General features: G+C 42.6%; 5 pseudogenes; 1 reads left to right on the top strand and 4 right to left on the bottom strand.

Annotated features, from left to right (window-relative positions):
• Positions 1 to 3,681: 3,681 nt before the first annotated feature.
• LOC147426046 (nuclear poly(A) polymerase 4 pseudogene) lies at positions 3,682 to 6,007 on the bottom strand (annotated as a pseudogene).
• Positions 6,008 to 9,462: 3,455 nt separating this feature from the next.
• On the bottom strand, positions 9,463 to 10,536 carry LOC147426045 (uncharacterized; annotated as a pseudogene).
• A 28,844-nt stretch (positions 10,537 to 39,380) lies between these two features.
• LOC147426044 (nuclear poly(A) polymerase 4 pseudogene) lies at positions 39,381 to 41,712 on the bottom strand (annotated as a pseudogene).
• Positions 41,713 to 45,173: 3,461 nt separating this feature from the next.
• On the bottom strand, positions 45,174 to 46,237 carry LOC147426043 (uncharacterized; annotated as a pseudogene).
• A 1,420-nt stretch (positions 46,238 to 47,657) lies between these two features.
• LOC147426042 (uncharacterized) lies at positions 47,658 to 65,655 on the top strand (annotated as a pseudogene).
• The last annotated feature ends 6,434 nt before the right edge of the window (positions 65,656 to 72,089 follow it).

Genomic DNA, 72,089 nt, shown 5'->3' with positions numbered 1-72,089 from the left:
CCTCACTAGAGTGACAAAATCATCAATTGGTTTGTGATTGTGTACGTGCGTGCGTCTATTTATGCTTAAGTGTTAGTGCCTTTGTGAGTTTGTTTCATGAATTGTCGCAGGTAAGTTTCTTCATTTGGTATGTTAGGATGTATGATGGGGATGATCGTACAAAGATGTGTGTAAGCTCAAGTGTAATGTTCACGTTTTGATATGTCCTAACTCATTCTAGTTAGGTGGTGCCCTTTTTCTTGGTTTTGTGTGGGTTTGGTTTGGTCTTTTGGCCATCCATATATATTTTTTTGAGCGACATGGGAGCCTAGGTGGTGCTTAGAGGCCACTCTTTTGTTTCTTGCCCCGGATCGCCTCAATTTTGGCTTTCACTTGGCATCAGAGTTACTTCACCCCCTTCAAAAGTTGACACAACAAGTAGAGTTTGCATGGTCTGATGAGCTTGAAGAGTACTTTTACTTGTATCAAAATGGTTTTGTCAGAACTACCAACACTTATGCCTCCATGTTGGAAATTCACATTCTTTGTCAGCTCAAAGAATGTGAATTGGGTAAGGAAACATTGGGTGCAGTTTTGTTACAACAAGATCCACATAGCACTAGGATGCGGCCTGTGTAGTTTGCTAGCAGGGTCATGAATGCACTTGAAAATAACTACACAGAAGCAGAGTCTATGATGCTTTCTCTCGTCTTTGTAGTAAGAAAGTTTAGATCATATCTCTTGCCAAAACCTTTTATCATACTCACTGCTGAAAACTTGTTTCCTTGGGTGTCATCTCAAATGACTCTAAGTACCAGGATTTCAAAATGGATCATGGAGTTGCAAGAGTTCCAATACTCTTTCAAGGTAGAGGACAGTGTGCGTGCACAATTAGCAGGGATTCTCACCTATAGAGTGCATGAAAGAGACATCAAAGTGCCTGAAGTGAAAACCCTACCTTTACCACCACCTAAAAGTTTACCTAATGCATTCACGTTGGTTTTTGATGGAGCATTTAGGAAGGCCACAGGAAAAGCTGGGAGAGGGCTTGTTTTGCATGATTCAAATGGTGAAGTTGTTATGAAAAAGCATGTGAAGTTGCCCGATTCCACGAGAAACAATGAAGCAGAATACGACATACTACTCCATGGATTGAGGTGTGTGTCTCTCAAAAGATACGGCGTCTCATGGTAAAACGGGATGCACTTCTTATTGTCAAGCAAATTCTTGGTATTTGGGCTTGTAAAAATGAAAGGCTAAGGAAAAAGGTTCAAGCCATCCGTAGACTCTTCAATCAATTTGAAGAAGTGCAATTGTATCATATTCCTAGGAAACAAAATGAAGTTGCTGATTTGCTTGCCCAAAAGGCAGTTGCATGCGATGAGAGTGAAGTGCAATTCATCCTAGCAGCAGCAGCAATAAAGCAACCAAGGTACCAAGGGATGGAGTCATTGGCTCCCATTGTGAGCTTTATCCTAGAGGGCGAGTTTCCACAAGGCTTCACAAAGGCTCAAAAGCGGAGGCTCATGGAGAAGGCAAGCTCATATCTATTCTTGGAAGGTGTCCTCTACTCCGAGTTGGAATTTGCACGAAACTACAAAGTTATAGCTCGTGAGCTGAGGTTTCTGGCAAAATTTATTTCGCATTTTTTGAAGCTATGAGCGATTTTTTATGGGCCTTTTGGTGGACCCCAGTTTTGCTGTCTTGGTCCAAAATGCTTCACCCTCACTCTTCTCTTTACCCACATAAACTCTCATTTCTATCTCCATTCTATTCAAACCTACAAACACTCTCTCCCCCCTCTAAGTACAATTAATCCTTATCACCTCCACTCTTACATACCTTCCATGAAAGCTTTAAACACTCATCTACCCTAACTACCTACCTAATAATTATCAATGAAGAGATATGATTGATCTCTTCTTCCAAAAAATCTAAAAAATCAGCAAAAAACTGTTTGTGTACATTTTCTTCATCAACTTAATCTCCCGCAAGCACCCTAATTACGCAAGCCGACAAAACCTCGCCACGGATCAAGCATCGGAGCGACAAAAGACAAGGCGTTGTGAGCAGTAAAAGGTTTCTTATCCTTTCAAACTCATCCTTGTATATAACCATTCCATAAAATCACTTTTCCTATTACGCTCATTTGAGCATTCCCTTTGTAAATTATCCATTTGGCACGTTTGTGTCTCGCTTGTAAATATTATAACTACTAACTCACTAACTACTAACTTGTATGCAATTTGCCCATCCAATTTCGCCTTTTAAAAAATGGAGACCCCATGTAGATAGAAACACCTCCATTCAACCCTATAAGTTATTTCTCTTCTCCTATTCTCACTCAATGTAAATAGAGAAGACAAAGTAGTCCCACCATATAAAGAATTCAAAAAACCCTAAACTTAATTAGCCACACAAATAAGCATACTTATGCTTAGAGATAATCCACTTGGAAATGCTATAAATAGAGCACTTCTACATCACTTTGAGTACGGGTTTTATCAATTGAAAGAAGAAGAGTTTTAGCTACTTAAGTGTGTGAGGAAGCCCTCGTGTCAAGTCCTTATGTCGAGATAATCGCCAGAGCTAGGCTCTCCATTTGTATGGTCTACTTATCTATCTATAACAATTGGATTTGAGCACACATATTCTCATTATCTCATAAATCTCTTGACAATTCACAAATTGGTGCTCATTTTGGAATCTTCTTTAGCTTACCGCAACAATTGGAAACGTCTACTTGTGATAACACTTGTGTATTTTCCTTTGAGAGTTTTTGTTGTTGAAGGTGTTGAGCATTGGTGGTACTTTGTTGGTCTAAGTTGAGGTTGGATTGGAGATCCCTCACTAGAGTAACAAAATCATCAATTGGTTTGTGATTGTGTATGTGCGTGCGTCTATTTATGCTCAAGTGTTAGTGCCTTTGTGAGTTTGTTTCATGAATTGTCGCAAGTAAGTCTCTTCATTTGGTATGTTAGGATGTATGATGGGGATGATCGTACAAAGATGTGTGTAAGCTCAAGTGTAATGTTCACGTTTTGATATGTCCTAACTCATTCTAGTTAGGTGGTGCCCTTTGTTTTGGTTTCGTGTGGGTTTGGTTTGGTCTTTTGACCATCCATATATTTTTTTTTGAGCGACACAGGAGCCTAGGTGGTGCTTAGAGGCCACTTCCTTGCTGCTTGCCCCGGACCGCCTGAACAGTTGCGCAAATAGCAAATTATGTAGGCAATGATTGGCTGCATGTTTCAAATTCTGATGGGCTGACATGGAGAACGCTGGTTCATATTCCCACTGCTGCTATGTGAGACAATCATTTGCAAGACTTGAAATTTATTATGCATGCTGATGTGGCACCCATCCAAGGGCTATAACACTAGATTCTGCAAGAGAAACGATACTAAACGGAGGGTTGCGATGAATCTCGAATTTTATTGAAAATGAGCCAATAAATAGGCAATATAGATTCTGCAAGAGAAACGACACTAAACGGAGGGCTGCGATGAATCTCGAATTTTATTAGGAATGAGCCAGTAAATAGGCAGTATATTTCACACATTAACTACACCACACAAGGCCAACCAAGCAAGACTAGTTGCGACGCTCAATGCAGATCAGTTCAAAAGAGAGTGGCATGTCACTTGGTGGACAAATGAGTTCAAAAGAGAGTAACACAAATGTTAGTTACATCCTCAAGGAGACTAAAATTGTGAAAATTTTGATTATTGCATTAGTTAATCAAAAAAATGTTTACAGAGAATGTGTAAACAAAAAGACCTATTCCCAGGTCAGTCTGCTTGCAAATACAGGCAACTCAAGAGGTAGCCTCCTGGACTCTGACGGGGAGTAGCACCATCCTTTACCTCACTCTAACTCATCGACTGAGCCACTCTCAGTTTGATCATGCCTTGATGGAGGCAGAATTGGTATGCTCACACAAACTCGTTTGCTGTTAGAACCACTCATCACACAAACATTAGCAAACCCACTTCTCAGAGCAGTGAAATACTGCTCGTTTTCTGTTCCAGTTCTCGGCACAAAAGAATCGCCTCGTTCATTTCCCTCTTCACATCTGCCCGAGTTTGTTCTGTCGGCATCGGCAGCCCATTTCCGTTTCTTTGATGGATCTGACAGCTTGTCTGAAGCTTTGCCTGCTGGCCACTTAATGTCATGACACAGAAAATCGTTCACATAATCTGTGCATGCATCTTCTTGCCTCCTTGAAGGAAAGATGCGTGATGAATGAGTTGGCCTGAGCCCAGTACAGTCAATCAGACGGGCCTTCTGTCGCTTTGGTAAAGAGTTTCTCGACTCATCACGTTCACCCCCAGCTTGGCCTTCCTGCGTATGTGAAGATGGTGGAGAGTTGCTCAATGATTCCAGTTCTGGGAGACCCAAAACTAAAGGCTTTTGCGGCCTTGACGGGCGCACACCACCAGGGAAAACAAATGGCGGGATCTGCTTCCTTCGTATGTGGGAAACATGAACTTCCATGCCAGGCTTTCTGTGGCAATAACTATTGACTGCATGCCTAAACTCTGCAACAGCCCCCTGTATATGGAACTGCTGCTGGCCTTCGACTTGAACGGGAACACCTCCACGGCCACGCTGCAATCCCATGAAAAAGGCTGTGTGACGTTGTGCTTGTTTAGACTTATCTACAAATTCGCAGGAATAGGGATGGCACTGCAAGAGAAGCTTTGTATCGCGCTCGATCCTCAGTGTCAACTGTCTGAGACGCGATTCCACCCAACCCTTCCATGTACGCAGGTCATCCTCATCTATGGCCATTGTATCAATCTGCAGGTAGTTATTGTAAGCCTCAAAAAACGGGAAAGTGTCAAAAAGCGCACTCCATTTTGCCTGCCTCATCTCCACAGCCTTGCAGATCTGGTTGGCATTCTCAAATTGGTCCCTTATGACCTGCAGAGTACTGGCGGAGACATTGTAGCTAGAGTTCATGCATGGATATGCAGGGGTTATGATGGGCATCAAATGTGTCCTGTCCCGTGGGTTCTTTTGAGGATCCCAGACAGGGAGGCCCAGCGACGGCGTCCCTTGTTCGATCTCACATAGCATGACAGGGCATGGCCATCTCCATTGCGTATAAACTCGGAAGAACCTGGAAAGCAGCATGCTGGGTACAGCATTTGGGTACAACTGGCAAATGCGAGCCACCAACAAAGCCCAATTCACTCCGCCAAGAAAGCCCATGACATTTGAATATACTCCTCGTCTTCTGGCCCAAAGCTTGATACACCGGAGAGTGGTGCGAAATGCCAGAATGTTCGGAACAAGGCGCAGTATGCGGTCAGTAACCCGACATCCATTCAGACTTCGCACGCTTTGCTCATCAACATTGCATAGAATGGAGTCATGAGATAGGTCCAGGTCCTCTGGAATGACCCAAAGCGCAAGCCTTGCATACAACAGATCTACTAAAATGCCTTGGAACTTGAATTTGAGAAGAGGAACATGGGCTTCTGGGACGGGATGAAGCTCTGTGACTTGGGGCATTTCCCTGAGCATGTCATGAAGCAGGATGAAGAAATCTTCCTCTCGAGTAGCATGTCGAGGGCCAACACAGAGGGCATCGATGTCTGCGCCGGACAGTGCACACCGAGCCGATACGAACCAAACGTGAAGATCTTGGCATTTGCCTGCGCAACAAACGGGGGGCTGAAGCCTCTGCTTCTGGTCACGTGCTTCACCCATTCTTTGACAACCTGGTCAAGATGACCAAGGACCTCCGCACGAAGCATGGACTCATCTGGGCTTTCTTCAACTGATCCGGCCGCGTTAGCTAAGAATTTCGTTAATTCGCCATCGCTGGCCAGCTCGGCCTCCGTGGGGCCGGAAGACGAGATGAGATCGTGCTGCTGCTGGTGGAACATCTCACTAGAGAACTTCGCTCGCTCAGCCGAGGCAGCAGGCAGGAGGCAACTTCCCTCGCTCTGCGCAAGCCCGCTGGACAACTTAGGTCACTCTGCGCAGGTCCTTGATCGCTTGATCATCGCCTTCCCCTTTCAGTTATCTCCACGGCAATGCAAGCTTAAAAAGGTTCTCCACGTGGTTGGAAATCCAGCCGCCACGTCAGCCCCTTCTCTCTCTCTCTCTCTCTCTCTCTCTCATAGGCACCACGGGAGATTTTGAGTTGCACCTCCACTCACGGCGAGAGGTTTTGAGTGTCAGCACGAGTTCCCTTGACTTGCAGGAGGGCAGATATACTGAGATCTCACCACCTTCCTTGACATGCGGAACCCACATGTTAATTCGTTCTCACACCCTTACCTGTTGTTACTCGACCTTCCTGTGCTGCTTTGCCACACCTTCTGATCCCCCATCACTTGCTTTTGCCGTTTTGTGCCGGTTGCATCTCCCATATCCTAGAGCGCTCTCTTTCTCTCTCCAAGAGCCTTCTGATGGGGATGCACCCTCCTCTCTCTCTCTCTCTCTCTCTCTCTCTCTCTCTCTCTCTCTCTCTCTAAGGAGCCTTCCCCTACAATGCAGTTGAGTTGTTTTTTGTTTTCCTCCTCCTCCTCCTGCAATGCAAAAACTTCTCTTCTTTCCTCTCTCTCTCTCTCTCTCTCTCTCTCTCTCTCTCTCTCTCTCTCTCTGTGGGAGTAGCATCTCAAGAGGTAGGAGGAGGTAGGTGTCGCCCCAACCCACCACCCTTCTGGCATTGTCCTCCGCCATACGGAGTGCCCCCTTCACTGGCTTCAAGTAATTGTGTAGACCAAATAGGACATGGCCACACGAAAACTCGATAGCTTCAAGTAATTGCGCAGACCAAATGGGAGATGGCCATGGGCAAGTGGCTGATGAGTGGATGGAGGCGGCGGGATAACAAAGCAAGGAAATAGTGGGGCCTAGCATCGGACGACTACGAGCTTCAATAGGATGGGGAGAGCGAAGACACAATATACGGGAGCCATGGGCGACAATCCATGCAATGCAAGCTATGGTAACGACTGATCAACGACTTGCGCGGAGAATAGTGGCAAGAGAGTCTCGAGTGGCAAGAGAGTTGCCAAACAGTCAGCAGGTGAATCACCACAGCACCGAGCCCAAGCGTCCAATCATGGCACTCAGGATGTTTTGGGCCAAAAATTCTTGTATACATTTCACTACAAAGGGCACTATAAACTGGGAGTATAATCAGCTTTTGAAACATTGGGGCCCAGCACCTGTATGCTCTTATACAAGATCTGGCACACTGTCAATTTGTTCCTATCTTGTTAAAAGGAGAAGTATATCACCCTCCACCTCAGCTAAACATATCAGCATAAAAACAAAAACTTTAGCATCTAGATAGAAAATGTTATCCTTAGAATAGTGGGGGTGGTTATGGAGCGAGCTTTTTTCCCCCCCCCCCACCACCTCTACCTCCCATTGTCTTCCCTTACCACCCATGAACAACAACACCCAAGCCCACCATCGGTGGTTGGTGGTGTTAGCTCACTACCACCATCCTCCTCCTACGACCACCGCCCATTGCCGCTGGTTCTCCTCCCACTCTTCCTTCCAGTGGGCTACTCAAGGACCTCTCTCTCTCTCTCTCTCTCTCTCTCTCTCTCTCTCTCTCTCTCACTTGTCTCTCTCTCCCCCCTCCCCCCAACACACTCTCTCTTTCTCTCCCTGTCCCTCTCTCTTTCTTGCTCTCTCACCCTTGCTCGCTCTCTCTCTCTCTCTCTCTCTCTCTCTCTCTCTCTCTCTCTCTCTCTCTCACACATTCCCTAATTGCATATTAAAAGACAACAATGATAGAATTCACTTTGTTGAAAACTCAAAGCAATATCATCATTCGCACAACTCAAGGTAAATGTGATAGCCCATGTCATAAAATCTAATATCTAACCAACCCAAATGATTTTCTCATATTAAATTGATCACTTAATGTGGGAGAATAAATGGGAACAAGTGTTAAGATATAGATATGTGCTTATAGATCTATCTCAACACGGGGCCAATAGTAAAGGGGCCCAAATGGGAGATGGTCTATCAAGAGCAAGGCTAACCAATGGAGCATAAGACCTTAGGGTTAGCTTCATTGAAGACCTCCAATAATGTGTGTAAAAGTCCTTTGACCTTAGGTAAGCTAGGGCTGAGCTTGAGGTGGGAACCCGGCCCAAGCTCGAGGTGCTTGTCTTGCTTGAGGTGCTTGTCATGCTTGAGGTGCTTGATTAAGATGCTTGAGGTGCTTGACTGGCTCCATGCTTGAGGTGCTTGACTTAGTGCATGATTAAGGTGCTTGAGGTGCCTTGAGAAGCTTGCCTGAGATTCTTGTGGGAACACCCCCTACTTCAAGTGCTTAGTCATGCTTGATGACTAAGGGGCTTGCTCATCCAAAGTCAAAAATATCCCTACAAGGAGGGGGGCGAGACTACAAGGGGGGGGGGGGGATGAGAGAGAACACACACACACACACACACACACACAAGGGAAGCCCCAGCTTGAAGAGGCAGCAAGGACACTTGTCAAGTTCCTCCCCATGTTGCCCTCATGGTGTGCCTGAAGCCTATTGGTTGGCCACCCAAGGGGTCCAACGATAATTTAGGATATTTAACTAATTGATTTTGCATTTATCAAGTCCTCTCTCTCAAAAGGGAAAGGGGGACACTTGTCCCAAGGCTACCCATGTTGCTTGTAATGGCTCCTGCTTGTGATTGGCTAGGCCTGGAGGGATCCAATGAGCTTCAAGCATGAGCTACAAGGGGGGGTCGACCCAAGCAAGCTAGGGGGGTGCTTAGGGGGTATACTCACCCACACACACTCACAAACACTCTCATTGTGTACTATGCAAAGTGCAAGAGCTCCCTCTCCTTCTCCAAGCAAGTAGAGGTTGAGAGCCTACACCAACACTCTTGGCTATGGAGTGCAAATCCATCCAAGAGCCATGATTCAATGCTTGAGCTTGCCATCTATTTCTTCTTCATTACTATGCTATTATGTATGCTAGCACAAGAGTTATGATAAGTGAGGAGCTAGCTCTTTCTCGTATGAAATGTTTCTTCTTCCTCTTCCCTACCCTCATTTCCTGCTAGCTCTCTCCACCTTCGAAGGTGTTTGAGGTCTTGGGACTGAGGCTTGGTATAGTTAAAGCTTTCTTCAAGTTTAGGTTATGCTATGATGGTGATGCATGAAGCTTTCCATCTTCATTGCTTCACCTAGGTCATAAGGAACACAAAGAATGTATTGTAACAAGTCTCTCTTTATGGGAGAAATCATAATACAAATGCCTATTGGAGGGGGGACCGGCTCCACATAAATCCGGTCCTCAACTGTTGTCATGTTCTCTAAATTCTCTCTCTTGCAAAAGTATTGTCCATGCCAAGTTAACTAATTGCTATAATTATGTTGCTATCTTCAATTATGTCTACCCGCTATGCTCACAAAATCATTTCTTGAAAGTACTCTCATTAAATTCCGCTACTCTCAAATTGAATAGGCAAATTCCATTACAGCCCAACAAATGCTAGATTATAACAACAGTCTTTTTGCACTCAGTAAAGTTTTGAGCTCGTTATCAGCCAGACTAGACTGATGAATGAACATGTGGTGGTTTATGTCCATTCCAAACACTCTCAAGTAGATATAATACAAGTGTTTGCAAGCCACATAGGTCATTCCTTCCCCTAACCTCCTTTGGAAGTATCTGCAAGTACAACTAGGATTCCTAGCTATTGTGACTCGATATTTCTCACCACGTAACTTTGAGTTTGGTGTTTCTGCAATGAAGACTTCATGCTTACCGATATTTACCATTTCCACTTATTCGATGACCATTTCTAGTCCTAGAGCAGTACTGTCGATCCTTTTTGATGCCTCTTCAGAAACACCTGTCCTATACCTGCCCGCACGTCTTTGCCCTTGCACTTCCATAGTTTCTGTTGCGATATGAAACCCCGCTAGCTGCATAGACTTTACTTCTAGCGCTGTTAAGTTCGTGCCCTGTGCCACTGGCCACTCAAGTGGAGGTCTTGGAGGCCGCATCACTATATATGGACATGCATCCCACACATGTTTGACATCATCACTACAAAACCATACCCATGTCTCATTGTTACGCCCCTCCCAGTTGCATTTCCCCCAAAAACTTGGTGCCGTTGTTCCCTCTGCGCATATATTCACCTTTTTCTTGCACTTTCCACCTTTGATTTTTCCTTGGCAAGTGAACTTAGACCCCGGTTTGCACCTACGGATTGCCCACATGGCGTCATTTATGTCAACCGCGATGGCCCTAATTGTCACCCTATCATTCTCCTCGTCCATAGAGTGATCTTGGGTTACCTGTGATGCATCTCCAAATGACAACTTTCGAGCCTTTCTTTGTCGAGCAATATTTTCAGTGACATACTCTGGCTTGTGTGAACTATTTTCCTCCTCGCCTATAACATTGCCGAATGTCTTGCGTCGCCTTGTCATTGTAACCCGGTCTTCAAAAAACTCTGGCACCTTTGGAAGACCAGTTCCTCCAATTGCATCGTTCACAGCACGGCTAGTCTGTGATGGAGTAGGTGTGTGAAATTGTCGTGAAGATGTCCTGTCTCTCATCTTGCTTATGCTTGGTCCGCTTCCTATATACTTACCCTCTGTATATGACATTCTTTTGGATTGTTGAAGAAGAGTGTTCCCAATATCCAAAACTGTTGCATCATACAAAGAAATTTTAGGCTTGTGTCCTTCACCTGCTAGCCAGGACGTGTGACGTGACTCTGAGAGATTTGTTTGAGGGATGACTTTGATGCAATAGTCATCTAGAGCCTACAAAACAAGAAATAAATATATTTCATTGATATCATGAAGGGTTTAATTAGATGGATATCCTACAACCTATTCTAGAATAAATTTGAAAACTTACACCAACAATTTGCCACCTGCCACCTTTCCTGTTGCCCACCAAGCTCGAATGAACGGATATTGGGCCTCTGCATCTTCATTGCTTTGTGTGCACCTCCACATTCGACACAATCGCTTGTGCTCGTTTTGAAATGCATTGAGCACATATTTTGTGGTGTGGATCCCTAGACTTTGTTCCCAACGGAAAAGGCAAGATCTCTCCCTACCTTTCATCACCATATCCGGACCTCCATTGAAAATTGTGCGCACCGCATTTCACTTTGCTTGGGCTTCATCTTCCATAAAGCAGGCAAAATCTGGTGGGGGCACCCCATTGCGCTCTAGCACGTTGATCATTTGTAGCCAAAATATCATCTCGGCTGTACTGTCCTCTTCTTTCATCTCACATATGGCAATTGTCATTAATTCTTGGACACTGAACATCAACGCAAAGCCACATTAACATTGAAGTATGTGTCAATATGTGTTTAGTATTGAACATAAAATTAAAACTTGCATCGGATCGTAAGCATGTGCTGCCATGGTTGTCCATCCTTCTACCCGGCGAACGTGATCAAAGCAAACCCACGCTCTTTTTAGATCTCCATTTCCACTTCTTCGCATTCTATTGACAAGATCTATGCCTGAGCCAGGACCGGTTGTCAACATCTTGAATACAAAACATCTATCCTTCTCTCTATTAGATTGACCAGGAAAAAGCATGCCGTGGATAAACAAAATGTCAAGCATCTCTTTAAGTCAATCATCAATGACTCCTCTCCACGAGCGCTCGACTCCCCACAAAATTTATGCACCCAATTCTTAATTCTGCGGAGAACATGATGAAAGTTTAGAAATATATAAGACTTTAATTTTAAAATGCATATTAAAATGCATTTCCCATACCTTTGGCTTTTAACAAGAGGAAATATTTCTTGGAGTAAAACTGACAACTCTACTTGTCCAAGCGACGTGCATTCACCTGAAGAAGGCTGAAGGACAGATTGGGAAATAACCTTAACCACCTCCATTTGGATTTTTTCTCGGCCCAGCTTGGATGCCAAGCGAATCAACGGCCTCAGCCACCAAAGACTTCACCCTTGCAATGGTACTTTTGGATGACCCTAGTTTGACATCATGGTCATGGAAGCCTTGGTGCACCATGGCATGGAAATAGAGTTTGTCGGTTGGCATTATGTAGTAAACTTGGCAGTCGCAGGTTTTTCAAATAGCAGGCACATATTGACAATAAAACCACTTCAAGGTTCAATACTTTTGCAAGTCACCATTTAGCATTGGTCTCTCAATTAGTTTACCTATAATTCCATGCCTACAATTGTGATTTTGTCACTCTTCCCTTGTACATAAAACAAAAGAATAAGGAATACATGTCCAAGACGACCGGTTGGGTATTCCTATAGATAACACTTGTGATCACTCTGCAAATACACATTCGAAATCACCTCCGCAATAGCTTTTCCTTATAGTTGCTGGAAATGTGATGTTTGTGGTAGTTGGTTTTGTCCACACATGACTATCCACTGATTAGTCCATTCCATCCATAGCCGGCCTCTCGATATTTGGTTGTGGTGGAAATTCCAACACCATGTTTCCATTGTAGCTTGATGGAATTTGTTCCACCCACTCCCATTCCGATGATGCAATCAAGGTCTTTAGCTTTGGAGATCTCATAGTGGGATGTAGCGCTAGCTCAGAAGAAAGCAACAATATGTCGGCAGACTGTAGTGGTGTAGTAGGTTTCACAGGGGAATCCAAGAATTCTACATACTCTGTGGAAACTTTAGCATCCAAAACATAAAGAGGAGAGCTATGAACTTTACCTGCATTCTGAAAAGGAAATGTTAATGGTTCACCTTCAACATATTTTGCTAGGGCAAACACATTATAACCAGTTGGTGCATTTATGTCAACTCCAAATAGAACCAACAAAGATCCTTCTGATGATAGGTGGTGTGGTTTGCCAACCCCCACACCACCCATGTGAACGATGAAATGTGAGCTTTCTATTGAGAGAGAGAGAGAGAGAGAGAGAGAGAGAGAGAGAGAGAGAGAGAGAGAGAGAGAGGAAATAAGTGTGATGGAGGTGGGAGGAATGTGTTGGCAAAGTGAGGGACAGGAGGAGAGGATGAGAAGGGAAGATAGAGGAGAGAGTGAGCGATAGTAGTGAATGTGCCGTGAGCACATGATGTACGTAGAGGGGACAAACGGATGTGGATGTAGTGAAGGGAGGGAAAGATTATAGAGAAATGGGGTAGAATTGATAGAGGGTTCTATAGATAGTCAAGAGAGAGAGAGGTTGGAGGAGAGAACTGAGGGAGAATGGATAGAGGTTTGTATAGATAGTCAAGGGAGGGATAGGTTGGAGTAGAGTTGAGAGAGAACTGAGGGGTAAAGGTAGAGTGGATAGAGTGGGGTAGGTGAAGTGGACAGAGGGAGAACCGAGGGGTAAAGGTAGAGTGGATAGAGTGGGGTAGGTAAAGTGGACACAAGGATATAGAGATAGTGAGTGATGGTAAGTAGAGAGGTAGAGGAGGAGAGATCACTAATAGATGGAAAAAAATGGTGAGCCATCTCTTTATATAACTCCTTGATACAAGTGAAATGGTGAGAGTCGGGAGTGTGGAGATTGAAATGGTTCCAAAAGAAAAAAAATTGAAGGAGTCACTAGCGATGTCGCTATTGCCTCCTCAATTTTTTATATTAAAAGCAACACTCTCTAGATCTTTAAGGTCTCTTTCTATAGTTTCCTACCACGTTAAAACTCTCTTCTTCTTCTTCTTCTTCTTCTTCTCTCTCTCTCTCTCTCTCTCTCTCTCTCTCTCACACACACACACACACACACACACATACACACACACACACATATACATACATATATATAAAGAAAGAGATATATTTATTTAATTAAATATTTAAAATACATATATACATATAAATATATAAATATAAATATAAATGTATATGTATTAAACACACATATATATATACCTTTATATATATATTTATATATTTATACAAATAAATAAATATAGATACATAAATGTATACTTATGTATTTATACATACATATATATATATATATATATATATATATATATATATATATATGTACATACATTTATATATATACACATAAATAGTGAATCTCTCTCTCTCTCTCTCTCTCTCTCTCTCTCTCTCACACACACACACACACACACACACACACACCACAGGTCAGCGGATTAGATTCCTTTGACTAACTTGGGTTTTGGTACCACCACAATTGTAGGAGGTTGTGTTTCTTTGTAGACATGATAATGAAATCTCAAAAAAGGATCTTTTCTACAAGTTTCTAGTCTTGGCGATGTTTTGGTCGTTATCTATGCCTAATTTGGTGCCATGCAAAAGCTCAAAAACCTCTTGGAAAGCTTCTAGCTGAGGAATGTGAGATATGGCTTTGCATTATGGATGCCAAGATGCCAACTTTTATCCCTCTTTTGGGTCCAACTTAATCTTATTTTGATGGAATTTTAGTGGGGGGAAGGAGATACAAAGGGCTTCATGCACCAAAAAAAGAAGCAATAGCGATATCGCTATTGCTGCCTTTTTTTGGATTCTATTGCCTTGTTTTCTGTGCTTCTATCACGCCTCCTGTGTCGTCACCTTCACACGTTGTGCATCTCGCATGCCTTCTTCGCCATCACCTTCGTGAGCCAGCTAGTGCACCACCATCTTCTTCGACACCAGCTCTGTGGCAAATGCTTTGCACCACCATCTTCTTCGACACCTACTCTGCGAAACCTTCGTGAGCTCTGCGGCACTTTCCTGAGCTCTGCGGCCCATGCTTTGCGGCTTTCACTAATCAGGTTGCAACCATGCCAAGAAAAGAGGGGCCATAGCTATCGGTTGAAGGATCTGTAGGCATCGGGGTCGAGGGTGAGCAACGTGTAGGAGTAGCCGGGGTTCAGCAAGGACTCTTTAAGAGAAGGCGGCGGGTTCTATTCCAAGCAATTCCCAAGTAAGCTCTCTCTCTCTCACACACACACACACTCACACCCACACACACACACACAGACTTGGGGTCTCACACGGGGCTGCGTTGTGCTGCTGGATCAAATGAATGAATGAAAGTTACCCATCTGACAGAGTGTACTCCTCTTCTTTGTCACCCACCATCGTGCATTAACACGGTGCTTGCGAGAATTTCCTTCGACCAGTGTTCCGTCGGCCATCACCTCCGCCATCACCTTCACCCAGTTCTAAGATCTCCGCCAAGCCCTTGCCTATTCAGAATAAGCAAAAATATTGCATGTTCCATTTACATTCTCCAACCCTCTGAAAAGGTTCCATTTCCATCTCTACAGAGAAGCTGAATCCCAATTTGATCTCTCCCCTCTCTACAGTATAAAAAGAGGAGTAAAGATTGAGAGGACCATTTGATGTTGTTGCTGCAGAGAGGTATGGTCCTCCCTTCTTTCCTCCTCCTCCGTCTATACCCCCTCCTCCCATCCTCCACCCTCTCTACCCCCTTCCTTCTCACCCTCTCCTCCCCTCTTAGCTATCCTCTCTCTATCCCTCATCCCCTCTGCCTCTCTCCTTTTCCCTCCTCCTGTATCCCTCCCACCAATTTTCCTCTCTCCTCTTTCTCCTCCCTTCCTTCTTCCTCTTCATGTCCCTCACCTCCCCACCTAGTCCTCTATCAAAGACACTGTCCTCTCCGTCGGGCATCCTCCCTCTCCCTCTCTCTCTCTCTCTCTCTCTCTCTCTCTCTCTCTCTCTCTCTCTCTCCCTCCCTCTCCATCCATGTCCTCTCTCTCTCTCTCTCTCTCTCTCTCTCTCTCTCTCTCTCTCTCTCTCTCTCTCTCTCTCTCTCTCTCTCTCTCTCTGGCAGAAAAAAGGACCATAACTTGCTCATCCGAACTCCGATTTAGGTGATCTATAGCCTCAATCGAAGAGCACGAATCCCTCTACGCATTGATGTAAAGACAGAATTTTTCTCTGTAATGAAAGGCTTTGCTGTAACAGCATCTCAGAACTGAAAAAACTGTCAAAACTTTGCGTTTTTGTTGCCGACTTGAAGGCAATGTCAGACAAAACTCGCAAGGGTGGAAAAGCCACACTCGCCATGGAGAATGATGCAAAATCTCCAAGGAATTTGGATGCTAATCCAACCACATCGTCTACAACAACGGAAGCAATGATCATGGCTTACTTGATCTCGTTACAAGAAACCGTCAACAAGCAAGGTGAAGAGTTGCGCGCACTTGCAATGGAGAATGGTACTTTAAGAGTTCTCGTTGTGGAGAATGAGCACCTCAAGAAGGTTCTTGAAATGCAAACAACACGCTTGATGCATCTTGAGAATGAAGTTCAAGAATGTAAACGCTCTCTTGTGAACATGAATGTAGTGAAAGAGTGCTTGAGCAAAGTTGAGAGTGATCATGTATTGAAAGAGGAAATGATAGATACAATACGACATAATGTATGTGAGATGAGAAATGCATCCAAATCATGGGCTGATATATGTAAGGATAATGTGGTTTCTACATCTCCTATCACGCAAGCCGTTGTCCAAGCAAAGAATGTAGAGAATGTGGACACTCAAGAATTGCAAGAACGACAAAAACGCTCAAAGAACATCGTCATTCGTGGAATCAAGGAGGAAAGCATGGAAACACCCCAATCTCTTGCGGTTGCTATTGAAGAGTTTTTTGCTACACACTTTGGCATGTCAGGAATCATGGCTTATGGTGCACATCGAGTTGGAAAACAAGGAGTCCCTCGCTCGGGAGAAAGACCTATTGTATGTACCATGGCTGATGAGGTAAAGAGAAAGATCATCCTTGACAATGGTTGGATCTACCTCAAAGGAACGGGTTGTAATGTATATGAGGATCGCACTCTTATGCAACAAAATGTACGTCGCAAAGCATACGAAGAAAGAAGCAAGAAGGTTAAGGTATCATCTCAAGAAGAAAAGTCACTTGAGGAGGATGCAAGTCCACCCAACAAATAGGGACACATGATCTATGAGACCAACTCACGCTTGCGAATAAGCTTTTGGAATTGTAACGGGTATCCATGGAATGCGGGAATTGGCATTGATGAGCTTACCAATGACTCCGATGTGATACTTCTTGTCGAAACATGGGAGCATGATGCGCAACGAATTCTTGGATTTGACAAATACGATGTACATTCTTTGATGTGGGCCAAAAATGCAAAGCAACGAAGAGGCCAAGGAGACGTAGCATGTATGACCAAAAAGGGTTTGAAAGATGTTTCCATTGTCAAAGAAGATAAGTATAAACGCTACTTATGGCTGAAAATCAGCCCACCAAATGGTCAAGTCATGTTTGTGGCCGGCTGCTACATTCCTCACTATGACTCCAACTTTTATGCTCGCTTGAATATGGATAGAGATCAGCCCTTTGTTGAACTAGAGGAAGACATTGCTCATTACAAGGATCAAGGTGAAGTCATTGTTTTTGGAGACATGAATGCTCGCACAAATATGTTACAACACGACACACAACAAGTCGACATGCCGCATGTATCAAGAAGAGTGGATGACTCATACATGTATAATCGAAGTTCTAATGATGCAAAAGAAGTGGATCACTATGGAAAGTCACTTCTACATATGTGCAATAGTACCGGAATGCTCATTGCAAATGGTGTATCTCTATGGCAAGGCACCAATGACTTTACATGTAGAAAGCACAATGGTGCTAGCGTGATTGACTATATGTTGTTCTCAGAAGCCACTCTAGAATGCATACAAAGCTTTACACTTGGTGAATGGAATCCGGAATCGGATCATAGGATGTTATGTATTGACCTCAAGTGTGGTAAACGGCCCGAGCATGTAGCCTCCAATCATGATGTGAATCATTTGTACCTACGTCTAGACTTCAAACGAGCACTTATATATGCTGATATGGTGGACCAAATGTTAAGCATGATAGAGCATCAAGGGAGACCAACATTAGAATGCAAGTGGAAAGTTTTCAAAGAAGTAATTTTCTCTTGTGCGAAGGAATGCTTTTCGGTGAAACACATGTCTTGCAAAAGGTCTAAGAAGGGTAGCACCAAGAAGAAATGGTTTGACATGGAATGTAGTCAAGCCCGAAAACACTTGCTAAGATTGGATGCAATCAAAGACAAGGAAGTTTACTTGGAATGTTCACACACATACAAAGCACTTGTTCAAAAGAAGAGGAGAAGGTGGGAAGTCGAAAAACAACTTCTTTTAGCACAAGAGAAAGCACATGCATGTGGCAAGTTTTGGCAAAATCTAAAAGGCAAGCGCGTTGAGAGCTTTGATGACTTGACTCTTGAGGATATGTATATGCATTGTAAGAACCTCTATGAGCAACCCAATGTTGATAAGATGGAGGGTTGTAGCTCCCTTCCATTTATGTCTCCCTTCTTTACCATTGAAGATGTATGCCGCGCGCTTGAGAAACTTGCTACTCGCAAGGCAGGTGACCTTCAAGGTGTCAAGGTTGAAATGATTAAATGGACAAGCAAGAAAACACGATATTGGATATGCGATATGTTTAACCTTGCACTTCAGTATGGCATGCCTCATGATTGGAGTGCAAATTGGATCAAACCTTTGCACAAAGGAGGAGATGTAAACAATGTGAACAACTATCGCACTATAATGGTTGGTTCTTTGATGGCAAAGTTATTTGGATGTATCATGGAGATGAAGATAAGTGAATGGGCTGAAAAGAATGGCAAACGTGCGCTTGGCCAAGCAGGTTTTCGAAAGCATCATAGCACTATTGATCACCTTGTCACTCTTCGAGTTCTTATGGAAGCGTCTCGATTGAAAGGAAAAAAGTTGTATTGTTGCTTTGTGGATTTCAAGAAAGCTTTTGACATGGTACCGCGAGGAAATCTTTGGAGACGTATGCAAAGCCTTCAAGTGCCGAGAGAATTTATGCATGCAGTCTTTCGCATCTACCAAAAAGTGATATGTCGATTACGTATGGGAGATGGAATTTCAGAATTTTTTGCAAGCACTATTGGTGTCAAACAAGGATGCCCACTTTCCCCAACCCTCTTTGGGCTACTCATTGATGATTGGAATACATGGTTCTTGATTTTATGCAGCAAGAAGGCATAGAAGAGGTTAAGATTGGAAATGCGGTGATCATGCTTTTGCTTTATGCCGATGATGTAGTGCTCTTGGCACATACCTTAGAAGATGCACAAAAGCTTATGAGTGTCTTGGAACGCTTTTGCCTACATAGCGGGCTGATCGTGAATGGATCCAAAACCAAGGTTATGCTTGTAAAGACCCTCAATGACGAAAATCCATGCATTGTATACAACAATGAGAAACTTGAAGTGGTAGATCACTTCAAGTACCTTGGCCTTGAGGTTCCATCCAATCATAAATGGAAGGATTGTGCAATGCGTCGCTTGGAAGCCGGAAAGAGGGCTTATTATGCATTTGAGAACATGTGCAATGCAGGAGAGATCAAGTGTTGGGCTCTCAAAAAGTACCTCTTTGACACATTGGTGACACCGGTGCTTCTTTATGGAGTGGAGGTGTGGGGTGGAAGCATCGGGAAGTCTACTTGGAAAGAGTTTGAGAATGTCCAAAAGCGTTTTCTCACCAACTTTCTCCAAGTCAAGACACAAACACCCTACATGATCTTACTTCTTGAGTCCGGATCGCTTCCCATTGAGGTCTTGGGCATGGAAAGGGTTGTGGAGTACATGCGTAAGACACAACGTGGCCCTTTGCATCGACTTCCTAGAATCTCATATGAAGCAAGTCAAAAGGTTCAAAAGACATGCAAGAGCAAAATACTAAGTTCGGGGTGGATGCTTGATATCAAGAAATGGTTTGGAAGATGGGATGCATGTCACTTGGTCAAGGATGCGTCGATCGACTCCCAAGTTAATGAGGCCTTCTTACAACGCCAATGTATCATGGCTTGGGAGAAATCGGGAGGTTCTCGCTTCAGCCATTACACCACACACGTTGCCCCAAACTACAAATCTCTCTTCTTCTCGGAACGAGGTAACCGAACCCATTCCTACATCCTTGAGCCCATCCCGTTGAGTGCGATCCGCACCATTGCCTCCATTCGTCTTAGCTCCCATTCTCTACGCTACGAGACAGGACGTTGGGGCACTGGCGAGGAGTGTCATCGACTTTGCACCTTATGCCCTCGTCAAGTGCGAGAGAGTGAGTACCACACACTACTTGAGTGCTCAGCTTTTGACCACATTAGGTCCTCTTTTCCTCATATATTCAGCCATGAGCTCTCCCTACATACCTTCCTCTCCCAACCACGATGTGGACTCTCTATTGCGACGCTCATTTCAGCCATTTTTGAGCATCGAGAGTCACTTATGAACTCCACTCACACCACGTGACATGTTCATTTGGTCCCATAGGTCATATTTGACCTCCCAGGACGATAATAGAACTATCTATCTATCTATCTATCTATCTATCTCTCTCTCTCTCTCTCTCTCTCTCTCTCTCTCTCTCTCTCTCTCTCTCTCTCTCTCTCTCTCTCTCTCTATGTTGATGTAAGACTAAACAAACCCCAAGTTAATGTGTTGAAGGTGTTGCAGGATTGGAGAAAATATCATCTAGAGGACATTCAACCGCATTCGGCTGTATAGGTCAGCCATTTGAACAAATACTGAAGCATTCTATTTTTTTATTATTCACATGCAATCTAGTATAGTAGTGTTGGTACAGTTAATATCTCCCTTTTTCTCTCTGTCAATAAATGATTTATTTCATATATCTCCATTGCTTCATAGCATATGTGCATTGATGACATTTTATGATTAGAATGTAGCTATCCATGGTCTCTCTCTCTCTCTCTCTCTCTCTCTCTCTCTCTTTGCAAGGCTTTCATCTGTGAAAATGACACTTATGTGAGTATCAAGAACAACATCACAACCTAAGGGAAGTAGTGTGTAATAGTATTGAGATTTATAGATTTCATTTCAATTTCTTGCGGGAAACAGATGGCTATGAAAAATTTGTCTTTTAGCAAGAATGAGCACGTGGTGCTCTTAAGCAAGGGCAAGAAATTGGGAAAGGAATTGTGATACAGTCTCTACCCCACGAAAAGCTACATGGAAGAGAGTTGCCTAGAGTCACATTGGGAGTAGCTGTCCAATCGGCATCATCTTTTGGTCTTATGTTGCCACATGTTCCACCCATTGACGATGATGTGTGCACCTTAGGTGCAGTAGTGGGTACAGTTGTGGAGTGGCTGACAAGAGAATTGGTAATGAGACCTCTTAATTTTATTCAGTCTTACATGCTCTCTTTTGCACGAAACATCTAACATTTTGTGTCTAGGCAAAAGGACAACGAATTGTAACCTCTGGAGGCAAAGGTTTAGTACATGTCGCTCCACAAGCCACTAGCATAGCATCAGGTGCTCCACCCAAACCAAGCGTTTCAAAGCCTCTTTCAAAGACTCTTGTTGCAGAGGTAAGCCACTAGAGTTTCGTGCACTATTTACTTTGTGATGAATCCTTTGGGAGAAAGGATCTTCTTCAAAGGTTTTTAATTGGAGGATGTTCATTCCAATAATGAGACAGAGTACCATCCTCTCATCCTTTGCAGTGGTGCCTCTCTAATAGAATCACCACGTTAAATGTTTTTGGTGATTCCATGGTTATAGTAAAACAAATGGTAGGGGTATGGGCTTGTTAGAATGATAAACTAGCTACCAAAATGAGGGAAGCCAAGTCTCTGATGAGAAATTTCAAGAGTGTGCAAGTTCACTTTGTATCAAGAGATAAGAACAAGGAAGAAGATGCTCTATAGCTACAGAGGAATTGCAGAATTCTATGGGAGGACCAATCGTGGTCAAGGAGGAGCTGCAAGATGTTATCTACTTCTTGGAGCATTGTGAGGCTCCAGCACACATCTCTCAATGAACGGAGATGGTTGGCCAGAAAGTCCACCAAGTACTGTATAGTGAATGAAGATTTGTACTGCAAAGGGAAGGATACACTATTTATAAAATTGCCTTCTACCAAAGAGAGAAAAGGGATTCTAAGCAGTTGTCTTCTGGGAGTTTGTGGTGGGCATTTTGCTTAAGAAATCACTAGTAGGAAGATTCTCGAATCTCCAAGCTGGGGTTTTTTTTCCAATTCTACATTGACATGTGCAACACTAGTGCCACACTTCTGAGGTCTCTCAAAAGGCTTGACCTAGGAGACTAGCATATGAGAAACACAATCCCATCATTACTTATGGGCCATTTTAGAAGTGGGGCATTGACGCAATAGGTCCACTACCATGCACCCATGCCAAAAAGGAGTATGTTATCATGGGGGTAGACTACATGACTAGATGGGCTAAGGCACGCTCCACTAGAAGGATTACTACTAAAGATGTGGGGGACTTCATTTTTTAGTGCATTTTTTGTAGGGTTGGTACGCCTTTTAAGATCTTATCTAGCAGAGGACCTGGTTTTCAAGCATACCTAGTAGGAGAGTTAATGGAGAAGTTGAAGATTAAGCATATGCACTCTACTCCTTATTACCCTCAATGCAATGGAGTTTGAGAAGGTGAATGGCCTTATTTGTAAAACTATTACTAAGTAAGAGCATATGCACCCAAAGGCTTGGGAAACCACTTAGATGCGGCACTCTGTGCTTACGGGACATCTTTCAAGACATCTTTGGGGTTTACCCCTTTTCACTTAGTGTATGGACATGAGGCTCTTTTTCCCATATAGGTAGAATTGGCAAGTCTATGAGTTTTAAAGGCCTACCATGAGTATGATCAAAAGAAGAAGGTGGAGCAACAAATCATTGACTTGGAGTGGTTAGAACTAAATAGAGAATCAGCAATTCAATACTATGTTGCACATGCAAAAAAGTGATGAAGAAAGTTCAACAACCAAGTGATAAAGAAGGGCATCAAAGAGGGTTCTCTTGTGCTACAATATGACAACCGAATTGACCATAGGAAGGATAATAAGTTTTTGTTGAAATGGGAAGGGCCTTTTGTGGTAGTACAAATGTTCATAAATGGATGGAGGCTTAAACCCTACAATTATAGATTGGAGCCCTAGATTGAGGGTGTGCTGACACTAGTCTATGCTTGGCAGATGACCATTCATATTGGGACATAGGCTAGAGTCTGTAGGTGTCAGGGGAGGGCTATATGATGCACTCTTTTCATCACCCCCCTAGAAGCCATCACTTGTACATAGCTGAGAGAAACAAATAAAATTATATTTAAAAAAATTCCCATCTTGCATGGAGGTATGCAGCACTATGTGAGATACTGATTTGAGTGGAAAAAAAACTATAGTTAATCGAAAGGTTTATTTTAGAATAAATGCTCGTCAAGCTTTGATTGAGATGTGTGCTAGATTAAGAAGCTCACAACAGGAATTTTAAAAATGTTTTAGTCCAAGACGCACCCCTCAATGCACATTATGGGTTCTAAGTTTGCAACACATTCTTCTGAATCTTTTTCCAAGTGTCCCCTTTTTCCTAGATAAGTAGAGTTCTTACAAATGTTACCATATTCATGTGGTAGTGATGTGTGTGAACACACTAGGATCGCCGGGGCATTTTTTCCCTCTTTAGGAGGTTTTTTCCCCCGTGCATTGTATATACGCCCATCACTCTAGGGCTATCTATCTTTCCATTGCACACTAAGCAACATACTCTCTATTGTGTGCCTTGAGCTTCCTTCGTCTTCTCCAAGCTGTGTGTGTTTCTCTGCAACCCTAATTCCAACAATTGGTATCAGAGCAGGTCACGTCCTCCCGGGCTTAGTCGCCAGCTGCTCCAGCACACGCCTGCTCACTTTCTCCGATTTCAGTGAGCTTTGGCGAGCGTTCGCAGGTCAACAAATATTTTGGGTAAGCTCGAAGAGCTTGGTCTGCTCAGAATTTTGATTTGGGCTCATTTCGGCCTCCGTTTCCACTACGGGCAGTACTGCACAGGCTATTTCGTCATTTTGTGCAGATTTTCTGTCAGTGCCATTTTCTGCATAACAGGTGCCTTATAGACTTCTACGGTTTGTGCTATATAGCACAAGTTGTTCCCGCTCCATTTCTCCTATTTTCGGGCAGTTTTCACATCAGGTGCAGCATTTACCATGGCTGACAACAACAACACAGATGTGTTCAAGATGTTTGCTGCTGAGGACAGGTTGGATGGGGACAACTACCCTATGTGGGCTTATATGATGCAACATGTTCTTGTGTCAAAAGGTGTCTGGAACATTGTGCAGGGCATTGATGTACGTCCTGGTTCTGAAGATGTAGGCGATGTTGAGGATGTTGCAGGTCTTGCTGCAAGGATTGCAGCTGTTAGAGTTGTTTTGCCTACGGCAGAACAAGCTCGTTGGGATGTTAAGGATGCGCAGGCTCATGCATTGATTGCGTTGTCTGTGAAGCGCACCATTATTCCTCACATCCGTTCAGCAAAATCTGCAAAATAGGCTTGGGATATTCTAGCAGGTCTTTATGCAAGCCGCAATGAGGCTAAAATTGCTTTGCTGCGTAAAGAGCTAGAGTCGAAGATTATGCATGAGGAAGATGATATGGACACTTTCCTTGCTAGTGTCAAGGATATCAATGAGCAACTCATTTCTGCAGGTGAAGTCATTTCGGACAGTTCCCTTGTGCAGACTGTTCTTGATGCCTTACCAGATTCCTACCAGACTTTTGCTAGTACTTGGAGACTGATGACCCAAGGAAATCCTGAAGTTGTCAAGTTTGATGCATTATGCACATTGCTGTTGCAAGAGTCACTTTCTAGAAAAAACAGGACTAGGCAGCGTGCAGTTGAACAGGCTTTTATTGCTTCTCAAAGAAAGAGTGGTAACAGTAATGCAGCCACTTCTTATGGTTCTACTGCGAGTGGCAAAAATTCTGTTCCTAATGCTTCTGGTGGCAGCACTTCGTCTGGCAATTCTGGTGATAAGGGCAAAAAGAAGATGCGTTGCCATTATTGTAAAGCCAATGATCACTTGATCAAGTCGTGTCCTAAGTTGAAGGCCAAAGAGGCTAAGAAGAAAGAGGGTGGTTCCACTGCAAATGCTGGTTCCACTACAAATGCAACCATTGTTGAGTCTTCTGTGAAAGGAGATTGTGATGCTGATGTTGATGCAGAATGGGCTTTTAGCGCAGAGTGCACTTACAATCCTGCTGTCCATGATGCATGCTTGTCAGTTGCTGCAGATTCACATGTGTGGTATTTCGACAGTGGTGCTACAAAGCACATTACCTCACATGTGTGGTATTTCGACAGTGGTGCTACAAAGCACATTACCTCACATCGTGAATTGTTTACCTCTCTCGAGTCTGTCCCTCATGGGAATTCAGTCACTTGTGCCAACAACGCCTCTTATCCAGTTCAGGGAGTTGGAAAGATTGTGCTCACTGCTGCTAATGGTAGTTCCTTCACACTTGTTGATGCACTTTATGTACCTGGGATCAAGAAGAATCTCTTGTCTGTATCCGCACTTGCTAGACTTGGACTTGTAGTCAAATTTGTGGATGACAGATGTACAGTTCATGATCTCAGTTTTGGTGATGAAATTGTTGCATCTGGGCTTTTGTGCCGTGGGCTGTATAAGCTCACTTTGTATGACAAGTGTGGACAAAATTTTGCAAATGCTGTTGCAGATTCAAGGGCTATTTCAGATGCAAAACTTTGGCATGCACGTTTTGGTCATCTGAATTTTGCCAGTTTGCTGCGTTTGCATAAATCTGATATGGTTGCTTCTTTGCCGCCTCTTGAAGCACCTATCAAACATGTTTGTGAAGGCTGTATTCTGGGTAAAATGCAGCGTTCTAAGTTTCCAAAGGATGGTTCAGTTAGGGCCACATGCAGGTTGCAGCTTGTGCATAGTGATGTTTGTGGGCCCATGCAAACTCCGTCCTTGGGCAATTACCTGTACTTCGTGACTTTCATTGATGATTACTCCAGGCATGCATGGGTATTTCCGCTTAAAGCAAAGTCCGAAGTTTTTATGTGCTTCAAACAATTTTTGGCTATGGCTGAAAATGTCTCAAAATGTACTATGGGCACCCTCCGTTCCGATCGAGGGGGGATTTTTTTTTCATGAATTTAATGCATTTCTGGCTAGTCGTGGGATAAAACACCAATGTACAGTGCCTTATACACCTCAGCAAAATGGTGTTGCTGAGAGGAAAAACAGGTCACTAACGGAAATGGCACGATGTATGGTCAAAAGTCAAGCTTTGCCGCATTCTTTTTGGCTTGAGGCCATCATGTGTGCCACTTATGTACTTAACAGGTGTCCTACGAAAGCTTTGCAGTCTATTACTCCATATGAAGCATGGCACGATAGAAAGCCTTCTATTGAGCACATGCGTGTTTTTGGCTGTTTGGCATATGCTTTGGTGCCACAAGTGCAGCGCAGAAAATTGGATGATAAGGCTGTCAAATGTATTTTTGTTGGTTATAGTGCTGAAAGCAAAGGTTACAGGTTGTATCATCCGCAAACAAAACGTATTCTAGTTTCACGGGATGTAGTGTTTGTGGAAGATTCTGTTCAGCCCTTGCTGTCATGTACTAAAGACAGTAATGTAAGCTCACAGGACATTTATGACACTTTGTTGCCTCTTTTCAGTGGTGGAAATACGAATGTAAGTTCCAATGAAGCAAATGTACAGCCTATGGGGGTTTCTGAAAATGTTTTAGAACAACCTATTACTGATGCAGATGTACATGATGTACTTGATGAGGAAAGGGCTGAAAATGAGCAGGCTAGAGGTATGCCAAAATGGCTGGTGCACACTTTGCGTGACAGTAAATTGGATGCACCTTTATCTAGTCGTACTCGTTCAGGCTCTCGCCATGCATCTTATGCATCAGATTGTTATGCTTTGGCTGTGTCTAGTTTACATGATGTTGAGGAGCCTCTGTCTTTTGATGAAGCACAGAATTCAGAAAATTGGATTGCTGCCATGAAATCAGAATATGATGCACTTATAAAGAATGACACATGGACTTTATGTGATTTGCCTCCTGGCAAAAAGGCCATTGGTACGAAGTGGGTTTACAAGTTGAAACGCAAGCCGGATGGTGAGATCGATCGCCATAAGGCTCGACTTGTTGCAAAGGGTTATGCACAACAAAAAGGCATAGATTATGAAGAGACTTTTGCTCCCACTTGTCGTATGACTACTGTGCGTTTTCTATGTGCATTGGCAGCTCATTTTGGTTGGGATGTACATCAATCAGACATTGTTACTGCTTTCTTGAATGGTGACATATTTGAGGAAGTTTATGTAACGCAGCCTCGCAGTTTTGTCATAAAAGGACAAGAGGACAAAGTGTGCAAATGTAAGAAGGATTTGTATGGGTTGAATCAATCTCCTCGTGCTTGGTATGAGAAAGCTGACACTCATTTGGTTAAACGAGGCTTTCGTAACAGTCCAACAGAAAGCACATTGTATGTAAAGCGTGAGGATGATGTATTTCTCATTGTGGTTCTTTATGTTGATGATTTGCTGATCACTGGACCAAATGAGAGACATATTGCTGAATTTAAGACTGATTTGAATGCTACTTTCAAGATGAAAGATTTGGGGCTGTTGCATCATTACTTGGGTATACAGTTTAAGCAGTGTGATGGTGGTATTGCCTTGTGTCAGAAAAGTTACATAGAGACATTGCTATGTAAGTTTGGACTTGAGGATTGCAAACCTATTGCCACTCCCATGGAAACAGGTTTGAAGTTGAGTCTACATGATGCTGGCGATCCTACTGATGTCACTCTTTACCAAACTGCTGTTGGCTGCCTCATTTATGTATGCAACACGAGGCCAGATATTCAGTTTGCAGTCTCCCAGTCAGCAGATTTATGCATATCCCAGGGTCTAAGCATTGGCAGGCTGTCAAGAGGATTTTCCGCTACCTTAGTGGCACTTTACATCTTGGCTTGTTTTATCCCAAGGGGGGATCATTGCCGCCAGACTTACATGCTTTTTCGGACTCAGATTGGGCTGGTTGTTTTGACACGTGAGTGTCCACAAGTGGTTTTTGTTTCATGCTTGGCAGTTCATGTATATCATGGTTGAGCAAGAAGCAACCTACTGTGGCCACTTCGAGTTGTGAGGCTGAGTACAGGGCAGTCTTCACAGCTACGGTTGAGTGTGTATGGCTCAGACGCCTTATGGCTGACTTGGGTGTTGGACAGGACACTGCCAACACTATCTACACTGACAGTCAGAGCGCATTGGCAGTTGCGAGGAACCCAGATTTCATGCTCGCACAAAGCACATTGAGGTGCATTACCACTATGTCAGGGAGAGGCTCTCAGCAGGAGAGATCAGCTTGGCTTATGTGCCCACACAGGACAACCTTGCAGATCTTTTCACAAAGGCATTGTCTCGTGAGAAGCTTGAAGCTTTCCGCAAAGCTTTGGGCTTACTCCCCTTTGTGGACTGATCCTGTCCTTAGGGCATGTCACTTCCCTTTACTCATGTGCCAGCTCTCGTTCACCGCATCACTCCAGGGGGGATTTGTTACCATATACATGTGGTAGTGATGTGTGTGAACACACTAGGACCGCCGGGGCATTTTTTCCCTCTTTAGGAGGTTTTTTCCCCCGTGCATTGTATATACGCCCATCACTCTAGGGCTATCTATCTTTCCATTGCACACTAAGCAACATACTCTCTATTGTGTGCCTTGAGCTTCCTTCGTCTTCTCCAAGCTGTGTGTGTTTCTCTGCAACCCTGATTCCAACAACAAAGAGGGTACACAAGACAAGACCCTTAGTGAACATGCCAAACAAAGTTTAAAAGAGGAAGAAGAGTACGACTCAAACCACAAAGGAACGGAAAGTCCTAGAGAGTGAAGAAAAAAGTACAAGAACAATGTCCTTGTATGGAAACGAAAATCACCTCGTTCCCCACCACCAATGAATAAGGAGAATTGGAAATGGAGAGCCATCATAGTGGCTTTGCATGATATACAAAAATACTAAAAGAGCATGAATCGCATAATTTACAAAGCTCCATACAAAATCCTGGAGCATGAAATAATTAAGAATTTTTCTTATACTACCAAAGTCCAACTGTCGTTGACAAAAAGAAATTAACAACCCTATCACCATTGCATGCAAAGTGAGTAGATGGAAGTTTAGAACCTCCTCTATCACCTCATCTCCATCTAATACTTGATCTATGTTATCCATCGGGTCAAAGTCTATAGGAGCACACGTTTCATTGAGGCCTCTTCATGCTCACTTATATCTTCAACCTCCCTATCTCTCTCCTCAACAAAGATTACGGGGGATTCTTGCTTGCATTTTCCTTTTTTCTTATCGCTCTCCGTGTTCTCAAGCACTAGCAAAAATAAGACCATGTCCCAATAAACCAATTAGATACCTATACACCCCATGCCCAAGTCGATGAGACCATCCTAATCATCTAGCTTGTAGTCCCTCTTAGTAAGCCCTTTGACAAATCTTAATAGGCAATATAAAAAATTCTTGTCAGATTTGTACATATGCTTTAGAAAATCAATTGATAATCATATGGTGTAAGTCCCTTAAAACAATTTCACATTCACATATGCGTGCCTCCATGTAGTACTACTTAAAATTCACTTACTTACTAAAAATTGAATTTTAAATTAATTTTTGTAAAGAAGATAAATAGATAACTAAACTGTTGCACAATAATACAACTCTTGGATGCCATTTTCTAAAACTTGATTACTTTTAACATTGAAACGCTCAAAACTCAAAAAAAATCATGAAATACCAAAATAATCACACCCAAATTGAATTAAAGATTAAAAGAACTTAAATTAAACTTTACAATCAATAGTTATGTATAGAGTTGGGATGTAAAACAAAATTCTCATTAAGATAAGGCCATGTGGTTGAGCTTCTACAATGATACATGGTGGGAATAATATTTTTGTACAAGTAAACCCCTTCTCTTTTCTAGACCTTATAATTTTTCTATTCACACAAAAGGAATACTATTCAAGAATTGAGGTATTTGCAAAGATGGCTATGATGCCATTCATCATTGACACATATATCGGGCACAATATCAATGTGTGGGAATATTTGAAGGCCCACAATCTCTTGAAAAAAAATATTGGAGTCGAGCGCCTCCCATACTCCCATTGTTTGCTTCCATCTTCTATATGGAAACTTCATTGACAAGCCTTGGTTTGCAATATGGTATCTGTATACCATTTTTCACCAATAACAGAGCATTCAATGTGGCATAAGTATGGCCATAGAAGAATCTCTCTTGTGAGGAAAGCTCTCAAGGGGTAAACACTCTGCATATAAAAACTTGCCAAGGTCCACATAGATAGCTTCAAAGCCGCTTGTAAAAGATTCCATTGGCTCCCACTCTGTAAAGTTAGATGGAAAACTATATGAAAGAAAAACACATCAAATTGTGCATATATCAAAGCAACCTAAGAGGTAAAAGAATAAACAATACATTCCAAAACATTTAAATAGAAGCAGAATACGTACAATTTGCAAGAAACCTAGCATGTCAAGCACCAATAGAGAAGCTATATACACATGTTGTACCTTTGTTAGTAGACGCTTACCATCTTGAGTTTTCTTGAAACCCATGATCTTCCCTTTCCAATGATGTATCTGAGAAGCCATATGTTTGCTTGACACCTGTGTAAACCGCTTGAACTTGGCTACATTTTCACCCACATAAATCATTTGTAATCATGATAGCAAACGAAAAACCGCTATCGTCTTGCACGTTGTTGCAACTTATTGAGTCAATTAAAGTCCCATGTTGATGAGCACCTAAAGAATCCATGAAAGCAATGCAAACACGTTGTGACAAGAATGAAGGTTAGTTCATATACACGGTTTTTATTAGTGCGACATAACGAGAAATGCTAAAATGTATACAAAGACAGACAATGGCACCACTGTAAATCTCTAAAAGCAAGATGGAAACAAAAAAACAGTATGGTGAGCAAAGTTACGAGAATATTGGAAATAGGAATGAATTAAGCTCATTGTTCTTACCAGCACAAATGCTGAAGAAGCATAATAATATTATCCAACAATGCTCCTATGCCAAATATCCAAAATGTTGTGGATGAGTGAGGGGAGATCATTTTCGATCTAGATGAGGAAGAAGGACCGAGGAAGGTGTTGATGAAGATACTTAAGAAGCAACTAGTGCTTCAGATGTATAGCTTCATGTAGAGGATTGAAGGTGAGGTTGAGTGATTAACCTCACCTGCACACCTAGATGGGGAAGCAGGACCAAAGAAGCTGTCAATGAAGATACCCCATAAGAATTCATGTTGCAGATCTACAGCTTTCTATAGAGGTGTCAAGGTGAGGCTAAGTCCTCAATGGAGAAGGAAGGTGTTGATGAAGATACCGTAGAAGTATCCAATGCAATAGATCTAGAGCTTTCTGTAGAGGTGTGAAGATGAGGCTGAGTGATCAATGGAGAAGGGAGGTTTCAAACCTCTATTGCAAGAGGTATTTGAAGGGAAAAGTGGGCCTGAAGAAGGAGATGTAGGTCTCATAGCTAGAGGAGAGAGAGAGTAGATATGGCAGCCTTAGAGAGAGAAAAGAGGATAGAGAGAATGACAGCATGTTTTTTGCAACACCCCCTTTTAGGGAGGGAGAGACAGTAGCCTCTAGAGAGAGAAAGAGTGGGTTTTTACCCCAACTTTATGGAGAAAGGTTCAAACTTTCTTATTTTTTCATTTTATTAATAAAGAAAAGACGACTCCACCTCTACGCCTATAAGTTTGACCACTCACTTAAAGGACCTGTCACACCCACCATTTTAGTCCACATGGCACTCCCCCGTTTGCTCATTCCTTAATCCCATTTTTAATCCCATGTCAAATAAAGAGGCCCTATTATACCCCATTCCCTTCCTAATGTGAATACTACATTTATTTCTCCATGGGGATGTTTTGCCTATCGCAGGATTCCTTATAGTTTGGTTAATTCTTAGATAACTTTCCAAGATTGGATTAACAAGGTGTTTGGACCTTATCTAAGTAATTTTATCAGGATGTTTACGGAGGACATATAAACAACACTACAGTTCCAAGGTTGAGCATCTATCAAAGCTGAAACTGTGTTTCCTAAGACCGCACAAGGAAAGTGGTCAATTAATCCAAAGAAGTGTAAGTTGGTCAACTTGGAGCTCATTTGTTAGGTCATGGGGTCTTACAAAATGGTATAGAGGCCGATCTTGAGAAGGTGGAGGCTTTAGTGTTTATGAAACCTATGAGACGAATGCTCAAGGTTTGGCCATGTGCTTCAAGCAATTTCTCGCTATGGCTGAAAAGGTCTCTAACTGTACTATGATCACCCTTTGTTCAGATTTAAGGGGGAAGTATATGTCTCATGAGTTTAATGCATTTAGGGCTAGTTATGGGATAAAACACCAATGTACAATGACGTATACACCTCAACAAAATGGTGTTGCTGAAAGGAAAAATAGGTTGCTTACAAAGTGGCGTGGTGTATGGTCAAGAGTTAAGCTTTGCCACATTTGTTTTGGCTTGAGGCTATCATGTGTGCTACTTATGCAAGACCTTCACATGGTTGAGAGAATTCACTACGACATTGCTAGTCAATGGCTATTGGAGAAACATGTTGTGCTTGGCAATACTTTGTTCGAATATGTACGCCAACTTGCGTCCCTTTAGAAAAACACCTAAAGTTCTTAACCAACTTTCTATCTAAAATGTAACCTCTCAAAAAATGTTGATTGCAAAATATAGCGGTGGCAAGGACTAACATACGAAATTACAAGAGAAAATTTCATGTGGCCATGTCAAGGACTTGATTACCAAATTAGTAAAGAGAAACTCATGTTTGTTATCTTGTTCTTGAATACCATGCCTATGTAGTAGGAAATGGACTACAAGAAGGGCAAGACTTCCGTTTCTTATAGATTTAGAAAGACATTGTACCGATTCTCCACCATATTTCTGTATGGCACTCACGTAAATGATGCACTTTCTAGTTTTTTATTTTACTTTTATTTCCTTAGTATGAAAAGTGTAACTAGTGTTTTCTTTTTCTTTTGTAACTCCTCGAAGGCAAGACTTTTTCCATATAAACTTGTTCAAATGAAGCTTCTATGTTTGTTTTGATTTATCGTTTTACCTTAGAAAAAAGTTATCATGCAATCTACCCATAGTATCTTTTTAAAAATAAACTAATATTTTAAAAATAAACTAATATGAGTAAGTACTACTTTTTTATTTCAATAGCAATATCAATTTAGTATACTCTAGAAGGTTGGTGATAGGTAGTAAGCCAAGTTGTGTGATAGAAGGTAGAATGTTGCAACTAAAAGCGACTCTCTATCTCTCTCTCTCTCTCTCTCTCTCTCTCTCTCTCTCTCTCTCTCTTTTCAAGCCAACACACGGTCTCACTATGGTGTACAACTCAGTCAAGGTGTAGGGAATGGTCGCCTACTGACCATTCTCGTTAATCATGGGCGATCGGTGGAGGCCAGGAGCCTACTGGTCACCCTGATTATGAGAATGGTCAGAAGGCAACCATTCCCGGCCGTCAAATCCAGGAGCGTGGGGGCCATTAAAGAGTTTACATGTGGATGCCAAAGCATAGGCTGCACAGGGGAGGGAGGCAACACAGTGATAACTGCTTTTCGCTATTAAAAAGTTACATTTTTAGCCTCACTCCATCACTACTAACCTTTTAACTCTACCCACGTGCTAACTCAAAGATTGTACATATCTTATTTTTCTTCATGTGTGTGATACCACGCTATAGTGGATATGGTGTGCTCATAAATGTGTATATTTCTCTAAAGTGTGTCCTAACCATAAAACTCCACCTTTACTAATTACCTAAGTAGGGTTGGATCCAAAAAAGTATTACTGCCCTTAGTATTTATGTAAATATTTCTTTCCTTTGTTTTAAAGGGCATCAATATTAAGAGTGTGATTTTATAAAAACAAAAAATTTATTTTCACATATTTTTTCCCCATCCCCTTTTATGTAACTAGGTGTGAGTATTTTTTTCCCTACCCACCTACTATTTCACTAGGTGTGTGTCGTGTTTTTACGATATAGTGATTTTTGTAAATTTTATATTTACATCTCAAGAGAGTGTATTTATTCATTTATATATTTCTATTTTACTTATCCATGAGATTCCAATTTTTTATTCACGCTAGTTAACTATAGTGTACTTTTTCCTTTCACATTGTGTAAAATTGTAAATATTATTTTTTCACTCCACCTATTGTAAGAAAATATAACAATATATATTTTAGCATACATCTTTTGTATATTATCTTATCTTATTTTATTTTACTTTTATATTTTATATACATATTATTTATATTTTATTACTATAATCATGTACCTTAGCTTGTACACTTGTTATCGTGCATATCATCACCAAATTCAATAATAATTTTTCATGGACACAATGGAGCATTATTAAGGATCCATGTGATGCCCTCATGCCTCACCGATTGGAATATATGCAAGTTCAACAACCAAGGACCCCACTTGGAAGACTTTGAGAGGGAGAAAAATTTACATGTTTTTGGGCGAATTTTCATGCATGATTCCACTCCGAGTTGGACTTTGCACAAAACTACAAAGTTGTAGCTCGTGAGCTGAGGCTTTTGACAAAATTTATTTCGCATTTTTTGAAGCTATGAGCGATTTTTTATGGGCCTTTTGGTGGACCCCAGTTTTGTTGTCTTGGTCCAAAATGCTTCACCCTCACTCTCCTCTTCACCCACACAAACTCTCATTTCCATCTCCATTCTATTCAAACCTACAAACACTCTCTCCCCCCTCTAAGTACAACTAATCCTTATCACTTCCACTCTTACATACCTTCCATGAAAGCTATAAACACACATCTACCCTAACTACCTACCTAGTAATTATCAATGAAGAGATATGATTGATCTCTTCTTCCAAAAAATCTAAAAAATCAGCAAAAAACTGATTGTGTGCATCTTCTTCATCAACTTAATCTCCCGCAAGCACCCTAATTACGCAAGCCAACAAAACCTCGCCACGGATCAAGCATTGGAGCGGCAAACGACAAGGCGTTGCGAGCAGTAACAGGTTTCTTATCCTTTCAAACTCATCCTTGTATATAACCATTCCATAAAATCACTTTTCCTATTATGCTCATTTGAGCATTCCCTTTGTAAATTATCCATTTGGCACGTTTGTGCCTCACTTGTAAATATTATAACTACTAACTCACTAACTACTAACTTGTATGCAATTTGCCCATCCAATTTCGCCTTTTAAAAAATGGAGACCCCATGTAGATAGAAACACCTCCATTCAACCCTATAAGTTATTTCTCTTCTCCCTATTCTCACTCAATGTAAATAGAGAAGACAAAGTAGTCCCACCATATAAAGAATTCAAAAAACCCTAAACCTAATTAGTCACACAAATAAGCATACTTATGCCTAGAGATAATCCACTTGGAAATGCTATAAATAGAGCACTTCTACATCACTTTGAGGTACGGGGCTTATCAATTGAGACAAGAAGAGCTTTAGCTACTTAAGTGTGTGAGAAAGCCCTCGTGTCAAGTCCTTATGTCGAGATAATCCTCAGAGCTAGGCTCTCCATTTGTATGGTCTACTTATCTATCTATAACAATTGGATTTGGGCACACATATTCTCATTATCTCCTAAATCTCTTGACAATTCACAAATTGGTGCTCATTTTGGAATCCTCTTTAGCTTACCTCAACAATTGGAAACGTCTACTTGTGATAACACTTGTGTATTTTCCTTTGAGAGTTTTTGTTGTTGATGGTGTTGAGCATTGGTGGTACTTTGTTGGTCTAAGTTGAGGTTGGATTGGAGATCCCTCACTAGAGTGACAAAATCATCAATTGGTTTGTGATTGTGTACGTGCGTGCGTCTATTTATGCTTAAGTGTTAGTGCCTTTGTGAGTTTGTTTCATGAATTGTCGCAGGTAAGTTTCTTCATTTGGTATGTTAGGATGTATGATGGGGATGATCGTACAAAGATGTGTGTAAGCTCAAGTGTAATGTTCACGTTTTGATATGTCCTAACTCATTCTAGTTAGGTGGTGCCCTTTGTCTTGGTTTTGTGTGGGTTTGGTTTGGTCTTTTGGCCATCCATATATATTTTTTTGAGCGACATGGGAGCCTAGGTGGTGCTTAGAGGCCACTCTTTTGTTTCTTGCCCCGGATCGCCTCAATTTTGGCTTTCACTTGGCATCAGAGTTACTTCACCCCCTTCAAAAGTTGACACAGCAAGTAGAGTTTGCATGGTCTGATGAGCTTGAAGAGTACTTTTACTTGTATCAAAATGGTTTTGTCAGAACTACCAACACTTATGCCTCCATGTTGGAAATTCACATTCTTTGTCAGCTCAAAGAATGTGAATTGGGTAAGGAAACATTGGGTGCAGTTTTGTTACAACAAGATCCATATAGCACTAGGATGCGGCCTGTGTACTTTGCTAGCAGGGTCATGAATGCACTTGAAAATAACTACACAGAAGCAGAGTCTATGATGCTTTCTCTCGTCTTTGTAGTAAGAAAGTTTAGATCATATCTCTTGCCAAAACCTTTTATCATACTCACTGCTGAAAACTTGTTTCCTTGGGTGTCATCTCAAATGACTCTAAGTACCAAGATTTCAAAATGGATCATGGAGTTGCAAGAGTTCCAATACTCTTTCAAGGTAGAGGACAGTGTGCGTGCACAATTAGCAAGGATTCTCACCTATAGAGTGCATGAAAGAGACATCAAAGTGCCTGAAGTGAAAACCCTACCTTTACCACCACCTAAAAGTTTACCTAATGCATTCACGTTGGTTTTTGATGGAGCATTTAGGAAGGCCACAGGAAAAGCTGGGAGAGGGCTTGTTTTGCATGATTCAAATGGTGAAGTTGTTATGAAAAAGCATGTGAAGTTGCCCGATTCCACGAGAAACAATGAAGCAGAATACGACATACTACTCCATGGATTGAGGTGTGTGTCTCTCAAAAGATACGGCGTCTCATGGTAAAACAGGATGCACTTCTTATTGTCAAGCAAATTCTTGGTATTTGGGCTTGTAAAAATGAAAGGCTAAGGAAAAAGGTTCAAGCCATCCGTAGACTCTTCAATCAATTTGAAGAAGTGCAATTGTATCATATTCCTAGGAAACAAAATGAAGTTGCTGATTTGCTTGCCCAAAAGGCAGTTGCATGCGATGAGAGTGAAGTGCAATTCATCCTGGCAGTAGCAGCAGTAAAGCAACCAAGGTACCAAGGGATGGAGTCATTGGCTCCCATTGTGAGCTTTATCCTAGAGGGCGAGTTTCCACAAGGCTTCACAAAGGCTCAAAAGCGGAGGCTCATGGAGAAGGCAAGCTCATATCTATTCTTGGAAGGTGTCCTCTACTCCGAGTTGGAATTTGCACAAAACTACAAAGTTATAGCTCGTGAGCTGAGGTTTCTGGCAAAATTTATTTCGCATTTTTTGAAGCTATGAGCGATTTTTTATGGGCCTTTTGGTGGACCCCAGTTTTGCTGTCTTGGTCCAAAATGCTTCACCCTCACTCTTCTCTTTACCCACATAAACTCTCATTTCTATCTCCATTCTATTCAAACCTACAAACACTCTCTCCCCCCTCTAAGTACAATTAATCCTTATCACCTCCACTCTTACATACCTTCCATGAAAGCTTTAAACACTCATCTACCCTAACTACTTACCTAATAATTATCAATGAAGAGATATGATTGATCTCTTCTTCCAAAAAATCTAAAAAATCAGCAAAAAACTGTTTGTGTACATTTTCTTCATCAACTTAATCTCCCGCAAGCACCCTAATTACGCAAGCCGACAAAACCTCGCCACGGATCAAGCATCGGAGCGACAAAAGACAAGGCGTTGCGAGCAGTAAAAGGTTTCTTATCCTTTCAAACTCATCCTTGTATATAACCATTCCATAAAATCACTTTTCCTATTACGCTCATTTGAGCATTCCCTTTGTAAATTATCCATTTGGCACGTTTGTGTCTCGCTTGTAAATATTATAACTACTAACTCACTAACTACTAACTTGTATGCAATTTGCCCATCCAATTTCGCCTTTTAAAAAATGGAGACCCCATGTAGATAGAAACACCTCCATTCAACCCTATAAGTTATTTCTCTTCTCCTATTCTCACTCAATGTAAATAGAGAAGACAAAGTAGTCCCACCATATAAAGAATTCAAAAAACCCTAAACTTAATTAGCCACACAAATAAGCATACTTATGCTTAGAGATAATCCACTTGGAAATGCTATAAATAGAGCACTTCTACATCACTTTGAGGTACGGGTTTTATCAATTGAAAGAAGAAGAGTTTTAGCTACTTAAGTGTGTGAGGAAGCCCTCGTGTCAAGTCCTTATGTCGAGATAATCGCCAGAGCTAAGCTCTCCATTTGTATGGTCTACTTATCTATCTATAACAATTGGATTTGGGCACACATATTCTCATTATCTCATAAATCTCTTGACAATTCACAAATTGGTGCTCATTTTGGAATCTTCTTTAGCTTACCGCAACAATTGGAAACGTCTACTTGTGATAACACTTGTGTATGTTCCTTTGAGAGTTTTTGTTGTTGAAGGTGTTGAGCATTGGTGGTACTTTGTTGGTCTAAGTTGAGGTTGGATTGGAGATCCCTCACTAGAGTAACAAAATCATCAATTGGTTTGTGATTGTGTATGTGCGTGCGTCTATTTATGCTCAAGTGTTAGTGCCTTTGTGAGTTTGTTTCATGAATTGTCGCAAGTAAGTCTCTTCATTTGGTATGTTAGGATGTATGATGGGGATGATCGTACAAAGATGTGGGTAAGCTCAAGTGTAATGTTCACGTTTTGATATGTCCTAACTCATTCTAGTTAGGTGGTGCCCTTTGTTTTGGTTTCGTGTGGGTTTGGTTTGGTCTTTTGACCATCCATATATTTTTTTTTGAGCGACACAGGAGCCTAGGTGGTGCTTAGAGGCCACTTCCTTGCTGCTTGCCCCGGACCGCCTGAACAGTTGCGCAAATAGCAAATTATGTAGGCAATGATTGGCTGCATGTTTCAAATTCTGATGGGCTGACATGGAGAACGCTGGTTCATATTCCCACTGCTGCTATGTGAGACAATCATTTGCAAGACTTGAAATTTATTATGCATGCTGATGTGGCACCCATCCAAGGGCTACAACACTAGATTCTGCAAGAGAAACGATACTAAACGGAGGGTTGCGATGAATCTCGAATTTTATTGAAAATGAGCCAATAAATAGGCAGTATAGATTCTGCAAGAGAAACGACACTAAACGGAGGGCTGCGATGAATCTCGAATTTTATTAGGAATGAGCCAGTAAATAGGCAGTATATTTCACACATTAACTACACCACACAAGGCCAACCAAGCAAGACTAGTTGCGACGCTCAATGCAGATCAGTTCAAAAGAGAGTGGCATGTCACTTGGTGGACAAATGAGTTCAAAAGAGAGTAACACAAATGTTAGTTACATCCTCAAGGAGACTAAAATTGTGAAAATTTTGATTATTGCATTAGTTAATCAAAAAAATGTTTACAGAGAATGTGTAAACAAAAAGACCTATTCCCAGGTCAGTCTGCTTGCAAATACAGGCAACTCAAGAGGTAGCCTCCTGGACTCTGACGGGGAGTAGCACCATCCTTTACCTCACTCTAACTCATCGACTGAGCCACTCTCAGTTTGATCATGCCTTGATGGAGGCAGAATTGGTATGCTCACACAAACTCGTTTGCTGTTAGAACCACTCATCACACAAACATTAGCAAACCCACTTCTCAGAGCAGTGAAATACTGCTCGTTTTCTGTTCCAGTTCTCGGCACAAAAGAATCGCCTCGTTCATTTCCCTCTTCACATCTGCCCGAGTTTGTTCTGTCGGCATCGGCAGCCCATTTCCGTTTCTTTGATGGATCTGACAGCTTGTCTGAAGCTTTGCCTGCTGGCCACTTAATGTCATGACACAGAAAATCGTTCACATAATCTGTGCATGCATCTTCTTGCCTCCTTGAAGGAAAGATGCGTGATGAATGAGTTGGCCTGAGCCCAGTACAGTCAATCAGACGGGCCTTCTGTCGCTTTGGTAAAGAGTTTCTCGACTCATCACGTTCACCCCCAGCTTGGCCTTCCTGCGTATGTGAAGATGGTGGAGAGTTGCTCAATGATTCCAGTTCTGGGAGACCCAAAACTAAAGGCTTTTGCGGCCTTGACGGGCGCACACCACCAGGGAAAACAAATGGCGGGATCTGCTTCCTTCGTATGTGGGAAACATGAACTTCCATGCCAGGCTTTCTGTGGCAATAACTATTGACTGCATGCCTAAACTCTGCAACAGCCCCCTGTATATGGAACTGCTGCTGGCCTTCGACTTGAACGGGAACACCTCCACGGCCACGCTGCAATCCCATGAAAAAGGCTGTGTGACGTTGTGCTTGTTTAGACTTATCTACAAATTCGCAGGAATAGGGATGGCACTGCAAGAGAAGCTTTGTATCGCGCTCGATCCTCAGTGTCAACTGTCTGAGACGCGATTCCACCCAACCCTTCCATGTACGCAGGTCATCCTCATCTATGGCCATTGTATCAATCTGCAGGTAGTTATTGTAAGCCTCAAAAAACGGGAAAGTGTCAAAAAGCGCACTCCATTTTGCCTGCCTCATCTCCACAGCCTTGCAGATCTGGTTGGCATTCTCAAATTGGTCCCTTATGACCTGCAGAGTACTGGCGGAGACATTGTAGCTAGAGTTCATGCATGGATATGCAGGGGTTATGATGGGCATCAAATGTGTCCTGTCCCGTGGGTTCTTTTGAGGATCCCAGACAGGGAGGCCCAGCGACGGCGTCCCTTGTTCGATCTCACATAGCATGACAGGGCATGGCCATCTCCATTGCGTATAAACTCGGAAGAACCTGGAAAGCAGCATGCTGGGTACAGCATTTGGGTACAACTGGCAAATGCGAGCCACCAACAAAGCCCAATTCACTCCGCCAAGAAAGCCCATGACATTTGAATATACTCCTCGTCTTCTGGCCCAAAGCTTGATACACCGGAGAGTGGTGCGAAATGCCAGAATGTTCGGAACAAGGCGCAGTATGCGGTCAGTAACCCGACATCCATTCAGACTTCGCACGCTTTGCTCATCAACATTGCATAGAATGGAGTCATGAGATAGGTCCAGGTCCTCTGGAATGACCCAAAGCGCAAGCCTTGCATACAACAGATCTACTGAAATGCCTTGGAACTTGAATTTGAGAAGAGGAACATGGGCTTCTGGGACGGGATGAAGCTCTGTGACTTGGGGCATTTCCCTGAGCATGTCATGAAGCAGGATGAAGAAATCTTCCTCTCGAGTAGCATGTCGAGGGCCAACACAGAGGGCATCGATGTCTGCGCCGGACAGTGCACACCGAGCCGATACGAACCAAACGTGAAGATCTTGGCATTTGCCTGCGCAACAAACGGGGGGCTGAAGCCTCTGCTTCTGGTCACGTGCTTCACCCATTCTTTGACAACCTGGTCAAGATGACCAAGGACCTCCGCACGAAGCATGGACTCATCTGGGCTTTCTTCAACTGATCCGGCCGCGTTAGCTAAGAATTTCGTTAATTCGCCATCGCTGGCCAGCTCGGCCTCCGTGGGGCCGGAAGACGAGATGAGATCGTGCTGCTGCTGGTGGAACATCTCACTAGAGAACTTCGCTCGCTCAGCCGAGGCAGCAGGCAGGAGGCAACTTCCCTCGCTCTGCGCAAGCCCGCTGGATAACTTAGGTCACTCTGCGCAGGTCATTGATCGCTTGATCATCGCCTTCCCCTTTCAGTTATCTCCACGGCAATGCAAGCTTAAAAAGGTTCTCCACGTGGTTGGAAATCCAGCCGCCACGTCAGCCCCTTCTCTCTCTCTCTCTCTCTCTCTCATAGGCACCACGGGAGATTTTGAGTTGCACCTCCACTCACGGCGAGAGGTTTTGAGTGTCAGCACGAGTTCCCTTGACTTGCAGGAGGGCAGATATACTGAGATCTCACCACCTTCCTTGACATGCGGAACCCACATGTTAATTCGTTCTCACACCCTTACCTGTTGTTACTCGACCTTCCTGTGCTGCTTTGCCACACCTTCTGATCCCCCATCACTTGCTTTTGCCGTTTTGTGCCGGTTGCATCTCCCATATCCTAGAGCGCTCTCTTTCTCTCTCCAAGAGCCTTCTGATGGGGATGCACCATTCTCTTTCTCTCTCTCTCTCTCTCTCTCTCTCTCTCTCTCTCTCTCTCTCTCTCTCTAAGGAGCCTTCCCCTACAATGCAGTTGAGTTGTTTTTTGTTTTCCTCCTCCTCCTCCTGCAATGCAAAAACTTCTCTTCTTTCCTCTCTCTCTCTCTCTCTCTCTCTCTCTCTCTCTCTCTCTCTCTCTCTGGGAGTAGCATCTCAAGAGGTAGGAGGAGGTAGGTGTCGCCCCAACCCACCACCCTTCTGGCATTGTCCTCCGCCATACGGAGTGCCCCCTTCACTGGCTTCAAGTAATTGTGTAGACCAAATAGGGCATGGCCACACGAAAACTCGATAGCTTCAAGTAATTGCGCAGACCAAATGGGAGATGGCCATGGGCAAGTGGCTGATGAGTGGATGGAGGCGGCGGGATAACAAAGCAAGGAAATAGTGGGGCCTAGCATCGGACGACTACGAGCTTCAATAGGATGGGGAGAGCGAAGACACAATATACGGGAGCCATGGGCGACAATCCATGCAATGCAAGCTATGGTAACGACTGATCAACGACTTGCGCGGAGAATAGTGGCAAGAGAGTCTCGAGTGGCAAGAGAGTTGCCAAACAGTCAGCAGGTGAATCACCACAGCACCGAGCCCAAGCGTCCAATCATGGCACTCAGGATGTTTTGGGCCAAAAATTCTTGTATACATTTCACTACAAAGGGCACTATAAACTGGGAGTATAATCAGCTTTTGAAACATTGGGGCCCAGCACCTGTATGCTCTTATACAAGATCTGGCACACTGTCAATTTGTTCCTATCTTGTTAAAAGGAGAAGTATATCACCCTCCACCTCAGCTAAACATATCAGCATAAAAACAAAAACTTTAGCATCTAGATAGAAAATGTTATCCTTAGAATAGTGGGGGTGGTTATGGAGCGAGCTTTTTTTTTCCCCCCCCACCACCTCTACCTCCCATTGTCTTCCCTTACCACCCATGAACAACAACACCCAAGCCCACCATCGGTGGTTGGTGGTGTTAGCTCACTACCACCATCCTCCTCCTACGACCACCGCCCATTGCCGCTGGTTCTCCTCCCACTCTTCCTTCCAGTGGGCTACTCAAGGACCTCTCTCTCTCTCTCTCTCTCTCTCTCTCTCTCTCTCTCTCTCTCTCTCTTGTCTCTCTCTCCCCCCTCCCCCCAACACACTCTCTCTTTCTCTCCCTGTCCCTCTCTCTTTCTTGCTCTCTCACCCTTGCTCGCTCTCTCTCTCTCTCTCTCTCTCTCTCTCTCTCTCTCTCTCTCCACACATTCCCTAATTGCATATTAAAAGACAACAATGATAGAATTCACTTTGTTGAAAACTCAAAGCAATATCATCATTTGCACAACTCAAGGTAAATGTGATAGCCCATGTCATAAAATCTAATATCTAACCAACCCAAATGATTTTCTCATATTAAATTGATCACTTAATGTGGGAGAATAAATGGGAACAAGTGTTAAGATATAGATATGTGCTTATAGATCTATCTCAACACGGGGCCAATAGTAAAGGGGCCCAAATGGGAGATGGTCTATCAAGAGCAAGGCTAACCAATGGAGCATAAGACCTTAGGGTTAGCTTCATTGAAGACCTCCAATAATGTGTGTAAAAGTCCTTTGACCTTAGGTAAGCTAGGGCTGAGCTTGAGGTGGGAACCCGGCCCAAGCTCGAGGTGCTTGTCCTGCTTGAGGTGCTTGTCATGCTTGAGGTGCTTGATTAAGATGCTTGAGGTGCTTGACTGGCTCCATGCTTGAGGTGCTTGACTTGGTGCATGATTAAGGTGCTTGAGGTGCCTTGAGAAGCTTGCCTGAGATTCTTGTGGGAACACCCCCTACTTCAAGTGCTTAGTCATGCTTGATGACTAAGGGGCTTGCTCATCCAAAGTCAAAAATATCCCTACGAGGAGGGGGGCGAGCCTACAAGGGGGGGGGGGGATGAGAGAGAACACACACACACACACACACACACACACACACACACACACACAAGGGAAGCCCCAGCTTGAAGAGGCAGCAAGGACACTTGTCAAGTTCCTCCCCATGTTGCCCTCATGGTGTGCCTAAAGCCTATTGGTTGGCCACCCAAGGGGTCCAACGATAATTTAGGATATTTAATTAATTGATTTTGCATTTATCAAGTCCTCTCTCTCAAAGGGGAAAGGGGGACACTTGTCCCAAGGCTACCCATGTTGCTTGTAATGGCTCCTGCTTGTGATTGGCTAGGCCTGGAGGGGTCCAATGAGCTTCAAGCATGAGCTACAAGGGGGGGTCGACCCAAGCAAGCTAGGGGGGTGCTTAGGGGGTATACTCACCCACACACACTCACAAACACTCTCATTGTGTACTATGCAAAGTGCAAGAGCTCCCTCTCCTTCTCCAAGCAAGTAGAGGTTGAGAGCCTACACCAACACTCTTGGCTATGGAGTGCAAATCCATCCAAGAGCCATGCTTCAATGCTTGAGCTTGCCATCTATTTCTTCTTCATTACTATGCTATTATGTATGCTAGCACAAGAGTTATGATAAGTGAGGAACTAGCTCTTTCTCGTATGAAATGTTTCTTCTTCCTCTTCCCTACCCTCATTCCCTGCTAGCTCTCTCCACCTTCGAAGGTGTTTGAGGTCTTGGGACTGAGGCTTGGTATAGTTAAAGCTTTCTTCAAGTTTAGGTTATGCTATGATGGTGATGCATGAAGCTTTCCATCTTCATTGCTTCACCTAGGTCATAAGGAACACAAAGAATGTATTGTAACAAGTCTCTCTTTATGGGAGAAATCATAATACAAATGCCTATTGGAGGGGGGACCGGATCCACATAAATCCGGTCCTCAACTGTTGTCATGTTCTCTAAATTCTCTCTCTTGCAAAAGTATTGTCCATGCCAAGTTAACTAATTGCTATAATTATGTTGCTATCTTCAATTATGTCTACCCGCTATGCTCACAAAATCATTTCTTGAAAGTACTCTCATTAAATTCAGCTACTCTCAAATTGAATAGGAAAATTCCATTACAGCCCAACAAATGCTAGATTATAACAACAGTCTTTTTGCACTCAGTAAAGTTTTGAGCTCGTTATCAGCCAGACTAGACTGATGAATGAACATGTGGTGGTTTATGTCCATTCCAAACACTCTCAAGTAGATATAATACAAGTGTTTGCAAGCCACATAGGTCATTCCTTCCCCTAACCTCCTTTGGAAGTATCTGCAGGTACAACTAGGATTCCTAGCTATTGTGACTCGATATTTATCACCACGTAACTTTGAGTTTGGTGTTTCTGCAATGAAGACTTCATGCTTACCATTTCCACTTGTTCGATGACCATTTCTAGTCCTAGAGCAGTACTGTCGATCCTTTTTGATGCCTCTTCAGAAACACCTGTCCTATACCTGCCCGCACGTCTTTGCCCTTGCACTTTCATAGTTTCTGTTGCGATATGAAACCCCGCTAGTTGCATAGACTTTACTTCTAGCGCTGTTAAGTTCGTGCCCTGTGCCACTGGCCACTCAAGTGGAGGTCTTGGAGGCCACATCACTATATATGGACATACATCCCACACATGTTTGACATCATCACTACAAAACCATACCCATGTCTCATTGTTACGCCCCTCCCAGTTGCATTTCCCCCAAAAACTTGGTGCCGTTGTTCCCTCTGTGCATATATTCACCTTTTTCTTGCACTTTCCACCTTTGATTTTTCCTTGGCAAGTGAACTTAGACCCCGGTTTGCACCTACGGATTGCCCACATGGCGTCATTTATGTCAACCGCGATGGCCCTAATTGTCACCCTATCATTCTCCTCGTCCATAGAGTGATCTTGGGTTACCTGTGATGCATCTCCAAATGACAACTTTCGAGCCTTTCTTTGTCGAGCAATATTTTCAGTGACATACTCTGGCTTGTGTGAACTATTTTCCTCCTCGCCTATAACATTGCCGAATGTCTTGCGTCGCCTTGTCATTGTAACCCGGTCTTCAAAAAACTCTGGCACCTTTGGAAGACCAGTTCCTCCAATTGCATCGTTCACAGCACGGCTAGTCTGTGATGGAGTAGGTGTGTGAAATTTTCGTGAAAATGTCCTGTCTCTCATCTTGCTTATGCTTGGTCCGCTTCCTATATACTTACCCTCTGTATATGACATTCTTTTGGATTGTTGAAGAAGAGTGTTCCCAATATCCAAAACTGTTGCATCGTACAAAGAAATTTTAGGCTTGTGTCCTTCACCTGCTAGCCATGACGTGTGACGTGACTCTGAGAGATTTGTTTGAGGGATGACTTTGATGCAATAGTCATCTAGAGCCTACAAAACAAGAAATAAATATATTTCATTGATATCATGAAGGGTTTAATTAGATGGATATCCTACAACCTATTCTAGAATAAATTTGAAAACTTACACCAACAATTTGCCACCTGCCACCTTTCCTGTTGCCCACCAAGCTCGAATGAACGGATATTGGGCCTCTGCATCTTCATTCTTTGTGTGCACCTCCACATTCGACACAATCGCTTGTGCTCGTCTTGAAATGCATTGAGCACATATTTTGTGGTGTGGATCCCTAGACTTTGTTCCCAACGGAAAAGGCAAGATCTCTCCCTACCTTTCATCACCATATCCGGACCTCCATTGAAAATTGTGCGCACCGCATTTCACTTTGCTTGGGCTTCATCTTCCATAAAGACGGCAAAATCTGGTGGGGGCACCCCATTGCGCTCTAGCACGTTGATCATTTGTAGCCAAAATATCATCTCAGCTGTACTGTCCTCTTCTTTCATCTCACATATGGCAATTGTCATTAATTCTTGGACACTGAACATCAACACAAAGCCACATTAACATTGAAGTATGTGTCAATATGTGTTTAGTATTGAACATAAAATTAAAACTTGTGTCAGATCGTAAGCATATGCTGCCATGGTTGTCCATCCTTCTACCCGTCGAACGTGATCAAAGCAAACCCACGCTCTTTTTAGATCTCCATTTCCACTTCTTCGCATTCTATTGACAAGATCTATGCCTGAGCCAGGACCTGTTGTCAACATCTTGAATACAAAACATCTATCCTTCTCTCTATTAGATTGACCAGGAAAAAGCATGCCGTGGATAAACAAAATGTCAAGCATCTCTTTAAGTCAATCATCAGTGACTCCTCTCCACGAGCGCTCGACTCCCCACAAAATTTATGCACCCAATTCTTAATTCTGCGGAGAACATGATGAAAGTTTAGAAATATATAAGACTTTAAGTTTAAAATGCATATTAAAATGCATTTCCCATACCTTTGGCTTTTAACAAGAGGAAATATTTCTTGGAGTAAAACTGACAACTCTACTTGTCCAAGCGACGTGCATTCACCTGAAGAAGGCTGAAGGACAGATTGGGAAATAACCTTAACCACCTCCATTTGGATTTTTCTCGGCCCAGCTTGGATGCCAAGCGAATCAACGGCCTCAGCCACCAAAGACTTCACCCTTGCAATGGTACTTTTGGATGACCCTAGTTTGACATCATGGTCATGGAAGCCTTGGTGCACCATGGCATGGAAATAGAGTTTGTCGGTTGGCATTATGTAGTAAACTTGGCAGTCGCAGGTTTTTCAAATAGCAGGCACATATTGACAATAAAACCACTTCAAGGTTCAATACTTTTGCAAGTCACCATTTAGCATTGGTCTCTCAATTAGTTTACCTATAATTCCATGCCTACTATTGTGATTTTGTCACTCTTCCCTTGTACATAAAACAAAAGAATAAGGAATACATGTCCAAGACGACCGGTTGGGTATTCCTATAGATAACACTTGTGATCACTCTGCAAATACACATTTGAAATCACCTCTGCAATAGCTTTTCCTTATAGTTGCTGGAAATGTGATGTTTGTGGTAGTTGGTTTTGTCCACACATGACTATCCACTGATTACTCCATTCCATCCATAGCCGACCTCTCGATATTTGGTTGTGGTGGAAATTCCAACACCATGTTTCCATTGTAGCTTGATGGAATTTGTTCCACCCACTCCCATTCCGATGATGCGATCAAGGTCTTTAGCTTTGGAGATCTCATAGTGGGATGTAGCGCTAGCTCAGAAGAAAGCAACAATATGTTGGCAGACTGTAGTGGTGTAGTAGGTTTCACAGGGGAATCCAAGAATTCTATTTACTCTGTGGAAACTTTAGCATCCAAAACATAAAGAGGAGAGCTATGAACTTTACCTGCATTCTGAAAAGGAAATGTTAATGGTTCACCTTCAACATATTTTGCTAGGGAAAACACATTATAACCAGTTGGTGCATTTATGTCAGCTCCAAATAGAACCAACAAAGATCCTTCTGATGATAGGTGGTGTGGTTTGCCAACCCCCACACCACCCATGTGAATGATGAAATGTGAGCTTTCTATTGAGAGAGAGAGAGAGAGAGAGAGAGAGAGAGAGAGAGAGAGAGAGAGAGAGAGGAAATAAGTGTGATGGAGGTGGGAGGAATGTGTTGGCAAAGTGAGGGACAGGAGGAGAGGATGAGAAGGGAAGATAGAGGAGAGAGTGAGCGATAGTAGTGAATGTGCCGTGAGCACATGATGTACGTAGAGGGGACAAACGGATGTGGATGTAGTGAAGGGAGGGAAAGCTAGAGGGAAAGATTATAGAGAAATGGGGTAGAATTGATAGAGGGTTTTATAGATAGTCAAGAGAGAGAGAGGTTGGAGGAGAGAACTGAGGGAGAATGGATAGAGGTTTGTATAGATAGTCAAGGGAGGGAGAGGTTGGAGTAGAGTTGAGAGAGAACTGAGGGGTAAAGGTAGAGTGGATAGAGTGGGGTAGGTGAAGTGGACAGAGGGAGAACCGAGGGGTAAAGGTAGAGTGGATAGAGTGGGGTAGGTAAAGTGGACACAAGGATATAGAGATAGTGAGTGATGGTAAGTAGAGAGGTAGAGGAGGAGAGATCACTAATAGATGGAAAAAAATGGTGAGCCATCTCTTTATATAACTCCTTGATACAAGTGAAATGGTGAGAGTCGGGAGTGTGGAGATTGAAATGGTTCCAAAAGAAAAAAAATTGAAGGAGTCACTAGCGATGTCGCTATTGCCTCCTCAATTTTTTATATTAAAAGCAACACTCTTTAGATCTTTAAGGTCTCTTTCTATAGTTTCCTACCACGTTAAAACTCTCTTCTTCTTCTTCTTCTTCTTCTTCTTCTTCTCTCTCTCTCTCTCTCTCTCTCTCTCTCTCTCTCACATACACACACACACATATACATACATATATATAAAGAAAGAGATATATTTATTTAATTAAATATTTAAAATACATATATACATATAAATATATAAATATAAATATATAAATATAAATATATAAATATAAATATAAATGTATATATATTTAACACACATATATATATACCTTTATATATATATTTATATATTTATACAAATAAATAAATATAGATACATAAATGTATACTTATGTATTTATACATACATACATATATATATATATATATATATATGTACATACATTTATATATATACACATAAATAGTGAATCTCTCTCTCTCTCTCTCTCTCTCTCTCTCTCTCTCTCTCTCTCTCTCTCTCACACACACACACACACACACACACACACAACACACACACACACCACAGGTCAACGGATTAGATTCCTTTGACTAACTTGGGTTTTGGTACCACCACAATTGTAGGAGGTTGTGTTTCTTTGTAGACATGATAATGAAATCTCAAAAAAGGATCTTTTGTACAAGTTTCTAGTCTTGGCGATGTTTTGGTCGTTATCTATGCCTAATTTGGTGCCATGCAAAAGCTCAAAAACCACTTGGAAAGCTTCTAGCCGAGGAATGTGAATATGGCTTTGCATTATGGATGCCAAGATGCCAACTTTTAGCCCTCTTTTGGGTCCAACCTAATCTTATTTTGATGGAATTTTAGTGGGGGGAAGGAGATACAAAGGGCTTCATGCACCAAAAAAAAAAGCAATAGCGATATCGCTATTGCTGCCTTTTTTTGGATTCTATTGCCTTGTTTTCTGTGCTTCTATCACGCCTCCTGTGTCGTCACCTTCGCACGTTGTGCGTCTCGCATGCCTTCTTCGCCATCACCTTCGTGAGCCAGCTAGTGCACCACCATCTTCTTCGACACCAGCTTTGTGGCAAATGCTCTGCACCACCATCTTCTTCGACACCTACTCTGCGAAACCTTCGTGAGCTCTGCGGCACATTCCTAAGCTCTGCGGCCCATGCTCTGCGGCTTTCACTAATCAGGTTGCAACCATGCCAAGAAAAGAGGGGCCATAGCTATCGGTTGAAGGATTTGTAGGCATCGGGGTCGAGGGTGAGCAACGTGTAGGAGTAGCCGGGGTGCAGCAAGGACTCTTTAAGAGAAGGCGGCGGGTTCTATTCCAAGCAATTCCCAAGTAAGCTCTCTCTCTCTCACACACACACACTCACACCCACACACACACACACACAAACACACACACACACAGACTTGGGGTCTCACACGGGGCTGCGTTGTGCTGCTGGATCAAATGAATGAATGAAAGTTACCCATCTGACAGAGTGTACTCCTCTTCTTTGTCACCCACCATCGTGCATTAACACGGTGCTTGCGAGAATTTCCTTCGACCAGTGTTCCGTCGGCCATCACCTCCGCCATCACCTTCACCCAGTTCTAAGATCTCCGCCAAGCCCTTGCCTATTCAGAATAAGCAAAAATATTGCATGTTCCATTTACATTCTCCAACCCTCTGAAAAGGTTCCATTTCCATCTCTACAGAGAAGCTGAATCCCAATTTGATCTCTCCCCTCTCTACAGTATAAAAAGAGGAGTAAAGATTGAGAGGACCATTTGATGTTGCTGCTGCAGAGAGGTATGGTCCTCCTTTCTTTCCTCCTCCTCCGTCTATACCCCCTCCTCCCATCCTCCACCCTCTCTACCCCCTTCCTTCTCACCCTCTCCTCCCCTCTTAGCTATCCTCTCTCTATCCCTCATCCCCTCTGCCTCTCTCCTTTTCCCTCCTCCTATATCCCTCCCACCAATTTTCCTCTCTCCTCTTTCTCCTCCCTTCTTTCTTCCTCTTCATGTCCCTCACCTCCCCACCTAGTCCTCTATCAAAGACACTGTCCTCTCCGTCGGGCATCCTCCCTCTCCCTCTCTCTCTCTCTCTCTCTCTCTCTCTCTCTCCATCCATGTCCTCTCTCTCTCTCTCTCTCTCTCTCTCTCTCTCTCTCTCTCTCTCTCTCTCTCTCTCTCTCTCTCTATGTTGATGTAAGACTAAACAAACCCCAAGTGAATGTGTTGAAGGTGTTGCAGGATTGGAGAAAATATCATCTAGAGGACATTCAACCGCATTCGGCTGTATAGGTCAGCCATTTGAACAAATGCTGAAGCATTCTATTTTTTTGGCATTTATTATTCACATGCAATCTAGTATAGTAGTGTTGGTACAGTTAATATCTCCCTTTTTCTCTCTATTAATAAATGATTTATTTCATATATCTCCATTGCTTCATAGCATATGTGCATTGATGACATTCTATGATTAGAATGTAGCTATCCATGGTCTCTCTCTCTCTCTCTCTCTCTCTCTCTCTCTCTCTCTCTCTCTCTCTCTCTCTCTCTCTCTCTCTCTCTCTCTCTCTCCCTCTCTATCTCTCTCTTTGCAAGGCAATGACACTGATGTGAGTATCAAGAACAACATCACAACCTAAGGGAAGTAGTGTGTAATAGTATTGAGATTTATAGATTTCATTTCAATTTCTTGCGGGAAACAGATGGCTATGAAAAATTTGTCTTTTAGCAAGAATGAGCACGTGGTGCTCTTAAGCAAGGGCAAGAAATTGGGAAAGGAATTGTGATACAGTCTCTACCCCACGAAAAGCTGCATGGAAGAGAGTTTCCTAGAGTCACATTGGGAGTAGCTGTCCAATCGGCATCATCTCTTGGTCTCATGTTGCCACATGTTCCACCCATTGACGATGATGTGTGCACCTTAGGTGCAATAGTGGGTACAGTTGTGGAGTGGCTGACAAGAGAATTGGTAATGAGACCTCTTAATTTTATTCAGTATTACATGCTCTCTTTTGCAAGAAACATCTAACATTTTGTGTCTAGGCAAAAGGACAACTGATTGTATCCTCTGGAGGCAAAGGTTCAGTACCTGTCGCTCCACAAGCCACTAGCATAGCATCAGGTGCTCCACCCAAACCAAGCGTTTCAAAGCCTCTTCCAAAGACTCTTGTTGCAGAGGTAAGCCACTAAAGTTTCGTGCACTATTTACTCATGAAATTAATAATTATTTGCATACGGCCAAGTAGTCGACGGGTGTCAAGAAAAGAAAGCAAGTGAAGTTGTTGAAAGCAAGCAAGTCACACGAGCACAGAAAGAAGAGGACCCTAGCTGGGAGCCCCCAAAGAAAAAGGGTAGAATTTCTTTGAAAAAGGATGCGGCTAGCACAAAGAAAGAAGTCACCGAAGCGAAAGGAGTGGAGAAGCGAGTGAAAGCCAGTGTAGAGGGCCCTACACAATCCGAGGTACCAGTACCATCAATGGACCAGGTCCCTATTCCAAACTACTCAAATGAAGAAGATGACGGAAGACAGGATGCAAGGGATGAAGATCATGGTCTTTTTACTATTACCAAGAAATCCATGCCGAAATGGGATTTGCTCGATAACACTTTGCACCACCTTCATGTTGGTAATTTCTAACATGGTATGCTCATCTAACATTCCTAACACAAATTCCAAGATTGAAAACTTTTCAAGTACGATTATACAGGATACTCGCAAGGCACCATTGCCATCAGTGCCATTGTGCCCCTTGTTACCACATCCAGCGGTACGGCCAGTGCAAGATCGGGTGAACAATCTAGAGTTGAAGTTCTCTAGAATGGATATGTTCCACATTGTGCCAGGTTCATGCTTTCAATAAGGACTCCAGATCTAGATCCAATAGAAGTTAGTCATGCTATTCAGAAAACCTGGGATCCAATCTAGATGCACTTCATGCGGATTTTGAGAAACAATTGCATAAATCCGGGTGGGGGGACGTGAAAGGAAAAATGTTGTACACATGGAATGGGAATCACCGTCTTTGGGCATGGAATGCACAAATTGATACAAGTACATTACTTTTTACACTATTGTTTTTGACTCAATATCAAGATGAGATGAATTTTGTGAAACTGTGCAAGATGATTTTGCTATGCAGCTCACAAAGAGGAGCCTAAGTATCATTGCTGTGTGGAAGCCTGCATGGTTAAGGTCACTAAAGAGAACGAGGGAGAATTTCTCACTACGGTGGCATGCTTGAATCGGTAAGCTTAGCTATAACATAATTAACGCATCCTAGTCGAATTGATAATCTTAGCTATAGCATGATTATTGCTTCCTAGTCAATTCGATAAGCTTAGCTATAGCATGATTATCGCTTCCTAGTCTTTTAATGGTGTAAGTTTTATTGGCACAGGATTAATGACAAAGGCTACGTAAAAAATTCCTTCATATATATGCTATGTATGGTAAGGGCAATAGGCACAGCCAACATGGATACATTGCTTAAGGGTTTGGAGGAAGATGTTCCAGGCTGGTTGCAACGAGAATTAGATGCTGAAATGAATAAGTGTGGGGGATTGCGGAGACGCAGGTACAAGGTTCCTCTTATCGTGCTATCCCAACTTCTATATCCGGTAAGTTTGATTGTCCTTTAGGTTATTCTCACCATGACAATGCAGTGGATGAAACGAAGAATGAACTAATGTCATGATTCAGGCAAAGTATACAAAGGCTTTGCAATCTGTGAGTAATAAGCGAAATGAGCTCTAAACGGAGGAGTTCACTACCCATTACCGCAACACATTCTATAAGGCTGACAAGAAAGGTCGAAAAAATACGCAACGGGCATCCGCAATTGGAGATCCAAATTTAGGAGAAGAGTGGTGGAGGTAAGACTAATAGGGATTTCTTTCAAAGGGAGTTAAGTTTACATTTACGTGCTACTTAAAAAATTTTAACATTTGTTTCTAAATTGCTTACGGACATAGATTGGAGCAGGAGACCAAAGTAGTTGACAGATGATCGATATATAGTCTTGCATGCACTGACCTACCGGTCGATCATCGTAGCAACATGCTAAGGGCCTTGGTTAGCAATGACCCAACCAAGTTACATCCAAGCCTAAAATCCACACTAACAAAGGTCATTTTGCGATAAATGTTTCACAAAAAAAGAGTATAGTATTATATAACGTAGTTGTGTGATAATGTAGACGACCACTCCGTGTTTCGCACTTGGTTACGTCGAGAGACATGGTGGAATCGACTTGTGAACAAGGATACGAGACAGTATGCTTTGCTGAAGAAATCATACCATCTCCCTGAAAACGACACCCTTGTGACAACTATACGGGAATGGTAATCAAGGTACAGTGGCACATTGTATGAAGTGGAGTGCAAGAGATTGAAAGGTGTCCTAATTGATTCCTAAACCCTAAAAATTTGGGTGGTTTGATAATAAGTATATTTTGGCAAACATATACCAGATGGGTGCGGAACATAGGTTGGACAGATAGAGTTCCATTTACAAAAGAGTGGCTCAATGTGAAGCACACTGCATGCATGTATATGGAAGAACAACATGCAGCATTGTGGCAAAAAAAAGTGTATGTTGAGTGTCCTCTTTTCATTGACTTTGCAAAGGACACATTCCCCCCCAATGAGCGGGAGCAGTTCAGGGAGGCAGAGCCCGGTCGAGTTAAAAGACATCAAGAAGAGGTAAAAGCATACAAAGACATAGTTAAACTATTTTCGAGTCATGTGAGGATTTAACTGCAACTCATGAAATTAATTTTGCCAGGGTAAGAACCTACGTTCCCTAAAAGGAAAAGATGTTATGACTGAGGAGACACATAACAAAGAGGAGGATCGTGAACCAAGGTGCAGCGACAGTGAATGTCCTTCAGAGTTTGAGGATGATGAAGACAAAAGTGATGTGCCGCCTTCTCCAACTGCTAAACCTACAAGAGCCCCACAATCTACCCATGCAAGTTTTCACACACCCTAATTGTTGCTTGAATGGAAAGGTTGTACTAATAGTACTCGTGTAATCTATATGCTCTCCACAGGGGAGCAACAGGAAGAAGGATAAAGGTCAAGTAATGGACAGAGATACTCTGATGCCTCCAAACAAGGTTAGTACATCAAGTCCTAAAGCATGTCAAGAGGGAGACACGCAAACAATGGGAGAGAACCTATTAACACCGAGACCCTTGTCCGCATGGAAGCCACCAAGAGGCCTAGAGAACCAAGGCACATTAATCAAGTCACCTCATCTTACAACCCATGTACCCATGGAATCTGCGGGTATACAGGGGAACATTCAAGCTCCTAATAGTTCCACAACACATCAAGAGTCTGAACCATCCAAATACTCCTCAATACCTCCCCATTAACAACAAGAACCGTTGCCATCAGAAGCTCATAGTCATGTCCCAGAGCCTGAACAAGCGCCACCAGCATCTCATACCACTTCAGAGCCTCATGTTCTTCCTCCGCATGATGAGGCACATGAGCAGGCACAACGACAGTGCACATAGATTGGAATTAATAAAGGGCGTGCTCATATACACCGCTAGGCGTCCACTGAAAGTGAAGAATTGCAGGATGCCATACGCTCTAAGGAAATGCCAAAAATTATCGGTCTACCTCGTTAGTATAGAAAGATTGATTGTGGTATATGTTGTGCAGTAAGCAAGGTATTTATTGTAGTGGGTGGATACAGATGATGCGAATGGCACAATAACCGAAGTTTCAATAGTATTGTCTACTGTAGCAGAGATTGGTCACCATGGAGAGCCTGCTCTTCTTGTTGGAGGTGAGCAGATGTATAGCAACAAAGAGAATATATCTTTAAGTATATAAAATACAGTCACTTACCTATTTGTTATATCCAGATGTCATGGTGCAATGCAACACTCCACCTCATGATGAAGTGCAGAATTCAATGGCACATAGCTCTGGTATGCTAACAACCTGAGGTACTCCTGGTATTATTGTCTCACCTTACTAATTGGATATTCATTTCTTTAAAATCAGATCCTGCAGTTTTAGCTATTGATCCTATGGGAGCAGCTAATGAGACGAGCAAGGGAGATGTAGGTGCCCTACTCACAAATATTGCTATAGTAGCTAGGCGAAGCTTTCGGGTGCAAGGCAGGACAACAAATGCAGGTTGCAATGCAATATTTTGTCATCTACCAACCAACACAAGGGTCGTTGGGATAACATTACCCAATATCCCCAAATGGAACCATTTCAAACTCAATCAAATCCAGAAGGTCTTTGGTATTGCCAAGGAGTATCTTGATGAGAAGGGAAATGTGGTGTTGTTATGTCGTCAAGAACATGCATGCGAATTAGCGAGCTTAGCAAATCGAAATGGGTACTATCTTGACCATACAACTATCGTCCTGTGTGCTACTCCATTCAACCTTCATGGTGGTGTTGTGGTAGGTAAAACTACTTTCTTGCTTTGGAAAATTAGTGTGTGATAGAGTGTGTCCTCATTATGAGTCTTAAGTCCCATAGATGCGATGCTTGGAAATTGTTGTATTCCACAAAATTGGTGCCTACAGATTGAATCGGACGTTATCTATGATTACTACAACGCCAGTCATTGGCAACTCAAAACGGATGGCTCTCCTTGGTGAGGTATGCCGTGAGTTTTCAACAACTTCACCTCCATTGTATTTGCTTATCTAAATTTCCAGACATGCATTTAGAATGATGATATCTCTGCAGGGGGCATGGAGAGAAGTCCAACTTTACACGAGAAGCTACTCTCTTGCTATACAGAGGAGGGTAATGTAGTATTACAAATGTATGCTGGTTGCGGTCTTCTTGCACGTCCGGGGCTGCGAATGGGTCGACATGTACTATTGCTAGATAGAGAAGAGTCAATGGAAGAATTGCAACATCTATGTAATGGTAAGTGTCTTTCTTCCTCGAGTAGTGTGAAATGGGAATTATGTATGCCTCCTAATATGATGCTAAGTAAGATCCGTTTTGTAATTGATTGTTGTGAAGGCACATGTACACTTCCTTCTTGCCATGCCAAAAGGAAACTCATAGTGTTCGATGTTAACGGTGTCCTGTTGAAACGGTGGCGGTGGGAAAGTGCTCCTTCGCACGCTGCGAATATTCTTAATGTAGGGCGAATGGGTGTGTCATTGCAACCTGGGATATTGCTATTGCTAAGGGTGATGTTTGAGCTATTCGATGTAAGGGTTTGGAGCTCCATGCAAGAGCAAAATCTCACCACCATTATCGATTTAATTAAGAGTAAATACAAAGAGGCTGGGTATAGTGAGACATTTTTCAAGTTTTGCCTGCATCAAGGACACTGTGAAGAGACGCATTGCGAAGACAAGCATCCAAAGTTCAATTTGGTGTTTGTGAAGAACTTTAGATCTGAATTGGTAGCCTCATACATCACGGACCCTCTGGACACTGATAGCGGGAAAAAGAGCAGTGCAATCGGGTGGCCTCTGTACTCGTGCACACTCCACAAACCACGCCTCATGCAAACAAGCAAAGAAAAAAACAAAGGGGGCACCACCCTAAATTAAGAGGTTTAGGGACCTCACACATAGTGCACATAGGCAAGTGAGACTTCTGGCATTATGATGGCATCAAAACATATGGCAAAACACATAGAAACGAAGCTTAGGGACCTTATGTAGCATATATATACACAAGACATCAGCTTAACAATCCAACGGCATCTGATCATACATAACAAGGATATAGAGAAGCAAGCCAAGGATGGCATAATCCCTTGTCAAAAACAATCAACCCAGCAAGTAGGTATGATCCTACTAGCAACACATCAATACCTTAGAGAATGATGGCGAGGATGGTGGCCATGGAGCATGAGAGAAGACTCCTTATTTAGGTTTTAGGGCTAGTAATGTAGCATACTAGAGGGAGAGAGAGAGAGGGAGAGAGAGAGAGGGAGAGAGAGAGAGAGGGAGAGAGAGTAGAGCTCCATCCATAGCTCCTCGTTGTGAGCAATGTCGTCATAGCTTCATTGCTTGGTGAAGGGGGTGAAGTGTTGTGGTTTTGAGTGAGAGAAGGCCTCCTTATATAGGTTTCTAAGAGGGTTTAGGATTAGGGATAAACATGCTTAAATCCGCTGATTGGGGCTACTTTTTGCTTAGGGTGGTCAACAGATTGAGGTCACCTGATATGTCACCATCAAGATATTCTCTAGAGTGATGTGAGAGGGGAGGGTAAATGCTGATTTTTCTGATTGTGACACATGGGGATAAGGCCTTGACCAGCATTTAAGAGTAGGTAAGGTGGCTATTGAAACTGGAGGTTATGCACATGTCAGGGGGGGACCTGCTGGGTCCTCCTGAATATCAAATTCTCAAAAAATCCTCAACCATGGCTTCTTTTGACATGTGTTCTTTGAAAAAATCAGCATGTCTCTTTTCAACTCAAAAGTCTTTATCCCTGTTGACTCACCTTTACCATAAGATTTTCTCCTTTTCTCCTCCTATAACTGCATTGTTGATGCCCAATCACTGCTTCTAGTAACGGTGAACTGTTACCTACCAAATACTTATGGTGCAGTAAAAAATATTTACCATGGGTAAAAAAAGTTACTGTAGGTAAAAAGTGATTTGTATTTACCATGTAGGTGAAAAATATTTACTGTAGGTAAAAAATATTTATTGTGGTAAAAAATATTTACTGTCGGTAAAAAAGTGAAAACGGAGTATGCTGTGCTGTGAGTCCACACGAACATCCTCGTGTAAATTTCACTAGAAATTCACACCTAGAATGGGCTATTCTGTAAGATATAGGTTGTAGGCATGCATAAGAGCTCGTTCCCACGTATCTTCTGTTCATGGCACTTTTTACTCTTTGGTGCTTGTGAAGTAGATTTTTCTTCTCTTTCGAGATCCCTTGGACTAGAGTATCCTCATCTCCCCAACAACTGACTGTGCCTTTATTGCATCTTCAGAAGGGGTCCTAAAAACCATGCATCATATAGCCCTCCCCCTTAAGCTAGAGGTATTTGATGCCTCTAGCTGTAGGTTGTGCTACAATAGGGTTCTCTTGAATACTTACCCACCTGGTACCAATTGCATTTGCCATGTTACTGCTTTCTTGGCTGATGCACCCTGTTTAGTCTTTTCTGATGAATAATTGTATCCATCCATGACTAACAATTGGTCTCCTAGACCCTTGAAAGCCATACCCCATCCATTGTCAATATCCGCTTTCACTGGTAGCATTCTCTTTTTTTCTTTTTTTCTTCTCTTTTTTTCCTCTTTTTTTTTTTTTTTTGCCCAACCCCTCGTTGAGCATTCATGCTCAACCATAGTATTATTTAGGTAAAAGATGACTGTATAGAGAGAATTATATAACATAGAGCTATAGACTGTATAAGAAAAATGATAGTATAGTGGCTATATAGATAGGATAGAGATAGAGAAAAAAGCATCTGCTACTACATCACCCTCCAGGGTCAAATGGAAAGCTCAAAGCTCCCCCACGCATGGTGTAGAATCCACATGGATCAAAAGTAAAGCATTGCTCATTGCCATCAACCTGTAAAACATGTATATCCAAGCCTTCCTTTGCACTTGTAGGCCAATAGACAGGCCACCCTTCCAGCTCTTTATAGCACGGAGCTTCGTCACCCTGCATCCATAATCCTTCGTGTCCACTATAAGCATACTTGCCATCACTTGAGAAACCTGAATCATAAGCAGCTATCCTACCATCTGCTACAGAACCCTCCATGGTATAGTCCACTTCAAAAAAAACTCGCCATTGACACAAAAATATATGTAAAGCAACCTCCAATAACACATGTATCCATAGCATCACATAACATAGCAAGACCCTGCCATTTGCCTCCACTTGCTGCATAGCCAAGCAAACCTGATCACTTTTCAAACCTGTATCCAAACCCTCTGTAAACATCTCCACAACCATCTCTTTATACTCAAAAACATGACCTACTAGAGCTTCAACCTGTGCAAATACCTCATCACCAACAAGGTTGACGGCACCTTCCTTTAATTGGATATGGTGTTGGGTTACCGTCACTCCTTTAATGTGCTCGTAATCAGTTATAAAGAGGCCAGCATGCTTCTTTAGTACCTGCAAATAGGGTTCTCTCTCTTCTTCTAGTAGGTCCTTAGCTAGCATCTCCTCTAAGCATGTGGCTTCTTCCTTGTTTAGAGAGTCTTGACCACCTTCTCCTTCTGGGTTTCGCAGTATTATACCCATGACTTCCAAAGAGCTAGCATCCTCCTCAGATGACTCATCCTCAGATGAAGAGCAGTTGCTTGTGCTCCATTCATCCATAGAAGTCTCCATCTCTAGGTCTTGTTGTCTACCCTGCTTCATGTCATACACAATTTTTTGTTGCTTGCCACCTACCTTATGATTTGGTCGCAACTCAAGGGACCCTGTCTCCCAATCTTGCCTAGCTTTCATAGCCATAAGCCAAGGTCTTCCAAGGATTAGCGGATAGCCCTCCCCCTTAGTTGGGATCACATAAGCATCAATTGAGATTGCAACACCAAAAGCTGAAACCTTCACTCCATTAACCTTTCCCACACAAGCCACCCTTACATTATTTGCCATCTTAGCTTGTAAGGAAGTTTGCTCGTTTACTTCCAAACCCAACCTGTGCATTAATTTCTCTGTCATAACACAAATCTCGGCTCCACCATCTACGTACACATTGGAGACTCGCTGACTCTTAATCTCTGCATCAATGACTGGCACGATATCCTTCATGCCTCTTGCACTAATAGACCCAACTGACTTTGCCTTAGCCCTCCTGGTGCTGACCATCTTAGACGAGGTTCTACGCATCTTTGGGGAAAGGTGGAGGAGTTGCTACCATGAAATCTTTGGTCCTTGCTTGCTCACATCTGCTACCAGGTCGTAAGGTATGGATCCTACCCCAAGTGGAAAGTCTTCTACTCCTATGTGCCTCCTTGACCTACTCTTCCTTTTCTTGTCTCCTATCACTTGGGAGGAACCCTCATTCCCTTTATCAGGCTCTGAAGCTTCCATTTCATCAGTTCTTTGTCTCCTAACTCTCTTTATTGGCATGGCAACAGCTTCCTCCATTTTTTCTTTCCCTTTATCCTTACCATTGTCAAGACTTATGATAGAGACAGCCCTGTCCTCCCCTCCCAATGGTAGTGGAGGGATCTCTGCTGGTGCTTGTGGTGGTGGAGGAGGGGGTCTCAATATTTGGATTGGTGGAGCCACGTGTGCATTTTGTCCATTTAGTGGCCTAGCTCGAGGAGGAGTGACTTGCTGGCGAGGAGGCCGTCTTTGATTACCATTTCCTTGATAGCATTGTGGATGGGGGCAATAATACATGCCGTGACCTACCTCTCCACAGTTGTAGCAAATGTACTCACGTGCTTGCCTTTGTCCTTCTTGTCTATTTCGTTCATTTCCTGGCTGGGGAGCCCTTACACCTTGAACCAGATTGATGGACAGGCTCTCTAGTTGATTGGTGATTTGTTGAAGTAATTCTTGTTGAGAGGACTCTTGGTCTGTTGCTCCTGTCCCTGCTACTACCCTTGCCGTAGGTTGAGCTAGCGGTGGAGGCTCCATTCCCCCTTGTAGTTGAGCTTGGAATTTTAACTTCCTATCCTTCTCCCTTGCATAAGTCATAGCTTTATCAAAGGTATCTGGGAATTTACCTTTTATCTTTTCTCGAAGGATGGGGTAAAGCCCTGCCAGGAAACAGTCCTTCTTTAGGCATTCTGGCGCCCTTTCTCCTTCACCTAGTGATGCACACCATTTCTCCCACAGGTTGGAAAACTTTCCTTCATAGCTTCTATAGTCATTGGGTGATGTTTGGCATAGCTCTAAGAGCTGTCTCCATATCTCCTCTGGAGGCTCATGGCGGCGAAATTCTTCGATGAAGGCCATCTTTAAGGACTCCCAGTCTCTTCTTTCTTCAGGTGCCAAAGTTTGATACCATAATTTTGCACCTTCCCTCAAGACCAAAGGAAAGGCCCTTAACTTAGTAGCTTTGTCATCCCTTCCCGATACCAGAAAGGCCATTTCCAAATTATCCAAAAAGTCTGGAGCAACCTCCCCATGCTTACCATAAAAATTAGGGAAGGCCATTAGTGAGAGAGTAAACAATTACACAAACAGCTCCAATTTATTTTAAAATAGAGTATGGTAATTACAATTTGGAGCTTTAGCACAACTTAGCTCAAAATAGGATGAAGATCGACACATCAAAGGAATGGTAATAGTCTAGTAAGGGTAGAATGACAGGATGAGGAGAGCGCAAGATTTCCCTAAGTCTCTCGGCTCCAAACAACAGGGCTATTCTTTGCTGATAAAAGATTTTTCTATCAATACAAATATTCACACGGATATGACGCACAAAATGGAAAGGAAACATGCGGGGATCATCATTCTCATTATTGGCATCCATACTTACACACAAGAGCCTAGCTTGGTTGCACCACCTTGGGACCAATGAGCCTGATCAGCCACAGAAGGTCAGCACCTCGGATCACTTCGACTCTTCCTGATGCATCTGTGAAGACGTAAGGTGTGATGGCAACACTTTGTACAATGCTGAGCCTTTTAGCAAGTAACAATTGGATGCTATTACCATAATCAGCATGACGAATGAAAGTGACACCATTAATGTGCAGCACATCATCAACTAAGATAGTTTCCTTAGATTGAGATAACTTCTTGAAAATTAGCGGCAAAGGTAGGGCAGGGAGGCTTTTCACCCGGTCTCCAAAGCACTTTGGACAATATCCAAAGTGATCTTCACGTGGACAGGAGGTTGGCTTGGGATTGGTGGTGTCTGGATTCACAAAGTGCACTGGGAGCACTCGCAGACGGGCGGCAATCTTGTAGGCAAGCCTTCGCCTCTTTGCTTCAGGAGGATTTAGGGGTGAGAGTCGTGGTTGCAAGTTGGAGGTTGAAGTTGGTTGTTCACTAGCCTTTTTCTTGCCTGTAGTGGTCATGTAATCCCTTATTAATGAGATTAAGCCAAATGTTACCTTACGCTTGAGCACGCGCTGCGGCCTTGGGCCACTTAGGTGTAGAGGTGATCTTCCTCCTCTTAGTCGGCTCCTCAGGAAAGAGAGGTCTGGTGATGCTTTCTCTTCCCTTAATGTGTGTCACAGTACCTTCGTGTATGTTGATGTAGAATATTTCAAGCTCGTGTGCGTTGGAGGTTTCTGGAGCACTCATAGGTTGAGAGGAGAGGTATATCAAGCTCTTCTTCTTACTCTCCTTCGTTGGCAACGATCACGAACAAGGCATGTAGAAGAACTTACTTCTTGAATTTCAATGACACTGCAACCTGGTAACAAGACCTTGATGAAAGCTTTTAAGGCCTCTAAAGCCTCCTCCTCTTCTGTTCTCCAATTTGCAAACTCCTCACGCCATTCGTCCATGTTGTAGATTGCACATCTTCATTGCTTGTGGACTGAAGGTCTGTGTAGCCCTCCTCCGTGGGGGCACCAAAATGATAGCGGGAAAAAGAGCAGTGCAATCGGGTGGCCTCTGTACTCGTGCACACTCCACAAACCACGCCTCATGCAAACAAGCAAAGAACAAAACAAAGGGGGCACCACCCTAAATTAAGAGGTTTAGGGACCTCACACATAGTGCACATAGACAAGTGAGATTTCTGGCATTATGATGGCATCAAAACATATGGCAAAACACATAGAAACGAAGCTTAGGGACCTTATGTAGCATATATATACACAAGACATCAGCTTAACAATACAACGGCATCTGATCATACATAACAAGGATATAGAGAAGCAAGCCAAGGATGGCATAATCCCTTGTCAAAAACAATCAACCCAGCAAGTAGGTCTGATCCTACTAGCAACACATCAATACCTTAGAGAATGATGGCGAGGATGGTGGCCATGGAGCATGAGAGAAGACTCCTTATTTAGGTTTTAGGGCTAGTAATGTAGCATACTAGAGGGAGAGAGAGAGAGAGGGGGAGAGAGTAGAGCTCCATCCATAGCTCCTCGTTGTGAGCAATGTCGTCATAGCTTCATTGCTTGGTGAAGGGGGTGAAGTGTTGTGGTTTTGAGTGAGAGAAGGCCTCCTTATATAGGTTTTTGAGAGGGTTTAGGATTAGGGATAAACATGCTTAAATCCGCTGATTGGGGTTACTTTTTGCTTAGGGTGGTCAACAGATTGAGGTCACCTGATATGTCACCATCAAGATATTCTCTAGAGTGATGTGAGAGGGGAGGATAAATGCTGATTTTTTTGATTGTGACACATGGGGATAAGGCCTTGACCAGCATTTAAGAGCAGGTAAGGTGGCTATTGAAACTGGAGGTTATGCACATGTCAGGGAGGGACCTGCTGGGTCCTCCTGAATATCAAATTCTCAAAAAATCCTCAACCATGGCTTCTTTTGACATGTGTTCTTTGAAAAAATCAGCATGTCTCTTTTCAACTCAAAAGTCTTTATCCCTGTTGACTCACCTTTACCATAAGATTTTCTCCTTTTCTCCTCCTGTAACTGCATTGTTGATGCCCAATCACTGCTTCTAGTAACGGTGAACTGTTACCTACCAAATACTTATGGTGCAGTAAAAAATATTTACCATGGGTAAAAAAAGTTAATGTAGGTAAAAAGTGATTTGTATTTACCATGTAGGTGAAAAATATTTACTGTAGGTAAAAAATATTTATTGTGGTAAAAAATATTTACTGTCGGTAAAAAAGTGAAAACGGAGTATGCTGTGCTATGAGTCCACACGAACATCCTCATGTAAATTTCACTAGAAATTCACACCTAGAATGGGCTATTCTGTAAGATATAGGTTGTAGGCATGCATAAGAGCTCGTTCCCACGTATCTTCTGTCCATGGCACTTTTTACTCTTTGGTGCTTGTGAAGTAGATTTTTCTTCTCTTTCGAGATCCCTTGGACTAGAGTATCCTCATCTCCCCAACAACTGACTGTGCCTTTATTGCATCTTCAGAAGGGGTCCTAAAAACCATGCATCAGACACCATTCTAGTAGATGACAATCCTGAGAAGGCAATCAAAAACCCACCACATACGCTTGTCACAGTATGGAGTTACGATGGAGCGAGTAACGACAATGTGCTCCTCGTGAATTTACTCCCATATCTAGAAGGTCTTCATACATATCCTGGGTTAGCATCGGTTTATATCAAGAACACGCCTTTCAAACATGGTACGCAATGTGTGTCATAGGATTCATTTAATAGGTGATTGGTTTTAAATAATGTCTTCTATGACTTCATAGTAAACTTTCAGTATTAATGTAGTCTTTGCCAAGAGCATTGTCCCTAACCAAAATTTGATTGTAGTTTCTGCAGCGCATGGTGGGGAAGTTGAACACACAACGGAGGCGACACATGGTCTTGGAGGAGATACGGTCATGGCACATCCTAAAATGTGATGAGGGAACCAAAATAATTGTGTACACATCAATGTTTAGCTGCTATATTGTAACTCATCGTCATAAAATAAATAAAGATATTTGGGTCATTTATTAGTCTCCACTCTATATCTTTGTTTTAATCTATTTGGATTTAGATATGTTTTTGTGATGAGGGACCAAAATAATTGTGTACACATCAATGTTTAGTTGTTATATTGTAAAACTCATCAATTAAATAAAGTTATTTGGGTCATTTATTAGTCTCCACTCTCTATCTTTGTTTTAATCTATTTGGTTTTATATATGTACACGCGAGAGAGAGAGAGAGAGAGAGAGAGAGAGAGAGAGAGAGAGAGAGAGAGAGAGAGAGAGAGAGAGAGAGAGAGAGAGGCTAAGGGGTTAGTGGAGGAGTGGGTAATAGAGAGGGTAATAGGAGCAGGAGAGAGAGAAAAAGAGAGAGAGGGAGAGAGCAAGCACGGTTTAGTGGGAGAGGGAAAGAGAGAGGACACATGAGGTAGATTGAGAGAGAGAGAGAGAGAGAGAGAGAGAGAGAGAGAAAGAGAGAGATAGTGAGAGAGAGAGAGAGAGAGAATGTGAATATTGTAGCCTAAATGATTTTAGCATGTGATAGCATGAAAATGCACCCAACTCAGAGTGATTGTTTTCTTTTGGTTCAATTTGATAGAAAACCACATCATAATGTGGGGGGAGGGAGACACACACACACACACACACACAGAGTAAGCACCGTTTAGTGGGCGAGAGGGAAAGAGAGGACATATGAGGCATATTGAGAGAGAGAGAGAGAGAGAGAGAGAGAGAGAGAGAGAGAGAGAGAGAGAGAGAGAGAGAGAGGAGAGAGGGGGGGGGGGGGGGGGGGGGAGAGTAAGTAGGGTTTAGCGAGGAAGAGAGAAAGAGAGAGGGACACATGAGGTAGATTGAGAGAGAGAGAGGACAAGAGGGGGGGGGGGTAGAGAGAGAGAGAGAGAGAGAGAGAGAGAGAGAGAGAGAGAGAGAGAGAGAGAGAGAGAGAGAGAGAGAGAGAGAGGGGGGGGAGGGGAGGGGAGGGGAGGGGAGGGTAGTGGGGGAGAGAGAAAGGGAGACATGGGAGGACAAGAAGGGAGAGAGAGAGAGAGAGAGAGAGAGAGAGAGAGAGAGAAAGAGAGAGGGAGGAATGAGATAGAAGAGAGGGATGAGTAAGGAGGAGGAGGATGGCGGCTAGAGGAGGAGTTGGAGGAAGAAGGTGGAGGGGACGGAGTATGTTGGAGGAGGAGGCTGAGGAGAGGAGAAGCAAGTGGAGGGGAGGAGGCACATGGGCGGCAAGAGGAGGAAGGAGGAGCAAAGAGAGCTAGGGAGGGCGGCCAAAAAAAAAAACAGCTTGCTCCAAAGCTCGCTCCATTGAGCTCGTTCGAAGACCTGACTCATGAATAGTGAAAATGTTACAACAAAAAAAGTACCCAACAAATCAAGTGTAGTGTAGGTGACTATAAGACGCAAATATTTGTGTTGATTTGTAAGTTCCTTAAGCAACCCAATGAGGACATTAGAGGGTATTGTCTTTCATCCGCTTCATCAACTATGATAACAAAATACAGTGAGAGCTGGCTATCCACAAGCACTTCCCTCAAAAGCATTCAAGCTGTCACATACCTGGTTACTATCTCTAGCTCCATGCAATCCTCAAGCGTAATCACGTAACCAACTTGTTCATCAAGACTGCAACCAAATTCCTCAGTAACCCTCTTAGCTTCAGACATTGTGGCCACTCTTTGAGCTTGTGAGCGGCCAATTCTTCCTTTTGTTGTGTACCATGCTTCCACTAGATATTGTGTAACTTGTGTTGTTTTTTCTGAATTAAATTCTCCAATAACAACAATTAAAATTTGGTTCTACTCTAATCAACTAATGGGTGCCACAAGAACTTCCTCTACAAGTTTCGCATCCCTTTCATCCACATTTCCCATGATCTCATCCCTTTCTCAATAGAAGACGAATAGTTCCAAAGAAGCCTTGTGATCGGCATTAACCAGAAGGAGGCACTTCTTACTAGGGGGTGCCCATAGGATGGGAGAAGCCAAGAAAAGAAAGACCCTTCTAAAGATCCACATAGAGACAAACACTCCACTCTACTCAAACCTATACCTTCTTTGGAACGGTCCTCTCTCGTTCCCTTTGCTTTTTACGTTGCTACCTTTTGGAATTTTTGTGGAAAATTGTGGTGTTTGCATTCTTCAAATCAATATTAGACAATCAAGGTAATCAATGAGTAGAGCATCTGTATTGGATGTGTATTGAGTGGTGTTTCTCTTCTATGATGTAACGCTATCATTGAGAGAAGGTCTACAAAATAAGATCAAAATCAGTAAGGGTGCATTCAAACTGCACATGAAACATATATGCCCTTTTCCACTCAAAAACAACGAGAATGCTTGCATTGTCCACTATGGCCATCACACACAGTAGTGGAAAAGCACATTGCTGCAATCTATAGATTCATGTGATTCGTTGCAGCAGGTGAGCACATGCCATGGGTGGGGTGCATAGGCTGGAGCATCAATGAGACCTCCTAGGTGTGAGTGCGCATTCCAACGAAGCATGGTTAAGACCAATGGTTAAGACCAAAGGATGTGCATTCTGAACCCCTTCAAGTTACACAGGCTTTATTATTGGTCTACAGAGGAGAAAGGTATTATGAGTATGGTACTATGAACCTAGCCTAAATAAAGATCATACTTGGTGAGACATTCATGCTCCATATAGTAATGGGGCAAGCGAAACATCACATTTTTCAGCCAAAACTATAACAACGCGAAATTTGTGGGTGAATGGGAATACCCGTTAAAAAGGATGTCTCATTCATGCTAGTGGAGATGAGCATAAGAGTTGAAGTCTATCAAGTCGTCATGAACATGGACGTGTAATGATTTATCAAATAGTATGTCTCAATAGAATATATATAGTTAGAATGGAGTCTTGATAATCTTGGGTGCTTAGACAATGCATAAGTAAAACCCTAGGTGTAGAACATCATGGTGAACAACTCATTGTGTGCAGACTCTCTTGCTACGAGAGTTATCTCAACATTGTTTGGCAATCATGGATCTGGTGTGCCTAATCTTGTAATGATATATCAAATAGTATGCCTCAATAGTATATATATAGTTAGAATGGAGTCTTGATAATCTTGGGTGCCTAGACAATGCACAAGTGAAACCCTAGGTGTAGAACATTGTGGTGAACAACTCATTGTGTGTAGACTCTCTTGCTACGTGAGTTAGCTCAATACTGTTTGGCAATCATGGATGTGGTGTGCCTAAGCTCTCTAGGCTCGTAAGACCCTATTATTAATGCAATGCTCTAATTTTCTCACTACATGTCTCTTAGTAATTGATGCTTAATATCTTTATTTTTCTCTTTTAAACACTCTCTTGTTCCTAGCATTCTCATGCATGATTTGATTTGAGGTTAGTATACATGGATGCATGGGCACTTGTGTCCAAGATAGAAGTGTTTAAATCTTCTTCTCCTACTTTTTGCTTGCGGTTGATAGTTGCTCCATGATCACAGTAATATCCTTCTATTCTTCTAGTTTTCTATGGTTAACCTCTTGCAAGTTTTTGAACTCCTTCTAGGATTGTTCATGCAAGCCATTTTACTCTTCTAAAAAAAAATCCACCTTGGGTTGTGTAGTCAAGTAGCGGTGTGTACTTTCCATATCATGGATACGTTGTTGTCGGCTGTACGAATCATTCTTCATCTTGTCGATGATGAGCTAAACAAAACTTGTGTAATCTTCAATGTCCTTCATGGGGCCCATTTGAGATGTGTGGCTTCCCCGTGTCTATCCATATATTCATCTTTTTGCTCGTCTTGGTTCTCTTTGCTATCTCTAGGTGCTTGGTTCTTCACTTAGTCTTCCCTTTTTTGATCTTTTTTAGTTTTCTTATCTATAGCTACTTGGTCTAGAGACGTTTCTTCACGGAGATTTCTCTTATGAGGTTGTTCAAGGATTGGTGATAATCTGGTATGCTGGACTGCTGACTCCTTGGTAGTAGGTGTGGTTTCCAATGTCATTGAATCAATTTGTGATTCTTCTTTCTTTGGATCCCTTCTCTCTCTCTCTCTCTCTCTCTCTCTCTCTCTCTCTCTATATATATATATATATATATATATATATATATATATATATATATATATATATATATATATATATATATATATATATATATATATACATATACATATATAAACCATACCAACCCTACTAGTTGTACATCTTCTTGAGGGTTCATTGTTCTAAGTTTTTTGGGGACGGGTTACTTGAACTCCTCAAAGACCTCTTTCCCCTCTCAAATACTTCCTTGTCCCTCTCTAGCTAGGGTGGCACCTTTGCGCGCTTGTTGCTACGCTCACCCACTTTTTGCTTTCCTTTAGCGATCCCTTTATTTTCTTCTTTCGTCTTTAGAGGTCATTGTGTACCTTTAGCTATTTTTGTTGGGGCTTTAGCAGTAATTATTTCTTCTAAATCTTCATCCTCAGATTCCTCATCATCCACTTTGCCTTCTTCCTCGTCTTCAAAAAGTTCCAACAACTTCCTCTTAGAGCAAGTACTCGGGGACTTGGCTGCTTTGGCTTCTTCACATTCTGCCTCCTCATTCTTTACCCCAATTATAAGCCAAGCATTCTGATTTGATGCAAGTGATAGATTATGTGCCATCGAGACCGCATGATAAGCGATTCTAGTGAGAACTTCCAGAGCCCCTAAGTATGTGGCTCTACTACTCTTCTTGGTGCTCTTTAAGGTGTTCAACACATATAATGCAGGGTCAATCTTCTACATGGGTTGCTTCCAATTTCATTGCGGTGGTGAAGGCTGATGCTACTGCATGGTTGGGCATTATATTTCTTGGTGGCCTCTTTGTTGATAAATGAAAACGATGGTGGTACAATCGGGTAGGACTTTTTGTCGATTGTGAATTATATATGAAAATGTGGCGTCTATCGTGTTCTTGGTAAACACCTCGATGCGTTTCTTTTCTTTGGACCTCATAGACTCCCCCTTTGTTAACTAGAGAGCTTCTATCACAATCTCCTTTATGATGTTCACTTCAATGGCTTTTGTCATAATGTCCAATGAAATTGGCTTTTGGAAATTTTACTTGATAAATGGGGTCAATACAACATGTGAAGCAAGATGAAGTTTTTGACAAAATGATGCTTTTTTGGGCATAAAGATAATAATCGTGATTATTAGCCAGGCTTGTAATTTTTTACCAAAATTTAATTTTTAAGTTACAAACATATCCTCTAGGCCTAGTACGTAAACTTTAGCCCCTTTGAACTTGAATTTGCTAACTTGAAGTAGTTTCTCCCACTTTGGTTCTTGGATACCTAGAATGTTGACCCGGATTCTTGTCAACAACTTGATCACTGATGGGAATGGGTTCATGCTAGCTAGGGTGGATGAAAGATAAACATTGTGCACACAAGTGAGTGTGTGTTCTCTAGATCATCACTCAAGCTAATTAGGTTCCAAGATCAATTAACTTGGACTCATAAACACGGTCTTGAGTATTTGCTAAGCCATCACAAGCTCACCATAAACAAGGGAGATGTAATGCAAAAAAGAGTTGTGTTTATTCATTCATGAAATGATCTCTAAGTAGCTCTACAACTTGACTCCATTACTTGTGGGATAATTCCCTCTTTTCCCTCCTTCACTCCGACTTTAGGATAAAACCCACACTTTACAATCCTCCCCTTCGGATTTGGACTAGGACAAAATATTAAAGATGAAATATCCACTAAGGATGATAAGTTCGTATCCACACAGGATGACAAAATCCACATAGGATGGTAAATCCACACAGGAAAATAAAAGTCCTCCCGTATAAGTAGAGAGGCTGCATCTTCAAAGTATGTCGTCATAAAAGACAAGGTTATTCTCGCCTTTGTCCTCTACCATGTGAGATGATCCTCTGATAGGTCTCTTCTCTTTGTAGCTTCTGTTGTTGCTGTTACTACTATTGCTTTCTCCACTGCTACTGCCTCCATTTGAGTAGCATCAGAAAGGGGTGTCCCTTCTTCCCGCATTTGCTGCAAGCTTTATTTGTGTAGCAATCTTTCGCTAAGTGTCCCATTTTTCCACATTCATAACACTTTCTCCCAGTTGATGATGTCGATGAAGAATATCTTCCCCTTGAGGATGTCTTGACAAAAGCCCCTCCTGATGATGTTAATGAGTCTTTTATATTTCTCTCTTTTGCTTGAATTGAATTGATGACATCTTGGAAAGGTGGAGCCGGTTCTTTTTCTTCAAGAATGATGATTAAGTGGTCCTAAGAGGGTGGAAGTGCACTTAAAAGTACGGCCACTTTGTCATCTTCTGGTACTTTGGCCTGGATGTAAGTGAGCTGTCTGACAATTCTTTTAAGCCTATTTACTAGGCTAGC

This window comes from Adiantum capillus-veneris, chromosome 24 (genome assembly GCF_014529385.1).
Source record: "Adiantum capillus-veneris isolate H3 chromosome 24, ASM1452938v2, whole genome shotgun sequence".
Lineage (NCBI taxonomy): Eukaryota > Viridiplantae > Streptophyta > Polypodiopsida > Polypodiales > Pteridaceae > Adiantum > Adiantum capillus-veneris.
This window is presented reverse-complemented; position numbering and strand designations above follow the sequence as displayed.